General features: G+C 37.9%; 1 protein-coding gene across 3 annotated transcripts; it reads right to left on the bottom strand.

The window, feature by feature from the left end:
• Nucleotides 1-17,444: 17,444 nt before the first annotated feature.
• Nucleotides 17,445-35,297, bottom strand: LOC107763858 (cell number regulator 6). Of its 3 annotated transcripts, none has more exons than XM_016582365.2 (5): nucleotides 35,106-35,297; nucleotides 34,888-35,001; nucleotides 20,131-20,245; nucleotides 18,477-18,745; nucleotides 17,445-18,038 (listed from the first exon to the last, which is right to left on the bottom strand). In XM_016582365.2, exons 2-5 carry the CDS (start codon nucleotides 34,993-34,995, stop codon nucleotides 17,811-17,813), a joined length of 720 nt encoding a protein of 239 aa, XP_016437851.1. In that variant the 5' UTR covers nucleotides 34,996-35,001; nucleotides 35,106-35,297; the 3' UTR covers nucleotides 17,445-17,810. The 3 variants fall into 3 exon arrangements, with proteins under 3 accessions (XP_016437851.1, XP_016437850.1, XP_016437849.1); XM_016582364.2 differs by having other exon boundaries at nucleotides 34,888-35,014; XM_016582363.2 differs by having other exon boundaries at nucleotides 34,888-35,020; nucleotides 35,106-35,296.
• Between the last annotated feature and the right edge of the window lie 36,792 nt (nucleotides 35,298-72,089).

Genomic DNA, 72,089 nt, shown 5'->3' on the forward strand with positions numbered 1-72,089 from the left:
TATACTTCATTTCTTCTTTTAAAGTAGTTCTTTCACAAATTCACAAAAAAAAAGTTAAAAAAGTTAGTTCATCTACTTATTCCTGATTGCCCGAACTACGCGGGTTTGATTCTCACCGGATGTGAGATACGTAGGCAACCCTCATCGGGTCCAACCCCACCTTTTGCTAAAAAAGCCAAAAAACAAATAATAATAATAAAAAAAAAAGTACATGTCAAATTTTAATTTTTGTCATAAAGAAGTCGGGTGACGCTGTTTTATCAGACATAGCCGAATGTTCCCGAAAGGGACGCCGGAAGGCTGACTTTGCATAAACAGCCACATTTGGGTCATTTTTTAAGACTTGGTCCAGTTGACCCTCACAGCCTAAAAATCTTCGTCCCTGAGACGTTGAAAGGCCGTGTTTGCAATATTGACTTTTCCAATTTGAAAAACGATAAAAAGAGTTATAAATAAGTCAGGTGATGCTGTTTTGTCATAAATAGCCGAATGTTCCCGAAAGGGACGCCGGAAGGTTGACTTGGCATAAACAGCCACCTTTTGGTCGTTTTGAGATATGGACCCACACAGCCTTAAAAATCTTCGTCCCCGAGGCGCTGAAGGGTCATGTTTGCAACACCAGGTTTTTATTACAATTTGAAAAAAAAAACCAAGAGTTGGCGGTCAGGTGAATACCGTCCAAATTTTGTCATAATAAATCGAGCCAGCTTCGGCCGCATCTTAAATCGTTCTTGCCGAAATAGCCTTAGAGTATCTTTCAGTTGTCGAAAGGTTATTTTCGTAAAAGAATGGACAAGTTGGTAAAGTGTCATAAAATAATCCTCCCCGGCCTCAAAATTCATGTGAAATTCGGAAGGGGCCACATTTGCAAAAATAACCATTTGGTTGCATTTGTCGAATAGAGAAAGGGAGTTAGCCTTTTGTTTTTGAGTTTATAAATCTCTTGATTAAAATATATGGGTTATTTGATTTTCGAGTTTGTAGGTCATCTTCAAACCTTTGAAACCCAGTTTGTTTTAATATGAAAATTGAAAAATTGTTTGTTATTGTTTATCTCTTATTAGTCCGAACTACGCAAGGTCTGATTCATGCGGGGACATGATACGTAGGCAATCTCCATAAGATTCGACCACCACTAAAATGAAAAAAAAAAATAAAAAAAAATAAAAGAATATATATAATAATAAATAAATAAAAGAGAGTGTGGAAAATTTTCAAGGGGGCACAATTGTCTAACTGCTTAGGTACATTGTATCTCTGATATATGATTGTATGTCCAATGCCCTAACGCTAACGTTGATGGCTTCCCTTTGCTTTGTTCATATATAGAAAAGTGGTTGGTTGTGGTAACTCCTCCCTGCAAAGCAAAATCAAAGGACAATGGCTCAGAACCGCAGAACCGAGTGGGTCGGTACTGATGACCGACAACAATTGATCGAACGGAACAGCGGGTTGGTAGAAGAAGTGAGAATGCTGAGACAGCATGTGGCAGACATGTATCAGGCATGGATAACGGGAAAAGCACCACCCCCTCCACCGCCAAGTCTCTTGAGCTCGGTCATTTCCCAAGCACCCAACACCATAATGGAAGATCCCCCATACTCTCCATCCCAACCCACTTATGGCAGCTTTCCCAGCTATCCGAGTAGCTCCATCACTCCTCAATGCTTCTCCGCTCCCCAACACCATTTCTTTCCCCGTGACCTCAAAAGCCATACCTCACTTCCCAGGGACCCGACTCCACGAAATGCTTACCCACCCATACAAGCCCATCAAAAGCCATCTGGATCAGGTTTCCGGCCCTGTCAACATGCAAGAATGAAGAGGTTGCTGAAACGAGGAAAGGCTCTCACCCCCATCGGGGTATCTTATGCCAGTCTGTTTGAAAGGCTAAGGCATGCTGGTTCGATTGAGCCACTCCCCGCATGCACTATAAATCCACTTGCAAGAAGTTTTGATCCGGCAGCGCGATGCGCCTACCACTCCAATGTCATAGGGCACAACATTGAGAGCTGTCATAGTTGGAGAAGGGAAGTAGAGAAAATGATCCGAGAAGGGCGGGTTGCGATTAATAACAGTGATATGGAGCACTCGAACCTCCTCGAGAATTTGCCGACGGAGGTTGATGAGGTTGAAGCTGGTAATGGTCTCGGCAGTATTGATGCAAAGCTCAGTGGCTAAAATGCCAATTTTAATAAAGTGGGGGGACGTTTTGTTCCTTGGTCAGCAAGAGAGAAGCTTGTGGTGGCTCATTTTGCTGTCATTTCTGTTGTTCGGATTATTAGGGTTATGAGTCGGATGTTGTCTTGTCCAGTTTGTTTTTAGGATTTTGTTCTGGATCGTTTTGTTTGTTTTGTTATTTAAACCATTTCACCGGTAGTCTAATACAAAGTCCGGTCTTTTATTATTTCCAGTCATCCTTTTGTTTAGTCCTTTTACCATTTTTGTTCGATGCCGATTCTAGGGACATGACATGCGCACCCAGTTTGGGCCTAATCTTAAAAGTTAATCATAAAACGCCGAAAAGGTGATCAGACCATTTAAAGGAAATAAGGACGGTTGAGATTATTCAGAGCTCGAGTCATATGGAACTGGGGCAAGTAAAATATGAAGAAAAACCGTTAAAAGCAAGATTCGCCAAATTGGCATGAGGGGCGTTCATGATAATGAGAGTATCGCCCAACGGTGCTTTAGAAAGGACCAATGAAAAAGCAAATGTTGAATATAATTGTCAAGTCCAGCACCCTCAAAAGAGAGTACAAATTTAAATTATGTTGTTTGCACTTGGCATGTTTGGAAGACTGGAATGACGAAGGCATTTTGTTCTGCTACCCAAACACTTTATCCTTAGTTACCCCTTTTGAGCCTTATTTATTTTCTTTCATACCCCTCGTTCGGAATTAGCAGCAACGAATAAAATACGCAAGCATGGCGGGTAATAGAAAAGAAAGAAAAGAAAACAACAAAATGGAAAAAGAAGAATAAAAGAAAAAGAGAGAAAGAAAAAACGACAAAAAGAAAGGAGAAATGAGAAAAGAAAAGAGAAAAGAAAAGCAAAGTGATTCAAAAAAAAAGAAAAAAGAAAAAAGAAAGTCAAATGGAGAAGAGGAATTGGGAACTACGTTTGACCTAATTCCTCAAAGAGGATACGTAGGCGCTTCACGGCTCGGTCATAGTTTTGAAAAATGAAAAATTCAATTAAGATATCCCCAAGCAAGAAACTGGGGCAGAGGTTGTGTTCGTTGTAAATAAATCTGGTTCCGAAAGTTGTAATTAATAACCCAGAATCGATACACTTTTGAGCCTTTAATACCCTTTCTTTCTAGCCCTATCCAAAACCCACATTACGGTCCAAAGAAAGACCTTCCGATCAGTCTTCAAAAGATGCCAAGTCAGACCAATGAAGAGTCTTACCGGCAAACCTAACATTCTGTTTCACAGCAGAAAAGACTCTAATCTCCAGCAGAGGGAGTCATACCGGCAACACTCCAAATCCCCAACTAGAAAGTGATACAAATGAGAGAGTCTTATTGGTGAAAACATTCACAGGCACCGTAAGGCGATGAAAGCTAAGAGAAAACCAAAATGAGAGAGACTTGATAGTGAAAACCCTTCGGGCACTACAAGTCGAATAAGATTAAGAATCCAATGGGGAATCGCCAATTGAAGATCTTGAAAGACGATTGACGGTAGAGGATAGGCCACATACGCATGTCATGGCCATTAGAGTCGGTATCTGCGTTTGATAGGTTTTTTATTTATAGTTTCTTTTGTATCTTTTATCTTTCTCCTTTCATAAAAAATTTCCCCAATAGAGTCTGTCCGGTCAGAACAAGTATGAAATGACTTCAAAATATGCCATCAGCTTTTCAAGATGAGATCTGACTAGTACATCCAAATGGTATAGTCAGCAAGGAACAAGCGCGAGGCCAGTGTCAATAAAGATATCCCCAGCAAAATTGACAAAAGGATTGACGAGTGTCAAGAGGGATACCCTTGCCAAAACCAAGGTTATAAACCTCAAAGCCAAGGCCCATGAAAAAAGCAAGGAAAGCAGTGAGCATGATTTGGCGAAATCCATACTAGACTAAAAGGTCGGGGAAATACCAGTTTCCGAGCTATGTCACAAAAGAAGAGGGATACCCCCAGCAGGAAGGGATTATCCCCAACACATAATATCATCCCCAACAAGTCGTGGAGCACAGCGCAATGAAGGAGAAAGGGAAAGCAATCCCAGTAGGAGTATCACAACCAACCACCACGTTTTAAACTAACAGATTTTGTTTGATTTGAAACAGGTGAAGGAAATGGCATTGATGCAGAAACGCATGCCACAAGGGATATTATCAAACTGGGGCAGAAAATTTTCCGTACCCCCAGCTGATAACATTTTACCCCCCAACAGGTAAGTAAATAATCCCCACCAAGTTTTCCAGATAAGACATTTTCAAGTCTTAAGGATATGTCGGGTTCATCCGCCCTCAAATAGGATATGTCGGGTTCATCCGCCCTCAAATAGGATATGTTGGGTTCATCCGCCCTCAAATAGGATATGTCGGGTTCATCCGCCCTCAAATAGGATATGTCGGGTTCATCCGCCCTCAAATAGGATATGTTGGGTTCATCCGCCCTCAAATAGGATATGTCGGGTTCATCCGCCCTCAAATAGGATATGTCGGGTTCATCCGCCCTCAAATAGGATATGTCGGGTTCATCCGCCCTCAAATAGGATATGTCGGGTTCATCCGCCCTCAAATAGGATATGTCGGGTTCATCCGCCCTCAAATAGGATATGTCGGGTTCATCCGCCCTCAAATAGGATATGTCGGGTTCATCCGCCCTCAAATAGGATATGTCGGGTTCATCCGCCCTCAAATAGGATATGTTGGGTTCATCCGCCCTCAAATAGGATATGTTGGGTTCATCCGCCCTCAAATAGGATATGTCGGGTTCATCCGCCCTCAAATAGGATATGTCGGGTTCATCCGCCCTCAAATAGGATATGTTGGGTTCATCCGCCCTCAAATAGGATATGTTGGGTTCATCCTCCCTCAAACAGGATATGTCGGGTTCATCCGCCCTCAAATAGGATATGTCGGGTTCATCCGCCCTCAAATAGGATCTGTCGGGTTCATCCGCCCTCAAATAGGATATGTTGGGTTCATCCGCCCTCAAACAGGATATGTCGGGTTCATCTGCCCTCAAATAGGATATGTCGGGTTCATCCGCCCTCAAATAGGATATGTTGGGTTCATCCGCCCTCAAATAGGATATGTTGGGTTCATCCGCCCTCAAATAGGATATGTTGGGTTCAGTCTTTATATTTCCAGAGTTGAAGTTGGGAGCCCGCCCATAATAACAGAGGCATACATTCAGTCTTTATTTTCAAGTGTTGAAGTTGGAAGCCCGCCCAGATAACAGAGGCATAAATTCAGTCTTTATTTTCAAGTGTTGAAGTTGGGAGCCCGCCTAGATAACAGAGGCATAAATTCAGTCTTTACTTTTCAAGTGTTGAAATTGGGAGCCCGCCCAGATAACAGAGGCATAAATTCAGTCTTTATTTTCAAGTGTTGAAGTTGGGAGCCCGCCCAGATAACAGAGGCATAAATTCAGTCTTTACTTTTCAAGTGTTGAAATTGGGAGCCCGCCCAGATAACAGAGGCATAAATTCAGTCTTTATTTTCAAGTGTTGAAGTTGGGAGCCCGCCCAGATAACAGAGGCATAAATTCAGTCTTTACTTTTCAAGTGTTGAAATTGGGAGCCCGCCCAGATAATAGAGGCATACATTCAGTCTTTACTTTTAAGTGTTGAAGTTGGGAGCCCGCCCAGATAATAGAGGCATACATTCAATCTTTACGTTTCAAGTATTGCAAGTTTTACCCAGTAGGAGACGCACTTCCTAAGTTTATTTCACCAATAGGAGACGCACTTCCTAAGTTCAGTTTCACCAATAGGAGACGCACTTCCTAAGAATAGTTTCACCCAGCAGGAGACGCACTTCCTAAGAACAGTTTTTCCCAATAGGAGACGCACTTCCTAAGTTTATTGTACCCACAGGAGACGCACTTCCTAAATCCATTGTACCAGTAGGAGACGCACTTCCTAAGACAAGTTTTACCAGTAGGAGACGCACTTCCTAAGTTGATTTCACCAATAGGAGACGCACTTCCTAAGTTAAGTTCACCGATAGGAGACGCACTTCCTAAAAAAGTTTCACCGATAGGAGACGCACTTCCTAAGTTAAGTTTTACCAATAGGAGACGCACTTCCTAGATCCATTGTACCAATAGGAGACGCACTTCCTAAGTTTATTGTATCCAATAGGAGACGCACTTCCTTAAGTTTAGTTTTGCCCATATGAGACGCACTTCCTAAGATAAGTTTCACCAATATGAGACGCACTTCCTAAGGAGACGCACATCCTAAGATAAGATTCACCAAGAGGAGACGCACATCCTAAGTTTAGTTTCACCAATAGGAGACGCACTTCCTAAGGAGATGCACGTCCTAAGTAAGTTTCACCAATAGGAGACGCACTTCCTAGGTCCATTGTACCAAGAGGAGACGCACATCCTAAGTTTAGTTTCACCAATAGGAGACGCACTTACTAAGGAGACGCACATCCTAAGTAAGTTTCACCAATAGGAGACGCACTTCCTAGATCCATTGTACCAATAGGAGACGCACTTCCTAAGTTTAGTTTCACCAATAGGAGACGCACATCCTAAGTAAGTTTCACCAATAGGAGACGCACTTCCTAGATCTATTGTACCAATAGGAGACGCACTTCCTAAGTTAAATTTCACCAATAGGAGACGCACTTCCTAAGTAAGTTTTACCGATAGGAGACGCACTTCCTAAGGACAGTTTTTCCGAATAGGAGACACACTTCCTAAGTTTATTGTATCCAATAGGAGACGCACTTCCTTAAGTTTAGTTTTGCCCATAGGAGACGCACTTCCTAAGTTTACTTTTACCCCATAGGAGACGCACTTCCTAAATTAAGATTTCACGCATAGGAGACGCACTTCCTAAATTAAGATTTCATTCATAGGAGACGCACTTCCTAGTTCAAAATCATTAAGGTTTCGCCCATAGGAGACGCACTTCCTAAGACTATTCTACCCCTAGGAGACGCACTTCCTAAGTTTAATTCCATGCACAAGAAACGCACTTCCTGAGTTAAGTTTTCATTATTAGGAGACACACTTCCTAGTCTGGTTCGCTCAGGTTATACTTTTGCTTTAGGAGACGCACTTCCTAGTTTGGCTTTTAGATTATATTTTATTTCAGGAGACGCACTTCCGGAATCGATATTTCGCCCTTAGGAGATGCACTTCTTAGTCTGATTCATTTTAAGTTCGACCATAGGAGACACAATTCCTAGTCTAGTTTTGGAAGTTTACCCGTAGGAGACGCACTTCCTAATCGAGGTCTTTCAAGTTTTTTTTTAGGAGACGCACTTCCTAAATCGAAATTTTATTCATAGGAGACGCACTTCCTAGTTCTAGTCACTGAAGTTTGCACCCTTAGGAGACGCACTTCCTAGTTTAGCTCATTCCGATTCAACCATAGAAGACATACTTTCTAGTTTGAGTCATTGAGGTTTTTATTTTAGCAGACACATTTGCTAGCAAGAGTTTTGGTTTTACTCATAGGAGATGCACATCCTAGCCTTTAGTTTACTCTCATCATTGCATCAGTGGTGTAAGTGAGTTACAATTTTGCTAACGACTCACAAATCTTCCCAGTACAAACTGGGTTAGGAAATTTTGTTTGTCTTGTTTGTTTTGATTGTCAGGGACCCGCCTGTAGAACGGAGGTTGTTGCGTGTCGAAGATAGAAGAAGTCAGGAGTCCGCCTGCAGAACGGAGAAACATTTTTCAAGATCAAGCAGTGACCCACTGGAAAGCAGAAGGTTACAACAAAAATCCCCAGCACTCAATCCAAGATAGAAGCAACAAGAAGCTCGCCCCAAGAATGCAAGTCAACAGTCTGGGATGATCAACAGAAGCTGGTCACCAAAAAACAAAAACAAGAAGAAAAAAAGAGAAAAAAAAAAAGAAAAATAAAGAACCCAGATTACGGAAGTGGAGAACTGATGTGGTCTGCTCAAGAACTAACACCTACAACTAGCAAGTCAAGGTTCAAATCCAAAGACTGTATGAAGCACCATTCAAGACTCAAGACTAAGTTTCAGAAGACTTAAAGATAGGAATCCTTGTAACTAGTAGATGATAGGCTTAGTTAGTCTTTTTCAGTTTTCATTTTTGTTGTAATGACAGGACCGCGGACCAGAACCTCAACGGAACGGCGCCTCGATCGGCTCTCCACCTCGGTACCCTCTACCATCTCTCTCATACCCGAATTACACGTGGCCTGATTCCTGTATAACCAAGGATATGTAGGCAGCTCAGATGCCAGGGCTCGGTCACATTCCCTCCCTTTCCTTAGTGTAGTCCGTCCAAGTAATGGTCGGGTCAAAAACACGTCTAGTCGTTCTTTGTCGGAAAACTCTTCGTGTTTCCAGTCAAAGAGGGGCAGCTGTAAGCACGTGATTTTTGACCCTCCCCGGGAGTTTTTACGTTCTTAAGCTTAAATATTTAATTTAGGACTAATATAGCTATTTTGACTATTTTTACTTTATTTTTCTCGCAAAAGAAAAAATTACAAAAAATATATATATAAATTTTAGTTTATGTATCCCTCATAAACTTGAAAAAATCAAAAATTGCACTTTATTTTTGTACTTTATATAATTTCGAAAATTACAAAAAAATATAATTCTATTAAGGTTTTGTAGTCATTTTAATTTGGAAAAAATGCAAAAATATTACTTTATATTTTATCTTTATATAAAAACGAAAATTACAAAAAAAATAGTTTTATTAATATTTTGTAGCTATTTTAAATCTTGAAAAATATTTAAAAAAAGATATAGTTTTGTTTAAATACTAGTCTTATTTTTGGTAGTTATTTTGCTTACATAGGACTAGTTAAGCGACGTGTTCCTATTTCTCGGGTCCGGGCAAAAGAATAATATTCGGGTTCAAACTACCCGATTTTAGGCCTAATTTTCGGACCTAGCCCATAATAAACCGAGTCCAGGACACATGGGGAACCCCACCACGCGTGGGGGACATAAACCTTGAACCCCACCACGCGTGGGGCTCATTTTTCTTGGCAAAACATTACAAAACACGGACAAAGGCCAAAGCATAGGGAGGACTTTGAAAGATTTTTGGAAAAGAAATACTGTTCATCTTCTTCTTTGAGAAGAAGGAGCAGAAACCCTAAACCATCGTGAAAAACCACCCAAACCACCCCGTCACCTTCCCCCAGCTAACGACCCCGCGTCCAAACCCACCGGCAACCACCCTCCTCCTCCTGTCCAAACAGCCCCCCTCCCTCACCCAAAAAACGGACCACCCTCCTCCTCCCAGCTCCACCATCATCACTACCCAGCCCGACGAGTAGCAGCAGCGTCGTCACCTCCACGTCCAAACACCATCGCCCAAACACCATAACCAACACCCAAACACCATCACCCTCGTCCCCAGCTGTTCGTCGAAGCTGCGTCTGCGTCCTCACCTTCCCGTCGTAACCCACCAAACCAGTCGCAACCCACTCCCTCGCGTTCAAACGACCACAAGCAGTCCCCCATTGCTGCTTCATTCTTCTCCAGTCGTGACACTCCCCTCACGTCCGAACGACATCGCCATCTTCCTCTGTGAACCCACCATTGCTGCCTCCACCAGCTCCCTCCATTGAAACCAGCTCCACACGCATCTCGTTCACCACCCAAATCGTCTCGACCTTAACCCAAAACCACCAGTCCGTCAACCACCCCAAACCCACCATCAACGAACCCAAAACCATTGTCACCCCAGCTCCCTCTCCGCCTCTCGACCCTACTGTTGAATGCTTGCCCCGACGACACCAGCCCCCTCATCATCATTTTCCGGTCGACAACCACCCAACCCAGCTCCTTACTCGCATCCAAACGACCCCTTTCTGTGGCATGTCCTCGAGCTAGCCTGCTGCATCGCAAAATCCAGCAGTAGCAACAGTTTTGGTCCAAGCTCTCTATTTCCATCGAGGTCGTCTTTGGTTCGTCGAGGTCCGATACGTTGAGCTTGACGTCGAAGTTCCGTCGTTCCGTTATTGGAGAGGTGTCCGACAGTTGTCGGTCCAGTTGGTTGTTGTTCTTGCTTCAAACAGGTGCATGCACATTTTTAAACTTGTTATATTTGCTTAATTGGAATGAAATGATATGGATTTCCTACGCACTGTTTGTGTATCAGATTTGTTGAATATCGGATTTCCTATTCTGAAAGGTGTTAATTACTTAGTTTGTCTTAATAGTTGTTTATACATGTGGTAGTAATGTTAAAATTTTAGTAGCAATTTTAATTCCGCAGAAAAAAAAACGCTTCATCAAATGAGTTCAATTTATAACCCATGATCTAGTGAAGTAGCGAAAAACGTAGTTGTTTTAGTCTTGTCCTTTTCCTAAAAGAAAAAAAAAGAGAAAAATAAATAAATAAATAGAAAACGAGACTAGCTTCGCCAAATAAAATGTACAGATTGCGAAGCCCTCACAAAAGATATGTATGAAATATTTAGATTCCGGGACGGGTCGTTTAGCGAATCTCACGGCCCTACCCCAAAAATAATAATGCGTTAGTTGCTTTAGGCGCGCCTTTATGATGTTATCTCCCTAAACTCGGGTGCACATTTATGTGACCCAAATCCAAATCTCAACGAAATCGAAATGTGTCGCTAATCACGGGTACTTTGACTGTGACGTGGTCTGAGATGCATTTCCATGACGTTGCAAATTTATTTTTAAATAATAAATGGGACGAGCCTCGACAAACAAAAAAGGCAAATTGCGGGGCCCTCAGTAAATACTTGTTTTAAATTTACTTAGAATTCAGGAGGGCCGCTTAGCGAATTTCGTGGCCTTCCCAAAATAATAACACGATAGTCTCTTTAGGCGCGTGTTTAATAATCTACTTTCTTAAACTTGGGTGTGCATTTCATGCGACCCAAATCCAAATCCCAAAACGTCAAAAAATATGTTCCGGATTGTGGGTGCATTTCATGCGACGCAGTCCAGAGACATGTTTTAAGCGATGTTCACATTCCTAAAAATAATGATAATAAAGCGGTAAAAGATAAAATTTGCACATGGTTCATAATTGTATTTAAAAATCAGATAAATAAGCCGAATATAACAGTTGAGCGACCGTGCTAGAACCACGAAACTCGGGAATGCCTAACACCTTCTCCCGGGTTAACAGAATTCCTTATCCGGATTTCTGGTACGCAGACTGTAATATAGAGTCATTCATTTCCTCGATTCGGGATTAAAATTGGTGACTTGGGACACCCTAAATCTCCCAAGTGGCGACTCTGAAATAAATAAACCAATCCCGTTTCGATTGTCCTTTAATTGGAAAAAACTCCCCTTGCACCCCTCGGGTGCGGAAAAAGGAGGTGTGACACTAAGTAACCTAGAGCTCTGATACCAACTTGTCACGACCCAAATTTTCCACACTCGGGAGTCGTGACGGCACTTACTAGTGAAAGCTAGGCAAGCTAACTGTTTGAACAATTTACCTTTTCCCCATTTTTAATTTCTTTAACAAGTGTGAATCAACAGTTATAAACAATAGAAATTTAAAGCAAGTAGAAGAAAATGATAAAATATTTGAATAAGTATCCAATACAACATCTTAAGTAAAATCTACCCAGAACTGGTGTCATGCTTCACAGACAGACTAGAATTTACTACAAACAAGGTCTGAAAGATAGCTAATACACTGTTTCTGAAATAGTATATGAAACAAGATGAAGGAATAGAAGGAGATGCCAAGGCCTGCGGACGCCTGCAGGACTACCTCGGAATCTCCAATCGGACTGAAGGCAGCCACCCAAGCTAAGGTCCGAATATGGCTGCTCCGGGATCTGCACACAATGCAGAGTGTAGTATCAGCACAACCGACCCTATGTGTTGGTAAGTGCCTAGCTTAACCTCGGTAAAGTAGTGATGAGGCTAGGACCAGACTACCAAATAAACCTGTGCAGTTAAATCATATACATCGGAAAAGAAGAACAGTAATGTACAGTTAAGTATGGGAGGGGGTAACATGCTGCGGGGACATCGATTAATAACGGAAGAACAACAAATAAATATGAGGATCACCACAGTTCAATTGAAAATAGGAAGGGGGAATCATGTTGCGGGGTACAACAAGTGTCAACAGGAAACCAGCAATTAAAGGTAGAGAAACCGTAACTCAGTTATCAATAAAAATTAGGAAATCAAAGACAAGTGCACGACATCACCCTTCGTGCTTTAACACTCTCTCGTCAAAATAATACACGACATCACCCTTCGTGTTTTAACACTCTATCACCAAAACAATACACGACATCACCCTTCGTGCTTTACACTCTTCCTCACCCACGCAACAATCACAAAGCAATAGGGTAAGGGAATCTTTAACATCAAAATAAAATCAAGTAACAACAGAAAATCAGTAAATAAACGTAAAGGACAACAAAAATCAACTATCAGCAATAATCAGGAAAATCAAGGACAAGTGTGCGGCATCACCCTTCGTGCTTTTACTCTCGTCCTCACCATAAGAACCAATATAATCTGCACGGCATCACCCTTCGTGCTTATACTCTCGTCCTCACCATAAAATCAATGTAATCGGCACAGAATTGTACATCATGCGGTACGACATCACCCTTCGTGCTTTTACACTCTTCCTCACCCAAACAATAATCACAAGAAATAAGGGCAAGGAAATGAATGAAATCACAATAAAATCCCGGCAAGGGAACAATAGTACAACAATCAAATCTAGGAAAGGGAAACAATATCAAAATAATAATATCTCGGCAAGGGAGATAACATTAAAACAATAACATCCCGACAAGGGGGACCATATCATAATCCTCTATCTTTTTTCTTCTTTCATATTTACTTCATAACTCAATTTACAACTTGAGCTAATGTTCAACAATTCAATTCTTAACTTGAGCCAATGCTCTACAATGTTCAACAATTCAATTCTCAACTTGAGCCAACGCTCTACCATGTTCAATTAACAATAATACTTCCACAAGTCATATTCCTCAATAGAAATTATCATATAGAGCATGAACAATACAAAACGGAGTTATATTAATCATAGTATAAGACTCACGCGCATGCTTGACACCAATATATAGATACTCGTCACCATGCCTATACGTTGTACTTAACAAATAACACATAGCAAATAGGACACAACTCCTAATCCCTCAAACTAAGGTTAGATCAAACACTTACCTTGATGCCACGAACACAATTCAAGTCTCAACTATTGCTTTACCTCTTGATTCCACCACCAATTCGCTCATATATAGCCACAAGTTACTTAATTGCATCAATAAATGTTAAATGAATCAATTCTAATGCATGAAAATAAGTTTTTTAAAGTTTTTCCCAAAAAGTCAAAAATTGCCCCCGAGCTCACATGGTCAAAACCCGAGGTTCAAACCAAAACCCGATTACCCATTCCCTCACGAACCCAAATATATAATTTGTTTTGAAATCAGGCCTCAAATCGAGGTCCAAATCCCCAAAATTTGAAAAACCTAGGTTCTACCCAAAACACCCAATTTCCCCCATGAAAACCATTGATTCTATGATGAAATCTTGTAAAAAGAAGTTAAGGAGTAAAGAAAATGAGTTAGAAATCACTTACTAATGTTTTGGAGAAGAAAGGTTGTTTGAAAAATTGCCTCTTAAGTTCTTGGGGTTTTGAAAAATAAAAAATAACTGAAAATCCCGTTTAAATATACCCCTCTCAGACCCCCTGTGCGGACCGCACAAAAAGGAGTGCGGCCGCGGAGCTCACAATGTTGATTGTAGTGACATGATTTAGTATTTTGGCCATAACTTTCTCTACAGATGTCCAAATTGTGATTTCTTTACCTTTATGAAAACTAGACACAAAGGGCTACAACTTTTGTTTTTGAATCATCTCACAATTCCATGTAGATCAAATGATATAGGCTTCCGAAGTTAGACCAGTGAACCTACGGATTCTTCCTCACCGCGGACCGCACAAAATCGAGTGCGCCCGCAAAGCCCCCCACCGCGGTCAGCACAAAATCCTTTGCGGCCGCAAAGGCCCCTCCGCGACAGCACAAAATCATTGCGGACCGCACTGGCGGGTTCAGAGATCTGCAACTTCTCTAAACTTGCAACAACTATGTTTTTAAGCCTAAAATATCCTAGAACCTACCCGAAACTCACCCGAGCACTCGGGACTTCAAACCAAACGTGCATACTAACTCAAAAACATCATATGGACCTACTCGTGCGATCACATCATCAAAATAACATGTAAAACCATGAATTAAACCTCAAAACTCAACATTTTCATCAAGAACACTCAAAGTTCATAACTCTTCAACTGGAAGTCCGATTCACGTCAAATAAACTCCGTTTTTTACCAAATTTCACAGTTATCTTTTATATACTATAACAAGTTTGTACCGGGCTCCGGAACCAAAATACAGGCCCAATACCAATGGTTTCAAACATTAATTCTTTTTATCATTTCTTAGATAATTCAGTAAAATAATTTCTTTCAAAAATTGATTTCTAAGGCTTGGGACCACGGAATTCATTTCCAAGCATACGCCTAAGTCTCATATTTTACTTCGGACCTCCTGGGATCGTCAGAACACGGATCCGGGTCCATTTGCTCAAAATGTTGACCAAAGTCAACAATAATCAAATTTTAACTCTAGAAATTTTCTATTTCTCATATTTTCACATAGAAGGCTTTCTGGATATAGGTCCGGACCACACACGCAAGTCGAGGTGAGATAGAAAGAGGTTTTTTAAGGCCTTGGGACACAAAGTTTATTTCTAAAACAGGTGATGACCTTTTGGGTTATCACAAAAAACTTCAGCTCCTAAAGCTGAAGTTCACCAGTTACAAAACAAAACATTCAGCAAAAAACATGCTGTAGTTTTTACAAAAAACAAAACACAAATTCAAATCCAGAAATAATGCTGAAGTTCATAAAAAATATAACAAAAAAAAACACAAAACATGAAACAAAACTTCAGCTCCTATCTAAGGTATCATTGAAGTATTATAAACTTCACACTTTAATCGTATCATCTATTTAACTCTCAAAATTTTTAAAAATTTCGACGTCTAATCACTGAAGAATTTGTAGAATTTTCATCAACAACACAAATACACGTTCAAGAAACCTAAAAACACAATCGTAAAAGTAAAACTAATGCACTTATCAATTTAAACCCTAAGAAACTATTTTATCATAAATACATGACTATCAAAACCAAAACCAGAAATTAAATCGTAAAAATTAATACTAAAATAGAACCCAGAAAGTTAATGCAATATACATGTGATTAAATCGTAATGTTATTGGGGAATAATAACAACAACGACTAGCAGTTGAAAAATCAAAAACAATGGCGAAAACCGTTTGATTTCAGAAAAGAACAAATCAAAAAATGCAAATAACGGGAGAGAGAGAGAGAGACAGAGACAGTAGAGGACTAGCGCATACTTAGAGAGAAAGTAGTCTTTTAATAAAGAAGGGCAAAATAGTCTTTTTAAAAGGCTTTTAACAAAAAAAACGGGCACGAGTGCAAACAGAAAAATAAAGCGGTTACAGGTCAAAAGGGGCGCCCCACACTTGGCCCAACAACTCATCAGTTAGCCCACCTTTTTTTTCTTCGTCTTCTTCTTCTTCTTCCCATGTCACGCCTTTGCACCCAAAAAATTTTCTACTATTGTTATTCTCCTTCAACTTTTCTTCCAGATTCAAAGATGATAATCTCTTATAAAGTGCATTATTCTGTAATTTTGTCAATTATGGTTCAAAGATTCGATTTCAGAAAATTGGGTTTTTCGATTTGTTAGTTGTTTGGAATGGGTGTTGTCCCAATTGATTGGAATTATCAACAGGAGTTCAAAACTTAAATTTCAAGTGATTTGGAGTATATTTATGCTGGATTTGAGTTAAATTTCAGAGGATACTCAAGGAAGAAGAAGAACTCGTGAAGCTCCATTGTTAGGATTCATTTGTATAATAATGTATAAATAGTATATAAAGTGTATAAAATACACTATTTTATACAAGGTTGATACATTATTTACAGGTATTTGGTAAATTTCTCACATTTTCTTCTTCTTCTCATTCTTCTTGTACACCTATATACATAGTGTATCACGAAACTTTTTACTACTGTGATTATACATCTTTATACACTTTTATACAACTATATACATAATGTACCTCTTTGTATAAAAGTGTATAAGCATCTATGATGAACTTTTTGTACGATTTTCACTTGCAATTATTGTATAAAAGTCTAAATCTCTAGCAAATAACTTCAAACAATGTATACAACCTACTTAGACTATTTCTAATAAGTTCAAACAATATCCACTCTAAATTTCTCACAAAATCATAATCAAAATTTAAGAAATTAGAATTGAACGAAATGAGATTTTAGGTTTCTCGCGTCTGATTTTGCATTTTGTAATTGTGATAGGTATGTATAAACTCGAGGAAAAAAAGAGAATAAAAACTCACGGATATTTCACGCCTAAAGATACACAAAATAAGTAAACGAAAAAAATAATTCGGAGAAATATTGGTTATGGGAGAAGGCATGAATGAGTGTTGACTGAGTATCTTGATTAATGGTTACACTAAAAATAGGGAACTGATTTTCGTTTTCATTTTTTGTTTGCATATGATACTTTTTTATTAATTAAATTAAATATTTATGGGTGAAAAATGAGGAGAGCTCTACAATATGGTAGGTAGGTGATGAAAAAAAGATCAGGTTGTTATAGTTAGAGGGAATGGTAAAAGAAAAGGTCTTATTGATATTTGGCTACACATTTGCAAACTTGTAACTGGGCTAAAATAGTGCAAAGTCCACTTATGAAGTACATTATTGTGTAATTTAGTCAAATCGTATACATTCCTAATTTGCTATGTTTCAAGATATATTGACGTCATTATTAGGTCTCCCAGTATTTTCGATAATCATAAATTAAAGGATACAGAATTGCGCAAAAATCAACTGAATTGACAAACACAAGAAATAAGTGATTGTACTATACATTAATGCTTCAACAACTTCCTATTCCTTTTACTGAACGTGCACTGCTCCCCAATAAGCGGATAAGAAAGCATATATACGCGAGCTGTAAAAGTTCTGTGTAATGAAGTCCATTTCATTTGTGAATGAAAGTCAAAAATTTATTTTACGAGATGCTCTACAACTTGTGTATTCATTTGGTACGTATGGAACTAAACACATGCGTAAAATCGCCAAAAAAGTTCCATTTTACTGGAGTATATGAATCTGTGATTAAAAGAACAAAAGAGTTTTGATTATGAGTGGAACTTTATCATAATGTAGTTCAACTTCTTCTGAAAATTAGTGCAGGGTGTCCTAAGCATTTTCAGCAGATAATAAAATACATTATAATAGCCTAATTTGTGCGTCTAAAAGTTCACCTTCCCCTAACTTCTTTCCTGAACATCGAAAAACAACACATTTCAGTTTTCACCACAAAATTTTACATGCATGATGAACCATACCCTTATAAAAAGACTTGATTTTTCCATTCTGATCTGTATAAACATAGCTCCAGATCTGCTGTGCCTGTAGCAAAAAACGCGCCCTGTTTGAACTATACCTGATTTAGAAAATTTACAGCACAGCGAATGACTTTCATAGAGCTTGCATCTCAAGGTTAGTTTGTTCGACCCCATTTGCAGAGGAAGGTCCAGATTCTCGGTTGTCACCAGCAGCATTCATCTCCTGAACAGGTGGAGGGTTAACTATTGTCATTTGCATGGCAATATTATCTGACAAACGATTCTTCATCTCCCGATGCTCCTGGCACAAGGCACACCAGTGCAGGCAGCAATGCACCACGCAGGGGTCGCAGGGCGAATTCTGCATCGTTGAGAAATTAGCATATAGCACATGGTACTCTGACAAAAAAGCAATACTAGCGGTAGACATGAAATCTGTCTCATGCCCCAGCAGTGAGCTCAGGACAAACTGATGAGAGGTCAGATTACCTTTTCTCACTCGAAAAACTCTAAATCTAATGCAATGATATACTTAAAAAGATGTCTTTTCTCGGACACCACGAGAAATTACAGTTCGTTTGAGAGGTGAGACAGTTTAAGTCCTAAGCCAATAAAGGAATTTTTTTCGTCCATAGCCAACAAAAATTACCAACTCGAAATTTGGCTAGAATGAAATCACAGGTTATTTTTTGGGTGTAAATAAATAACTGTCAATCAACTTAATCAAGGCCATGAGTACAGGAATTGAAGCCAATTATGCATAATATCGTGTATCAGACAGAAAATAAAGTGTCTCTACCTTGAGATGATACTTCTTCTGCAGTGACTGCCGAACCAGACCAGTGTATATGCCACACATCCACCAACTAAATAATAAACCTTCACAAATGAGGAATGACGTCCTTGGATCAATACCATGAAATGCTGCTGTTGCAGCTGCAACCGCAATGCCACCCTCAATGAAAATGGCATGACAAATGCAAGGAGTAGACCAAGGAGTATCATCATCTCTCAGGCTCTCAACATTATGCCCAAACAAGACACATGGACAGAAAAGTCCTCTCCAGCCTATATAGGTAATTAAACAGTCAGTGTCAGAAGAAGCATGTGTGGCGCATAGATTGACAAAAATGCATACCTCATAATTAAGAATGTGATGCAGATATCTACTCAGAGATGCTGGAGAATGCCAGAAGTCAAGCCCAGCAAAATAGTAAATAACCACAACACTAGCTTAACAGAAAACATAATTTTTGCATATTAAAAAGGTATCCAAGCACTAGTTGAAGATTATTGTCACTTTATTACAAAGAGCATGCTTTTCCAACTTGTATAGTTTTGAATGCATTTCAGATAAATTAATCAACAGATAAACAAGCAGCAGCTTTAGCGCCTAGAGTTCACCTCCTAGGACCCGTTTAATACGTACATAGTAACCAAAAACCAGAATGGCAGGTAACAAACCATACTTGTGTGAAACTGCCAGCCACTTACAAGACAGACAAACCAGCCACACTTGGTCAGCCACAACTGGATCTGGAGATTTAAGTTCAGAAAACCACCATTGTTTTTTCCCGATAATGGTGTTGTCTGAGCCATGTACGCACCTCGATAATTTCACCCTGCTACCTTCACCAGGTACCTGCTACCTCCCGCCAACACACCAGGTAACTCTACCCACCAAGGCTTAGGCGGGGGGAGAAGAAATCACCAAGTGTTTCTTGTCTTTGCTAGGATTTGAACCCTTTATCCAAGGCTTTCACCCACTTCATTGACCACTAGGACCCACCCTTGGGTGGGTGATCAGAGAAACCACCTTTGTTTTTGTTTAACAATATAAAAACAGGACAGGAAAGTGTTCTGAATGAAATCACAGATAATGAATAAAGACAAAGAATACTAGTTGTTTTAGATATCATTACTCACGAGCCTTTACAGCTTTCTGTAGCAGACAAGAAATAACTCCAACTTAGAGAAATCCACTATATAATACTTATAAGCGAATAGATTCAAATATATATTGCACATAAACTGGGAAAATTGGAATAATACAAAGATTAACACTTCCTACTGCATAATCTGAAGACTACTTTATGCATCAAAGTTAGAGATAAAGGAAAACTTTCTAAGTTTGTTTTCTCTCTGTAGGTTTCTTTATAGGTTTTGTATAGGAAGCGGATAGTTAAATGGGACATGTTTTGAGAAGGGCTTAAACTGGTGTTTGCCCTTGGTTTTGTACAGCTACTTGGTAATTAATAAATTTTCTTTAATTGACAAAAAAAGGATTAACACTTCCTAAGTTAAAAGACAAAATGACAGTTTTCGATACCATTCATCATCTGATCCAATGTCATTTCAAGCCTCAGGAATAGTGCAACAACTACATAGTAAACAACACCAGCAAAGGCTACCAATTATTTATGGCGCGAACCTAAATAAAAAAAAGAACTTACAACTATCTTTGTCCTCTGCACATCCAAAAATCCCAGTTGTCCAAGGCTCGTCTGCAGGTGGCTCAAAACTCTCAGGCAGCGGCTGTCCACACTCGTGGCACTTCCGAACAGCTAACTGCCCAATGAAGTGGATGACACATGACATTTGCAATAGAAAGCATGATAAAGGAGGACCAAACAATAGTACAAGTAACATAAAAGTTTTGATGGAGAAGTTTGTAAAAGGAACAATACAGTTATTATTAAATACACAACAAACCCAGTATAATCCCACAAGTGGGTTCGGGGAGGGTAGTGAGTACGCAAACCTTACCCTACCGTGAAAGTAGAGAGGTTGTTTCCAATAGAATCTCGGCACAAGAAAAAATGAAAACAAAGCAATAACAACAAACAACAACGAAAACAAGATAAACATGAAAACGAGGCGAAAGGAACAACATGTAGTGATGGAAATCTAACAATAATAGAATACAAGACTGACGCTAACCATCATTATTAAATAAAAATCAGCTAAACCCAGCCAATTTGTGATTTTTTTTTAATCAAAACTAAAAAGAAATACTTGTCCGATTGTTTCCTTAAGCAGAATAGCTGCCTACAGCTTAGTAGCAAATACCTTTCTGTGTGTGATGCATATTCCATAATATATTTCGATACAACTCTCCAATATCTGCATGTTATGACCCCACATATGCATACTCCCCGAATGGCAGCTGATTTTTGAAAGGGGTTTTAATGATTGGATATGGGATGAAATAACTCAACTATTGAATTGTTTGGGCATATTTCTCCTGATGTTAACAAGATGGATTCTCAGTTTTGGTTCGCAAGCAACAATGGATGCTATTCAGTAATAAGCTACTATGCTCTGCTGCAAATCAATCAAGGAACTGGAGATTAACTGGCTTGGAAGATACTATGGAAACAAAGGAAATGAGTTTTCTGAGTGATACCCCAAGATGTGTGAAGTCTACTTTCTTACTGGCAGGGACAAACAATTGAGAAGGAAAAGAATCAAACGTGGAATACTATCCCATTATGAATCAAGTGGACCATATGGTTGGAAAGGAATAATAGATATTATGTGGTGAATGATGCAACATTCTTCTTTTGTAAAGAATAGATGTCTAAATTCTCTGTATTCATGGTGTAGGCACAATATGCTGGACAACCCAGCCTTTTATGCTTTTGTAGTACCTCCCTAGTACTATTTATTAAAAAACTAGGTTCATTGGTTCTACGAGTCATGAACAAGTGTCTAGTAGAGTCTTGCAGATCGGTGGATGACGTCTGCATCTATCTTCGAGAGGCTACAGGGCATTTAGGAAATTCGCCTTCTTTCTTTCATTATTGTGCGGCCTTGTTTCAGCTTGAAGCCTGCAATTTCCTATTCGTTCATATGTGATGTTGAGCACCCGGTATCATTGTGCACCGATGGCTTGTGATGTTGTGGATGGGCTGCAAAGGGCTGTGGATGTTTAATTAGCTAATGTGTTGATAGACATGTAAGTTGTTCATTTGGGGAATGAAGATGATTCTTATATCTTGTCGACGAGTGTAGACTCGGTGGTTGTAAAAATGAGAACTTAAATATATAAGGCTGTGGAGAGAGTCAATCTAACATGACTAATTTTGTTCAACAAGCAAAAGGGCACAAACACACAGCGTGGTAAACTTACAACTTAATCCTATGAACACAAGCGGTAAAAATTACCACTTGCTGTCAAAATAATGTTTCTTTCTTCCCAACTCGAGACACTTCCATTTTTTAATCAAATTTATGTTACAGTTTATTAATTATTTGAGTAAATCTTTAGATCTTCCCCCACAAACTTCTGATTTTATCTTGTTTCTCTAATATTTCACTCTTCAACGTATTTGAATTTCAAGAAAAAGGGATAAAGAATATTAGTTTGGCAATTCAAAGACGGATCAATGAAAGAAGAAAAAACTAATAAGGGAGACATATACTACAATGATGCCTAAATTTGTTGAATACCCATAAAATCAAACAAAAGAACAAGCAATTTAATGGTATCTGGAACTTAACCCAGCAACAAAAATAGTGACAGGGTCTCAAATGAAGAAACCAAAAAATAAAATAATAAAAAGTAAAAAAAATTCATACTTCTATAATCATATACCAACAAGCTAACACATATAGCGCAGACTTGCTGAAAATTAGACAAAGTCATACCTGAAATTTTATTTTTAAAGCAGGATTGAAACACATGCCCCACAAAAATATCCCAGTTACGTACAATACAAATTCAATCAGGCTCACATCGCTAATACAATGAGGAACTGATGAGTATATGTTGCACATGTTCTTTTAAGGAAAAAGGAAGATGCAAGGAAAAAGGAAGAAAACCATTTGCAAAACATGTTTTTAGTATCTGTTTATTTCCTTACTTCTTAGTAGCGAAGAGCAAAAAAGTTACAAAAGAATTCCAAAAGAGACCAAAAAAGAAGAGGGATTAAGCAGAGAACCAGAAGATTGAAAACAAAAGTTGAGCAGAAATGAAAGTAGAAACTCACCGGTAACAGAGAGAAGAGGAAGAAAAAAAGCAGACAGTGCACAACATTAGAAAGTACCAACCATATATTAATGGGATAATTTCACATAAATACAACTCACACACCTGACTTGCAACATAATAGCCTAGATACCACTTTGCAAATCTATAGCCCAAAAATAATAGGCTAATTTCCGAAAGACAGCTTATTTCACACAATCAACTACGGTTATTGCTCCCTCTTTATACAACCAGTTGTTTGCATACACTATTATGTGCAATTGCTGAAGCAATCCAACATGATAAAAGAAAAATAAAAACTTGGTAAATGAATTGTAGAATCCCTCCAACGCGTACAAATCTTTTTTATACAACACATACACGAAAAAGAAGAAGAGAAGGAAGTGTCAAACTTCCGTAGAGGCCTCTTACACACTAACAATGTATATACATCCTTATAAACTGGAAAAAAAATATAATTATACAACATTATACACATTTATACACAATTATACAATACTGTATAACTTGTATAAACATGTATAATAGTGTATAAGAGGTGTTTGTATATTCATATACACAATTGTACACTATTATACAGTGTTTATACAAACTGCTACATGTTATAATTTTTATCCAAGCCTCGAGTTGTAGTAGAAGGTATTTGATGATTCAACTCGTCTATAGGTTAGCAAGTTTGCGCCAACGATTCGGAATTCAACACAGATACGATACACTCAATTTCAGATTCGAGACTTCAAGGATGAGTGTTTGTACATTCATATACACAATTGTACACTATTATACAATGTTTATACAAACTGCTACATAGTTATGATTTTTATCCAAGCCTCGAGTTATAGTAGAAGGTATTTGATGATTCAACTCATTTATAGGTTAGCAATTTTGCGCCAACGATTCGGCATTCAACGCACAGATACGATACACCCAATTTCAGATTCGAGACTTCAAGGAGGAAAACACACATATCACGGGAATCAATAACTTGCGATGAGCCAAGAAGGTCAACAAGCTTAAGAACAAGCAAGTCTGGAGCTTTCTGCTTCATCGTGTTGAAGATTGATTTAGCTTCCGATCTTTTCTCCTCGGAGCTCGACCAGACATTGGAAATTAAGGTTTCAAAATGCAAAGAGTCAGACCCAATTTCAAAAATCTTCAATATTCTTCTACTTGCCACCATGGACGATGGAGTAGGAGCCCGAGCCTTCTTCGAGCCATTAATGGCAGCACTGCGTAGGGGGTAGGGGAGGGGGAATAGCGGGGGCTAGGTTAAGAGAGGATGAGGGATCTATGTGGGTTGGAAAGAAAGAAGCGAGAGGCGGTGAGAGAGAATTTGGTGTGCTGGGAATGAAGAAAGAAGAAAATAATAAAAACCCTAAAAGTGTGTCTTTAATAATGGGCTAAAGGCTGAAAAGTTTCTTTCAAGTTATGTACAATATGGGCTAAATAGGGTAAGAGCTTCAAATCTGGGCCATTTTCGGTTGGGCTGTTAGGCCAAGTGACATGGGCCGTAATTCTTTCTATATTAATTCGGTAATATAATGATCAAACTGGAATTAAAATAACTAACTTTAGTATCTAATAAACAATAACACTGATATTAATCCAACTACTTCTAGGTTCAAGAACCGAACACTTCATCACTTTGCATGTTATTATCCGAAGCACATGGCTTCCCTATGAAGCAATATTATAACAAAGTAAGACACTAAGCATGTTAACTTAATAATTATAGACATTAAAGTTTTCCTATAAATTGGTTGGCTTCAACATCCAGACGATGGCTTGCCAAGCTACGCAAATAGTGAATTTGCTTATAGTCGCAAAAATTTTCCTACCAATGTATTGAGTTCAACATCCAGAGGAAGGATTGTCAAGCTACTCACTCAAAACTTCTATATTACAACCAACTTTAGCGGTTATAACTCTGAAAACATTCATACTAGAACAAGGTGACTGTCTTAAAGTATTCTTGTTCCACTTTCATAAAAGAATCCGTCTTTCCATCCATTTCGAAAGAAGGAACAAGAGAGAAATCTATAAGGAGCTCATATATAATATATCACAAAGATTTACATTAACTACTAGATGATCTTCCAAGTACTACATAGCCTCATTTATATAGGGGCTAAGAGGTTGTAAAACAAACCTATCTTACATGGAAATATTATCTACAAGTGGGTCCCTTATACATGTGGAGGACCTTAGGCTAAGTTGCTCCGACACGACAGTTTAGGTGTCGCACCCGTGTCGACACGACACTAGTGTCGTATGGGTGTGGGTATGAGATTCGTACCGGATTTGGTAAAATAATTTTGGGTACTTTGAATATGACGGACGGAAAAATTTGAGACGAGATACAATCTGATTCCCGAAATCAGAAACAAAACTAGGGTAAATTTGAAGAAAATAACATACTTTATCTAGGAAATCAATCATTTACTTATCTACAACTTGAAAATAAAAAAGAAATCCACATTTTACAAACTATAGGTAAGTATTCAACAAAATTTCTCATAATTTAGAGAATTTTTTATTTTTTATTTTTGAATTATTTTTAGTCGAATCCCCGCACCCATATCCGTACTAGGATCTGTATCCCCTAATCTTAGAATTTAGATCTCGAAGGATCCGACCTCTAAATCCGCACCCGTGTCCGAGTAACTTAGACCTTAGGTAAAACAACTATTATACATGACAATGCTTGTAAAAGCATGAGAAAGAGGGGTAATATACATGACAAAGCATGTGGAAGTATGTGAAAGTGGGGTGACATATATAACAAAGCATGTGAAAGTGGAGCCAGGAGAGTATAAAATACGGGAATTTTTTCTTGGTACGGCGAGATGATTTTTAGGACCATTTTGAAACTTTGACGTCATCCAAGGTAAAAGTGTGGAAACCAGTTACGACTGCTTTTGATTCCATGGATTCTTGTCTACTTTCTGGAATTAGTTCATTTGTCATGCCATCTTGATCCTCATCTATTCAGATATTTCTGGTTCCTTTGGCCGATTCACAAATATCGGGGGATAGTCTTCTTCGGAATAGTTGGGTGTCGAGTCATATATATCACCCTACTTTCACATGCTTCCACATGCTTTGTCATACTTTCACATGCTTTGTCATACATATGACCCCGGTTTCACACGCTTCCACATGCTTTGTCATGTATATTACCCTTCTTTCACATACTTTCACAAGCATTGTTATGTATAATAGTTGTTTTACTATGGTCCTTCACATGTCTAAGGGGACCCAGTTGTTGATAAGATTTCCATGTAAGATAGGTTTGTCTTGTAATAACCTTTTAACCCCTATATAAAGGAGGCTATGTAGTACTGGGAAGATCATCTAGTAGCCATTGTAAATCATTGTGTTATATTAGAGTTCTTTCTAGATTTCTCTCTTGCTCTTTCTTTCGAATTGGATAAAAAGACCGATCTTTATATGAAAATAGAGTAATAATACTCTAAGAAAGTTAGCTTATTATAGTACGAACGTTTTCTGAGTTATAATCTAAGTTGCTCCGACACGGCAGTTTAGGTGCCGTATCCGTGTCGACACAACACTAGTATGGGTGTGGGTATGGGATCCCTACAGGATCTGGTCAAACAATTTTGGGTACTTTGACCATGACGGGCGGAAAAATTCAAGACGAGATACAATTTGATTCCCAAAATCATAACCAAAACTAGGGTATATTTGAAGAAAATAACATATTTTATCTAGGAAATCAATCATTTACTTATTTACTTATCTACAACTTGAGAATGAAAAAGAAATCCACACTTTACAAGCTATACGTAAGTATTCCACAAAATTTCTCACAATTTAGAGATTATTTAATTTTTTATTTTTTTGAATTATTTTTAGCTGAATCCCCGCACCAATATCTGTACTAGGATCTGTATCCCCGAATCTTAGAATTTACATCTCGAAGGATCCGACTTCTAGATTCACACCCGTGTCTGACACCCGCACCCATGTCCGAGCAACTTGGGTTATAACAGCTGAAATTGGTTGTAGTACAAAAATTTTCCGAGTTGAGTAGCTTGACAAGCCATCCTCTGGATGTTGAAGCCAGCCCATTGGTAAAAAAACTTTTGCAACTACAAGCAAATTTATCGTTTCCGTAGCTTGGCAAGCCATCCTCTAGATGTTGAAGCCAGCCCATTTGCAGGAAAACTTTCATATCTATAATTATTAAGTTAACTTAGTGTCTTTGTTATTATCTTGAATACTTAATGTCTTACTTTGTTATTATCTCAGTATCAGAGCCAAACCATCAGTTCGGAGAAATGAACAATTTACTAAATACGTCCGAGTCATTTCCATCATCTTCTTCCCTTACAAAGATAAATGTCCTTTACTCTTTCTAAAACTTTGTCAAATAAATATGATTACTAGTATGAAGTAGATATTATATTCGATGGAACAAAGAGTGTAATCTAAAGAACTACCCATCATAAACGCATACTCAGCATTTGCCAAAGAGTAGTTTTACCTTGCTTAAAGAAGTACTATATGCTTCAGCTTAGCTGGAACCTAGATGTCTAATTGGCTACAATATATCACAATCTCACTGCCGCGAACATAAAAACATAGAAGTTCCTTTACTTATCCATTGTATAGTTGCATGTGTATTAAACTGACGAGATAAAGATTAAATAGACTCTAGCATAATTACCAATGGAAGGATTATACCGATCAGCGTTAGAGAAAGCGCTCGCTTCCTCGCATAATTACCAATGGAAGGATTGATGCCAAACCGTAGGTTCTTCTTTCTCTGCCCAGTTTTTAACAAAACCATACTGGCCTTCCTCTTATTTTTATCCTTTATTCTTAGTTCTTATTGCTTTCTTATGTGTTATATAGTTGTTCTTTTAATGGCATCAAAAGAAGATAGGAAAGACCAGGCTTGGGCTTACTCTGAAAGAGTTAGCGAGACCAACAAGATGGCAATTAGATGTCTTTTTTGTGACAAGATTTCAAATGAGGGAATCTATCGTCAAAAAGCGCATCTAATCGGTGGTGATCCAAATGTCACATCTTGTCCTAAAGTTCCGTTGCATGTGAAGGAGTCGAAGCAATAACAAGAATATTTCTAGTAGAACATCTGAATTGAAAGCATTCCTTCAAAAAAAAAAGAGAGAGAAAGACTCAAATGATTCATGAACTAGAACTGTATAATCTTGATGATGACGATGATGAAATAGAAGAAGGTGACGATGCTTCGTCGTTTCTACCAAAATCACAAAAGCGGGGAAGGATGCAACCAATGTCTTCTAGTTGTGGATCTACTGGCAAGACCAAAGGTCCTATAGATTGTTACTTCCCGCAAAAATCTAGAGATAAGGGAGGAAAAAGTGGTAATCCTCAAATTGATGCCAAAGCGATTTTGAGGGATCGTGCAGTTACAAAGTTTGCGCGGTGGATGTATGATGCAAGTCTTCCTTTTAATTGTGTTAATTATACTAACACTTTTTCTGCTTTTATTGAGGTCGTAGGCCAATATGGTCCAGGAATGAAGCCTCCAACTTATCATGAAGTTAGAGGTCCATATCTAAAAAAAAGGTGGGAGAGGTGAACAAAATCGTGGAGGAGCACAAAGTAGAATAGAACAAGTTTGGTTGTTCCATTATGATGGATAAGTGGACGGCAAGAAATGGAAAAATGATCATCAATATCTTGGTGAATTCTCCTAAGGGAAGCCTGTTTCTTGATTCTGTTGATGCAAGCGACTCTTCGACTGATTCAACCAAAATGTACTCCTTGTTCAAGAGTACAATAGACTCTATTGGAGCAGAATGTTGTTCAAGTTGTCAACGCCAGTGAAAATGTTAAAGCTGGTGATTTGATGTTTGTTGGGTACCAGCATATTTATTGGACTCCGTGTGCAGCACATTGCATTAATTTGATCTTCGGTGACATTTTCAAGGAAAGACCCTTCAGTTCAGTCTTTAATCAGGCAATTAGAGTGCATTCCTATATTGTTCAAAGGCCTTTGTTATTGAATATGATGGAGAGATTCACTAAACAAAGAAGCTTGGTGAAACCTGCAAAGACAAGATTTGCTACCGCTTTCTTGACTTTGTATAGGATGTATGAGCAAAAAACCAATTTGATAAGTTGTTTGTTTCAGACGAGTACACTAACAATGCCTATGAAAGAGAAGCTCAAGGGAGAGAATCTGCAGATATTATACTTTCTCTTTCATTCTGGAACAATGTGGTTCATGCATTGAAGATTGGTGGTCCTTTAGTTAAAGTGCTTCGTTTGGTAGATGGGGAGCAAAGGCCACCAATGGGCTACATGTACGAAGCAATGGATAGGGCAAAGGAGGCTATTCAAGCCTCTTTTAGTGATCAAAGAAAATACAAAAGAGTCTTTGAGATCATAGATAAAAGGTGGGATGATCGGCTTCACAGCCCTTTGCATGCAGCTGGACTTGTTTTGAACCCGGAACTATTTTATGACAATAAAGAGAAGATTTTAGGAGATGAACCTTTGTGGAATGGATACATTGAATGTATTGAAAAGTTGATACCTAATGTATCCGTGCAAGATAAAATAACAGAGCAATTTAGTACTTATAGGAATACTGAGCAACTTTTTGGAAAAGCATGGCAATTAGACAAAGAAAGATGAAGTCACCATGTGAGCGAGTGCTTATATGTTGCTTTATAGTTAATAAGTTATTTCTTTATCAATATTATGTTTTGAAAATTTGTTCTACTTCTACAGTTGAATGGTGGAAGCAATATGGCCATTCCGCTCCAGATTTACAAAAGTTTGACATCAAGGTTCTAAGTCTAACATGTAGCTCATCCGGGTGTGAAAGGAATTAGAGCGTGTTTGAACATGTAAGAACTAAGAAGAAAGATTTAGTATATTGAGATAATTAAATTATATCTCAATTGTCTTAATCTTACTAATTACTTATTATTTGCAGATTCATACCAACAAGGGGAACAAACTAACCTTGAAGCGTCTCAATGATCTAGTCTTCATTAAGTACAATAGAATATTGAGACTGTATTGGTCAAAATCTGACTGTTGTGGTCGACCTAACCGGGACCCATCCAAATGGCGGGGTAAGGAAAGATGCCATGACTTGCTCCAAACCACGTACTCACAGTGCCCGCTAAGTCGAAGAACAATACTCAGGGAACGACGAAAACGGACGTGGTATGAAGGTGCTTTGACAAAAAACATAGCAAAGACTCCATGACTATATATAGGGAGGGGATCTTCCTAGAATGGGGGGCTTTTTCTCTCCTTCCTCTCCTCTGTAATCTTCTTAGTGAAAAGAATGCAGAACAATTATCCATTGATAATGTACAACAGTCATCTCCATCAATCGATGAGAGAAGAAATGAAAAACCTCAATAAGATTGATGGCCCCTATTTCATCTTATGCATCATTTTCTGATTCATTTATAGATCTGGAGTTTATTATGTTTGACTAAGATTTACCTCTTCATCCTCATTAATTGATTTAATCAAAAAGGTTTCAATATCTTTTGGTTAAACAATTTGGCGCCGTCTGTGGGGATTTCTTAGTGAAAGCTTCCTAGTCTCCTCCAGATCAAAAACCGGAAACAACATCGCCCACCAAAAAGAACGGTAAGTAAACTTCACAGGCCAACCTAGATCATGATGTTATATACAAGCAAAAATTGCAACCAACATCTTTCCCGCACACCGGGCAGCCTATGAACCAGCCAAAACGAGCCTAACCCGCATAGGACAAAGGCACAAAAAGAAAGGTAGGGAAAGAGAGCTGAATACGGTTACCGAATTCAGAAAACAACGCCCCCATCAACCATTAAAACGCCAGCGAGCAACGCCATAAATCCACCTCCATTCACCAACTCATCGAATCGGGATAAGGAGAATATCATCCTAGCCCACCTTCTGATTGCTCAAACAAGAACGCATGCACCGTGCAGGCGAGCGAGCAAGGAAACAACCCAACTGAAGAAGGGGAAATTACTACAAAACAACCGAAATATCGTCCACCAGACAAACCCAACTCCTAAGAACTGATACCCCTTAAGTGACACCCCCTCTCCCTCGCCAAGAAGGCGTCCCAAGAGAACCTTCCCGGGGACTTAAAAACCGGATCGACGAGGGGGAAATCCCCGAGGTCAAAGTGTAATTCATCGTCCCACCCACCAATGACATCTCCAGACCGGAAAGCGAAAAGGTCAGACAGGAAAACTCCAATATGTGCGTGAAACGAGTGTGAGCAAAGCAACAGCATTTTCTGCTCTCCGACATCACACTCCCCGATGCAAATAAAATCAGGCGAACCGGGACTCCCCAGAAGATACCCAACTCTCCAAAAAATCGGGACTCGCAACAGGTTAATATTACTACGAAAGTTCGAAATAACACCCTTAAGGCCAAGGGCCTTCGCCAAAAAGAAAGAGTTTGACCTCGATCGAAAAACAACGGGTTAATATTTCGACGAAAGTTCGAAATAACACCCTTAAAGACAAGGGCCTTCGCCAAAAAGAAGAGTTCGACCTCAATCGAACCACGACGGGTTAATATTTCGACGAAAGTTCGAAATAACAACCTTAAGGCCAAGAGCCTTCGCCAAAAAGAAAGAGTTCGATCTCGATCAAACCACGACGGGTTAATATTTCGATGAAAGTTCGAAATAACACCCTTAAGGTCAAGAGCTTTCGCCAAAAAGAAAGAGTTCGACCTCGATCGAACGACGACGGGTTAATATTTCGACGAAAGTTCGAAATAACACCCTTAAGGCCAAGGGCCTTCGCCAAAAAGAAGAGTTCAACCTCGATCGAACAACGACGGGTTAATAATTCGATGAAAGTTCGAAATAACAGCCGCAGGAGCCGCTTCAGACTCCACTCGCCGCCTCTTTGACGGCCCCTCCCCTTCTGCGGCACGGGAAGATTCCTCCGCTGGGTAAGTGACCGGGGTCGGAATCCTAGTTCAAGGGGTAGCCTCCGTGCGGACAACCACAGCCACAGCCGTAGATTCAACTGAGGCGGCCCTCGATGAAGGTCGGGCAGTAGACACTAAGGCAAGGCGAGCAGACGATGTAGGCTGACGAAAAGCTAGTGGAGGAGCCCTCGCTCTCCACACTCTACCTGACATCGACAAACATCACATAAGAAACAAAGTAAAAAGGGAAAGGGGAAGCACAGCGAACAAAAATGATATTACTCACCACTAAGGGGCTTGCATCCATATTTCTCATACACGGACAACCTTGCGCGGACCCCCGCCGTATGAGGAAGGATGGTGTTCACCCACTCGCGGATACCATCAACGGGTGCAGGAGGCAGTTTCGCGACTATAAAAACATAAACAGTTTAGTACTACCCAAAGGAAAGCAGTCGAGTATCATTCCGACCAAAAGTATAGGAACTTACATCCGAAGTTCCATTTCTCAGGGAACCCCGTAGGATCCGCCACAAGGTGCTCGATCCGCACATAAAAGTAATTCTCGTAGAAGCGACGATTGGCTCTGCCGTCCATCTTCACCACCAAGCTCTTCAACCCTCAGTGGCGCATGTGAATCATCGTGCCACGAATGAGTTGAGGGGAGAAAATATTGAGCACGTGCCCAAAGTGATCTCACGACTGGCAAGCTCCGCAAATTTGAGCAGCATGAGGAACAATTTATGTAGGTACGGCGTAAGTTGAGCCAAGCATACCTAGTAAAAGCGGCAAAAATCTACCACCAAGAGGGGGAGAGGAAGCGTGTACCCAACGATAAACGGGTAGGCGTAGAACGCGCAATACCCTGGGCGGTCAAAATGAACTATGTCGTTCCCCACCGCCGGCAGCATTTCGACGTAGTGAGGAATTCCCCACCTAGCCTTCAATTCTGCGATCCCCTCCTCATTTATGATGGAGGAAGCAGGTTCCGGTTCCTCCTCGGCGGGACTGTGGAAATCATTCCATGCTTTCCCGGGGCGACGCAAGATCTCAGCCATCGACGAGACCTCCTCATCTTCTACCACTACTACTCCTCCAGTGGCCAGAACATCGCTTTCCAGCACCGGAATTGTGGTGGGGAGGTCAGCGCGAGAAGAATAACCAGCCATTTGTATCAGTTTGATAAAGCAAAGGGATAAAGAAAAGGAAAGATGAAAGTTCTTAGCTAATCGGAGAAAATCAAAAATCCAAAGTATCAAGAGAAAAGAAGGTCCGCAAAGTTCTTTCAAGTAAAGGCAAGGAAGTGTGTCACTCAAATGGTGCATTCCTTCTATTTATAAGAGACATAAATTCCCCAAACACGAAACCCAAGAGTCGCCAATCAAAGCTGATGGGGCATGAAATGGTTCAATCCCCTAGGAACGTGTGTCATAATGGCGGCAACCACGAACAACGTTTCAAGTTAAACGATGTTTCGGTTCCGAAACGGCCGCAACGGTTCAAAGATATCGAAAGGGTGTCGTTACATTACTTGAATCTAAAAATCATACCCCAGGGGTAGATCATCAGATTTCTCTTAGATAAGCGAAAATCATAATCCGCCTACCGGGCCCGACAAAAGACGACCCCGGCAGACGGAGAGACTAACTGTATTGGTCAAAATCCGACTGTTGTGGTCGATCCAACCTGGACCCCGTCCAAATGGCGGGGTAAGGAAAGACGCCATGACTTGCTCCAAACCACGTACTCACAGTGCCCGCTAAGTCGAAGAACAATACTCAGGGAACGACGAAAACGGACGTGGTATGAAGGTGCTTTGACCCAAAAACATAGCAAGGACTCCATGACTATATATAGGGAGAGGATCTTCCTAGAATGGAGGGTTTTTTCTCTCTTTCCTCTCATCTGTAATCTTCTTAGTGAAAAGAATGTAGAACAATTTTCCATTGATAATGTACAACAATCATCTCCATCAATCGATGAGAGAAGAAATGAAAAACCTCGATAAGATTGATCACCCCTATTTCATCTTATGCATCATTTTCTGATTCATTTATAGATCTGGAGTTTATTATGTTTGACTAAGATTTACCTCTTCATCCTCATTAATTGATTTAATAAAAAAGGTTTCAATATCTTTTGGTCAAATAGAGACGTCGTTACAACGCTCGCAATGTAATTGATCCAATTAGTTTGGACAACATCGATGATGCTAATGAATGTCTAACTGGAGTCCCGAAAGATCATGCAGATGAAGAAGTATTTGAGGAAACTTCTTATTTCACTTGGGGTGATGTTGCGGAGACGCGTGGAATTGGGGAGAGGATTTATGGTTTGAGGGGGAGTACCTCAACTTCAAGTTCACAGAGGAAGGGAAAAGAGGCAGCTACTTTGTCCCTAGTTGATGAAGAAGAAGAAGTTGAAGAAGATGACGAGCAATATAATAATGATAGTGGAATACAAGAATTTGACAATCTTTTAGAAGAATAGGATGCTCATTTTGTGCTTTAATTGATGCTACTCTTTAGTTTCTACATTGAAGTATTGAACAATTGCTTACAATTACATGTGTTGTCTATGCAGTATTTATTTTAATTTTTTTTTTTTAAATTCCGCTTCACTTCGCTTTTCCTTGCTTCACGTTCTTAAGATCATTTGCTCGTGGAAAGAATAAACACTTTGGCACCTTTAACCAACAAATAAGCCTCCCCCCACTACTTTTCATTGGTATTAAGTTGAAATGAGAAAAGCATCCATAATGGAGCATTTAGGAGCAACATATGTACAAAATACTAGTCCATTTGAAGCACACAATTTGATCTTTTGGAAACATGACACACTAGCAACATTGGACACCAGAACTACCAATTTAAATACTTTCTCTTAGGTATCACAATTGAATTTGTCCAAACACCACAATTAAACAAGAAAGGTAACTCTAGTCAAGTCGTGATAGACTCCAATAGTTTTGGTGCCTATAAGTAGTTTACCGTTTACAACCTCCGCAAAGAAAATCCTTTACTATCTATAACGAGCCTAACGTTGGACATCATTGCCTATCCACTTCTCTAAACTGCAGATCCACACATATCAGATAAAGTTGGATAAAACTGCAAGCAAAATTCGCAGTTACGACACTCAGTGCGAGACCATATAATCCAACCGTGGTGCGCAGATTTATTCGATATAAGCATAACTATAAGTGACTAAGAAAAATGTATGACTAAAATAATGTACTGACTGAAAAATGCAAGGAGGATTTTCGAAAAATTCAAAGAGATAAAAGGAGAATAAAAACCTGAGGGACATCAATAGGTTGATTAAGCTCGCCAGGCTTAATGTCCTCAAGCGGCGCTTGATCTTTTGTCAACTTGACATACCTCGACGGATTTCCTCCTTCCGCCATCTGAATCTGATCCGCAAAGCTATTACTATCAAATTTCAGCAACCAAATTGGTACCTAACAAAAGTGAAGTCAAAAGAGAATTTGTTTTGAAAATTAAGATTTCGTGGTACCTTGTAACAGTCGGTTGAGTGTTCGTCCCTTTCGAGAGGGGTCAGTCAAACGAGTAACTGCTAAGTATTAGTGAAGGCTGGGATTTAGTACGGTCACGATTATCTTATCTTATTGTAGAACTTCCAGCGTTTATTACAACGGGAAAATCGCAGGTTCCTTCTTTTGGGCGACTTTTCCTTTTTGTTTTGTTAAGGCTCAAGGATCATGCTTAGTACGGCACACCGCCTCCTTTGCGTGTTTTACATACTTTAGCCAATTATTTACTGCCACGAGGCAGACAGGCAGTACTTCTTTGAAGCTCACACCGCGGAGATCTCTCACTTTCTTTTCTGTTTAAGAATATTTATATAATCATACTATCATTTAACTGATATAAAAAAATATCATATCACTTAAAAAATAAAATTGTATGTAACTCCTAATACAATAAGTACTAATTGATCTGAAGTTCTGAACAAAGAAAAGTAAGTAATTTGTGGTAATTTTTGATCAAGTTGTATAGACGATGTAAGTTTACTTTATAGTGTAAGTGATACTATAAGTTAAATATATAACAATCAAGTTATTTAAAAGATAAATAATAACCTGTTAAGCACTAATTGTAACAATAATATTTTATTGAAATATGTGATTAAATAACACGGTACAATCGTCATACTCTTAAATTTGGCACTAATTATTAGTTTCCTCCCCACACTATACTTACCCCTAATTACCTCCGGACACTTGAATAAATGAATTTAAATACCCTCATGTCTCATACACCTTAGTTAAGTGTATACACGCGCTGACCTTGTCGGACATTCTATCCGATGTGTGCTCCACGTAGGCGAAATAATAGAATTTTATATTACCTATACTAAGACTCTTCTGTCTTTCGAATTTCCTCAAATGGTCCTCCTATTTCCCCACTTCGATTTACCTATAAATCTTAGGGATTTAGTCAAGAGATTTCCATAAATAAATGTAATTTTTTCATTCATATATACTATTTGAAACCTTATGACGAAAAATGTTCATGTTTTGATATTTACCCGGCCTAAATACATTTTAGTTATAAAATATATACAATCCACCTTAAAGGACTCTCAAATCTATTATTTGTGTCTTAAATCAAGGGATTTAAATACTCCCTTTTTCTTTTCTTTTTTCTTTTTTCTCGTTTCTCTTTCCTTATTTTTCTTCCGGGTTAATATACAGTAATCATGGAAGCTATTTTTCTCCACCCTATCATTTTTGTACAGTTCTCCCAAATAGCAATTCCCCACTTAAAAGATACAAAAATCACATCAGGAAGGAAGAAACCCAGTGCAATAATCATCGAGATCTGTAAACTCAATGAGAATACTTTAGGCGTTGATCTGGAATGATATGAGGCTTCATAGCCGTCCGATTAACCACTGATTTGACACTTCTATTGGCTAACACCACCACATCATTTTTACTTTTTCTTTACTTGTAAATACAGAAAGTCATTTCTACTTTTACTTACCTAGAACTTGTAGTCGGTGAATTCCGTATCACATGATTAGTAGGATAAGATTTGATTTATTCTACTAAATCTCTAGACGGTTTGACAAATGAGGTGTACATTTTACTTTGTGTAGTTTAATTTAGATAATGTTAAGGAATACTTGGGACAATTAGTTGCCTTCCTTTTCCATGTATTTTCAAGAAAATTTAACCTTATTAGAATCACCCCGTCAAGATAAGTAGAACAGAAATCAACAGAACACTTTGTCTCACCAAGCAAATATTCAAATAAATACTTTGTCAATTTTGTTCTATTGCTAATTGCAAGATCCATGATACAACATTATTTTTGCAATTTATCTACAACTTTCGTATATTATTTCTACCCAGTTATATACAACTACAATATCATACCACTTAAATATATTTTTATATAAATTTTATACAATATGTGTTTTGTATATTTTGTATCTGATTTATACATAGTAAAAACAAATTTCATACAACTAATTAAATATTGTACAATTTATCTACAACTTATCTACAACTTTCACACATTATTTCTACCCAGTTAAATACAACTACAATAACATATAACTTGAATACAAATTTTATACAATATGTCTTTTGTATATTTGGTATCTGATTTATACATAGTAAAAACAAATTTCATACAACTAATTATATATTATACAACTTATCTACAGTTTACATACATTATTTCTACTCAGTTATATACAACTACAATATCATACAACTTAAATATAATTTTTATACAATGTTGTTCAACTTTCATACAATAGTTAAATAAATAAAAGAAAAATATATAAATAACATAATACAATTTTACTACAATTTTGTAAATATAATGTATATCATGTCTTCTTCTTCTTCTGTTTTCAAAAAAAAATGTCTTCTTCTTCTTCTTCTTCGAGTTTCAATCTGAAATTTAGTCAAAATCAAGTCTAATCTTTACCAAAATCCCTCAAAATTAAGATATAAACTCCAAACCATATTCCCAATTGTTTGCAACAATACTCAATCCAAACAAATAATGATTTTTGAAAACTCAAATTCGAATTCAAAGCTTCAAAGCTTTTTAATGGTTATCAATGGTGGAATTGCTGCTCTCTTTTCCTTTGTTTTACATTACTGAAATTAGGGATTGAGAGATAGAGAGAGACGTAGAGAGAATTCTCAATTCTTTGCAACAACATCCAATTCAAACAAATAATATTTTTTGAAAATCCAAATTCGAATTCAAAGCTTCAAAGCTTTTTAATGGTTGTCAATGGTGGAATTGCTGCTCTCTTGTGCAAGATACGTGGGGGAAAGGGGTGGGATGTGGAGAGAGAAACGTGGGGGAGTGGAAGATATGGGGAGTGGGAGTGATTGTAGGAATTGATTAATTATCCTTAAATCCTAAAAATGTACATAATCGATAATTTTGTATATATAAGGTAATTAAAGCGAAACTTGACTAGGGAGGGTAATATAGTTTCATATAGTGTATAGGAATGTAAAAATTCCTAAATAATTTTCAGTAATTTTTCGTTTATATTTTGTTGGTTTGGGTGTTTAATCAGTCTGGGTGAGTTTCAATAAAATGGAATAATATTCCAATAGTGGTGGGTAAGGGTGTCTAACGGGGCGTGTCAGCCTGTTTTCGGACCGGCCCAGACCGGTTAAAACTTGAATTAGCTCGGACCGGTACAAGGGGGCCGGGTGGGGCTGGGTTTAAAGGGTAGGGGGCTGGTCCGTTTACTTAAATCCTATCGGTTAACCGGACCGATCAAACTCAGTCAACGTAAATTACTGTTCAACCGGTTAACCGGCCTGGACCGGACTGGCCTAGACCGGTATAACGGTAACTAATTTTTTTTTACTTGTGGGCCTAACATCTGACTGTTGGCAACGGTCCATTTCCCATTATGGTCGTTGCCCAACGACTGAATTGCACAAATAGCCCATTTTTGGGATTTTTTTAAAAATAATTAACACCCCTTTGAAAAACTATAAATACACCCTCCCCCTCTTCTTTATTTCTTCATTCATCTCTCATTCTCAATCTCAATTCTCATATTCTCCCATTCTTCAATCTTCGCCTAAAGTGCAATCAACTATTTGGCTCTTCTTTTTTTGGAATTTAATTTATCGTAGTATTTATTATTTGAAGTTTGAACAATTGAACTTCAAAATTTGAACAATTGACGTTTCTTCATGGTAACATTGGAATTGCGAAATCAACAAGTGCTCAATTTATTGCCGAATTCGGTGCACTCCCTCCAATTCTTTCTCTTATTTACTATTTTATTTGCATATTTAATTGTTGCTAGTAGTTAAATTTTTACAATCTGTTTAATGCTGCAAAAAGAGTTTGTAATAAGGTTACTCATCGGGGAAATAAAAAAAGGCGTAATACATACGGAGATACCTAAAGTTGGCACGATCTTTCACTTAGACACTTAAACTAAACCTCTTTCCAATTAGACACGTTTCTTAGGCAATTCTCATACCAATTAGACACGTTTTTTTGCTGGTGGCATATAGCGTGACTTCAAACCTATTTAGGCGCGTGAAGGATTCCAAAAAGTGACTTTTACTTTCCCAATTAGACACATAACGGTAACATGGATTGTCAATTATTATTTAAACCCTAATCCCTTTCCCAATTCTTAAAAAACCTATTTGTTCTCTTCTCTTCTTCTCAGATTTCTCCAGCAATTCTCCTTCTATACTTGTCAAATCTTTTCTTCTCTTCTCTTCTTTCTCTTGTTTCTGTTCTCTTCTTGGTATCAATTAATTTCTTCTCTTCTCTTCTCTTCTTCCTCTCATTTCTGTTGTTGTCGTGTTTATTAATGTCGAACTTCTCGGAATCGACGAACTCGTCAATGTCACCTTGCGTTGCTGATCGAATCTGTAAGTGTGGTGTTTCTCCAAAGTTGAATACTTCTTGGACCCAATTAAACCCAGGTCGTAGGTTTTTTGCTTGCAAAATCGGAAAGGTAAATTGTTTGTTCATAATTTGTAAATTCTGTTTTATGAATTATTTTCTTTGATAAAAATTGATTAAAAGTGTTTTGTGATATTTGTAGAAAAAGGGTGGATGTAATTATTTATGTTGGTATGACGATGAGATGCCTACTCAAGCGAAGAATATAATTTGGGGTTTATTAAAGAGAGTCAAAGCTTTTGAAGAGGAGAAAGTTCGAGCAAAAAGAAGACGAATCATTTTGACGATTGTTGTTGTATTGTTGGTCGTTTTATGGAAACTGTATGACTGATGAATTTTGGTTGACTGATGAGCAAAAAGAAGACGAATTTCTGTTGTTGCTTTAAATTTCTGTTTTGAAATTGTTGTTGTAATATTCAGATGTTGTATAAATACAATTGAATTTTGTTATAAATTTCTGTTTATATTCAGATGTTGAAACCATTGTTTTAATTTACAGTTGCTGAATTTTGAAAGTGATGTAATATACAACTTCTGTACAAGGCATAGAACCATAAGATGCAGTTTTAAAATGCAGAACATATGGACTGAAGTTGCTGCATTATAGAGTAATTATTCAGAACATAGAGTAACTATTCTGCCAAAACAAACAAAATAAGGCTCAAGTTGCAGCTGCATAACATATATCCAAAACAGAATAGTAAGATTACACGACTGAATACAACTTAAAGTTTGTTCCTTCAAAAACTAGATCCCAAAATATAATAGGTTGCTGCTACATAACATATAGACAAAATAAGTTCCTAAGATACTACTTCTTGCTGAAGTTTGCCTTCATCTGCTGCAACTGGAAAGTTGTGACAGCATCTTGACCCTTCCACCTCAAGCTTCTAGCCTTAAAACCAAGGGCAATTCCTGTTGGAGCTGCACTCTTATAAGTTGAACCACTTACCATAACTCGTTGGCTTGATGTTCCGGGCTGCAGTTTGCCAAATAATGAACCACAATCAGTAAGTTATTTGTAAGTCATATTATAGATGAAATATGTATGATTATATACCTTTAATATTTGAGTTCCACTTGCAGCTGTGTAGATGCCAAATCCAACATTTTTGGACCTTTTTCACTCCACACTTGGACAACTTTCCATATTTTTTTTGGTTCATCTTTGCCTTTTCTTCTGTTCCTCTGAGGTCTACCAGACATGGGTTTAGGTTTGGGAGGCTCTATCTTAGGATTGTTAGTTTCAGGCCACATCTTCATATTTGTCATAGGCTGGATGAAATACTTGTATGTTTTTAAGAAGGTATCCCTCTTATGCCAATGCTCTACTCCCTGTTCAGGTTCTTCGCTTATGTGATAGTATGCAAGAACAATATGTTGACATGGAATACCCCTCAACTGCCCAGCTCTTCAAGTGCAAACCTTATCAGTCAGATTAACTACATGCTTATGTAGCCCTTCTCCAATCTCAAATCCAACATCAACATTCCAAAGGACAGTACATTTTCTAGCAAGGTCTTTGCTATCCTCTAACAATAGCCTTGCCATAGGTGATATATCAGATATCCAAGTAACAACAAATTTCAACATATCCACTTGCCTAGTCATTATTTTCCTTCTAATCTCCTCCAACATAGTTATAATTGATTTATGCCTAGAAGCTAAAATCCATGAATTAAAGGTCTCGCACATATTATTTTCAACAACATCACACTTGGAATGCACTTCAAAATAGGCTTTAACCCATGAATTTTTTGGATAATATAACAAATCCCCACAAATATCCTTACCAAGTTTGTCCATTTTCTCAAGCTCCTCTTTAAACTTAACTTCATAACTAGATTTAGAGCACCTCCAAAACTGTTTTCTCCTTTCCTCTCCTTTCCATTTCTTATGCCAATTAGACCATATATGCCTGGCACACATCCTAAATTCAATATTAGGTAAAACTTCATTCAAAGCTGCAACAAATCCCTACACAATAATTAATTCAAATTACAACAGCATATTACTACACAAAACAGAATACTTAACAGCAGCAAAATACTAATTACTTAACAAAATAACAGAATACTTAAGTACTTAACAACTGAACATATCACATTAATGAACATCAAATACCAAAATTACTTAATAGGCTACTTAAGAGACAACAGAACAGAATACTTACCTTTTGCATATTGCCATCACAGTCAATCCTTCTCCAGTTCCCAATTGCAAATCATCTTTCAAGTAGTTGATGAAAAAACTCCAGCTATATTTTGTCTCCTGGTCCACAACTGCCCATGCTATAGGAAACATTTGCTGATTTCCATTCTTGCCAACAGCAACTAGAAGCTCACCTTTACAAGCACCCTTTAAGAAACAACCATCAAAACCTATGATTCTCATACATCATTCTAACCAACCTTTCTTCAATGCATCAAAGCACACATAAAAGTAAACAAAGAGATTTTTTCCTGGCTTAGTTTCACTGTCCATCCTTACCCAACATGAGCTACCAGGATTAGTCTGTTTTATCATATCAGCATAATCACATAACCTTGCAAACTCCATATTCTAATCACTCATGGACTCTCTGAGAACACGCAGTTTAGCCCTATAGCAAATTGTCTTGCCAACATACAATCCTAGCTTGTCCCTACACAACTCATGTATTTCCCATATCCTTATGTGGGGCTGCTTAGTTATTTCATCTTTGAATTTCTTTGCAACAAACTTCGAAGTGCACAACTTATTCTTGTTTGAAGTATCACATTTGTGTACTGGGTAGTAGTTTTTTACTTTAAAATCACCTGAATCTCTATCAATACAAGCATAACACACCCATTTGCATCTCTTTGATTTACACTTAGCCCTCACCCTATATGGTTCATTTGGTCTCAATTTAATCTGCATCTTGTACTCAATTGCATAATTTGCTAATGCTTTCTAAAACTCTATAGCATTCTCAAAAATCATCCCAAGTTCAAATATAGCAACTTCACAATCTGGATCATACCTGACTTTTGTACTCCTCCTTCTTGCTGGTATATCAACACCAGGAATAGCTTCAGGATCTAACTCTTCTGTGCTATCTTTACTATCAGCCTCTGAACTATCAATAAACTGCTCATCACCACCTAATTTACCTACATATCTTGAAGTCTTGTTTCTTCCAATATGCTCAAATCCTTTGTCAATACCTGCTTCTCCTATTGGTATCTCATCTGTTGCAATTGGTTTTTTCCTCTGCTTACCCTGCCTCTTGCTCCTCCTTTCAGCCCTTAGAGATCTCAATTCATCATCAACATCTGAACCATCTTCTTCAGGAAGAACATCTTCTTCTGATTCACTACTCTCAACATCTGATTGCACTCCATCTTCATTAACATTATGGTCTGGTGGTTCATCTCCATCAGCAACATTTATAGTTGGTTCAGAAGAATTGTGAGTTGGTTCAGCATCATTCAAAATTGGTTCAATAGGAGGCTCAATAGGTGGTTCAGCAGCATTGTGAGTTGGTTCAGTAGGCGGCTCAATAGGTTCTTCAGTATTTGTATTACTCCCAGGTGTTGCCCTAGATTTAAATTGGTCATTACCATCCCCACCTACTTTTTCCCCACATAAAAGACCAACATTTTCTTCGACTACTTCAGGCTGACTCACCCCATGACGCAAATAAACATCCAAAATATCACCATGTTTTAAATCTTTCACAAATTCATATAACTGAAAATCAGAAAAGACTTTGATAAAATCACCATCTTTTTCCTTTTGACAATAAAACCCTTCGACAACTGCATACCCAAGGTCTTTAGCATAAGCAGACAACTCGACAACACTAAAATGGTCTTTATCGATAGCAACAACAAAAGCATCTAATTCCCCTTTGTATATTGGGACAGGTTGCTCGATAAATGTACCCCCGTGGTGAAAGCGAGTTAAAATATAGTCATACTCCATAATATTCCCTTACATAAGACGACAAGGGACCAGCACAAAGGAAAACCCCAAAAAAACCCTAACTTGAGAAATAACTTACAAATTACTTAGCCCTAGCTGTAGCAATAGAAAATAAGGAGAGATTGGACCTTGAAGCATTGTAAATACGGTGAGAAATCAGTGGAAATACTATATTCCAACACCATTGACCAAAAGAAGAAGAAGATTAACAGTGGTAGGACCTTTCTTCGTTTTCATCGAAGGTAAAAGGAACAATGGTAATATGTTTAGATGTTTGTTTAGGGCTAGTTATCTGTATTTTAGTGGAAATAACACTATATAGCTGAGGTGGACAGTGAGGTGGACAAATAAAATGATGTGGCACGATTTATAATGGTTACTTTTGCCACGTAGACGGAGATTGCAGAACACGCACTTGGTTAATTAATAAGCCAACAAAAAACGTGTCTAATTGGTATGAGAATTGCCTAAGAAACGTGTCTAATTGGAAAGAGGTCTAGTTTAAGTGTCTAAGTGAAAGATCGTGCCAACTTTATGTGTCTCCGTATGTATTACGCCTAAAAAAAGGTAGTACTTCAGCATCTGGTAGTAATTTAACTAACTCTACAAATATTCCTGAAATATTACCTGATAATAATATAGATTATGAACAATTCCAGGAAGATTTCGGTATAGAAGATAATGAATTAGAAATGGAAGATGAGATACCACTTACACTTAGTAGTATTGGAGCTGGTAGCATGGGTGGTGGTCGTGGTGCTAGTAGTAGACCACTTGTGGCCCCGACTAGTAATCGGAGAAAAAGAAGTAAGATTTGGAAATTTTTTGACAAAATAGAAGGTACTGATAGAGTTAAATACAAACTTTGTAATGATACTTTTAAACATAAGACTAGAGGACAATTAGGGGGGATTGGGACACTTAGTAGACATATGAGAATTGAGTATCCTATAGAATGGAGCCCTGATAGAGATGAAAATCAAACAACTCTAAACCCTACTACTGGAAGTATTATGAAATATGATAAAATGAAGGATCGTGAGGAGTTAACAAAAATGATTGCTTTGGGTTGTCTATCTTTTTCTTTTGCTTCTTCATCATATCTTATTATTTATATTCAAAGGATTTATAATCCTTTATTTAAAGGTATCCCTAGAAGTACTTGTAGATCTGATATCTTTAGACTTCATGGACAATATCAAACATACATACGTTATTTGTTTAGCCACCTTCCTTGTAGAGTTTCTCAAAATTCTGATATTGGCCATGCTGTTAATGGAAATGATTATTTGATAATTACATGTCATTGGATAGATGATAATTATTGTATGCAAAAATGTATTATCATTTTTAAATATGATGAAGATCAGAGTCATACTGCTGCATTTATAAGTACTACTATTTGTGAAGTTGTTGAATTTTATAATCTCAAGCAAAAAATATTGTGTATGTCTTTTGATAATGCTTCTAATAATAATGTCGCAGATTCAATATTAAAGCTGCATTTGCAACCACCTCTTGATGAAATTGTTCATGTTAGGTGTACATGTCATGTTTATAATTTAATTGTTAAAAGTGGCCTTGATTTATTTTCAACTGAGATTACTCATGTTAGAAGAGCAGTTGGTGTTATTCAAGGAAATAATAGACGATCTAGAATAAAGGAATTTAAGAATAAGCATATCCAGTATAACCTTAAACCCAGATTCATGCCAGACGAAATTGTTACTAGATGGAATTATACATATATATTTTTAAAATGTTGCTACAAATATAGATTCCCAATAACTGAAGTTGCTAATGCACATTGTACTGATCCATAACAACTACTACTTGGGAGGTCATTAATGATGTTAAATTTTTACATAAATTTTATATAGCTACTGTTGAGTTTTCTGGAGCATATTACCCTACTGTTACTATGACTTTAGTACATATAGCTGAAATTTCTTTTCTACTCTTTAAATTTGAGAAGAAAGAAAAATATAGGGATGTTGTTGAAAAAATGTAAGCAAAATTCAAAAAATATTTCTTTTCAATTCCTCTGATTTACTTAATTGGTGTTGTTTTAAATCATTCTATTAAGATGTCTGATTGTCACCAATTAATGAATGCTTTATATACTTATATGGAGATTAGACCAACTGAAACCCCAGATATTATATGCTTGTATAAACAAGCTAAATGATTCTTTATAACAATTGTATAATTATTATGTAAATGTAATTAATGATGCTGCTCTTAATGTAGGCAATGTTAATCCCACTATATACTGTACCACTTCTGCTACTATGGATGATGAAGAAAGCCTTGATAGTTTTAATATTTTTACTACATTTTCTAACACTCAAACCAGCAGCAGGAATATTGATGAACTTCAATTCTACTTGCAGAAGCAAAAAGAGCCTCGCACAAAGGAATTTTCACTGTTGGGATGGTGGCATAAGAATGGAAAGCAATTTTCTGTTCTTTTCACTATGGCTCGGGACGTGCTGAATATGCCAATTTCAACTGTTGCATCAGATAGTGCATTTAGCCAAGCAAGACAATAACTTGGAAACACCCGTCACTCATTGGGAAACAATGTTTTGGAAGTTTTAGTATGTTTCAGAGATTGAATTAGATCGGAACGAAGAAATCAAGGACGTGAAGATGTTGATAGCCCAGAAAATGAGGAACTTGGAGATATATTAACACATGGTAACCCATCTGAATTTAACACTCCAGAAGAAGGTCACTCAGTTCATATTGATTATGACGAACTTACTAAGGCAATGCAAAACCTTTGAATTTACTCTTTTTTGGTTAATTTACTTATTGTTAAATGTAAACCTTTCAATTTCTAAGTTTGAATTTTGAAATAAATTTAGCACTTGCAATTTATAAGTGCAATTTTTCCCCATCTTCTTTGTATTCTTTACATTTTTACTTTATATTAATATAACTTACAATAGTTATACAAAATACAAAAAAAAATTAAAAATTATATTAACCCGGCCCGACACCTTGTACCCGTAACCGTTACGGTTCAATTTTTACGTGGATGAACCCGAACCCGTTAAACCCGGTATGCCCCGACCCGTAACCGGCCCGGACCACAACCCGTACGGTTACTAAATTTCCCTACCCAGCCCAGCCCGGCTCACCCGTTAGACACCCATAGTGGTGGGTCTTCGATCGACAAAATGGGTTCATCTTCAATATCTTGAAGAAAGTTGGAAAGAAAACCAAGAAATGTGTCTAAGAACTTTTGCAATTAAAAAAGAAAAATCAGAATTACAGGAAAAGAAAGAACACTAATTGTGCTTTAATGGAGGAAGTTATAACGAGAAAGAAATAGGAAGAATAGCTGTGGGAAAGACGGGGGAAAATAAAGGAAAATATTAATTAGGGGCTTTTTACCGTTTGAGCTGCATAAGTGGCATTTTTTATAGACCCCCACACGCCAAAGGCTATCTGAGGCCACTTGCTATGCCATGGATCGAGGGGTAATTAAATTTACTTATTCAAGTGTATGGGATAATTAGGACCAAGCATAATTTGGAGAGGAAATTAATAATCGGCATCAAGTTTAGGGGTGTTTTAAGATATTCTACCTTTTAAAATTTAGATTATAGTAGAAATCGTTTGAACTAGTAATGCTAAAAGCCTATAAGTATTTTTTGGTTGATTTTCCTCTCTCCTTTCCGGTGTAAGCTATTGGCAATGGGCACTTTGATTTCGTAAAAAGTTATTACTCCTACTTGTTAGCCAGTAGTGCTTACAATAAATTATGTTAATTTATTAATTAAATGAAAAAATTAGGCGAGAATATATAAAACTTAACTATAGTTAAGTGAAAAATTTATAAGCAAATACATATTATGTATTTATTAATTGATGCAAGTATCATGTGCAAGTAAATTTATATTGTTTTATCTTAGGAAGATCTCTACGCTTAACCACGTGGTATCTTTACTCATAATTCATTAGATCATTAGATAAATATCTTTTATTCTTTCATGAAACTAGATAGAGTTCAATGTTCTCAACGCCCATAAAGTTCACGAACTTTCCATATTCAATGAGTTTTAACTGTATAAAAATTTTCTCACCTCCACACCCCTTGAATTTCACCTATTACTTCTCACCTAGATATTTGGCTTTGCTTTTGAAGAGAAAATTTACATTCAAAAGTTAAAAGATTTTGATGTTGTAAATATTTCAATTTAGAAATATTTCCGTCCATTTAGTTTTACGACATGTCGCAGCAGTCGAACATATATAAATAAGACGAAAATCTCTTATTAATTAAAAAGTAATATTCGTAAAAAAGCTAAAAACCACTTTATGTGTTTAAGAATAAAAACGAACTGGATTGGTAATAGTATATCCTAAAATAACAGGAACTAATTTTCACATATTATTGAAAGTCAAGGGTCAAAGTGTAATTAAAGAAAGTTTAGGGTAGTTAGTTGTGTATGCAAATGAGGGTGTTAGGTAGGCACGAGAAGGGGCTGTTATATAGCACAGTGAATCTGAAAATCAGATTCACTCTAATATAACTGCCCTTCTCTCTAGTCTGTACCCAGCTAATCTCTTTTCTCTCTAGATTCTTCCAAAATTGATCAATTAGAATTGCACTTGCATGTGTTGTGAGTTGTTTTATTACCCGATTTAGCTCAAATTAACATGGTATCAGAGCAGCAATTCTGAAATCAGGGCTCTGACGCAACTCTCGGCGACCATTGAAGGGAGCTTTGACGAAATCAGCTATTTTTGACTCAATCGTGATGGCACGAAATGAGGTATCTTCATTCGAACACAATTATTCGTTATTTCTTCAAGCGGTAGATGGACCGGAACTAGTTTTAGTCTCAATCAAACTCACAGGGCCTGAGAATTACGCTATGTGGAGTAGGGCAATGAAGCTAGCCTTTTTGGGGCAAAAGTAAGCTTAGATTCGTTGATAGAACTTGTGTGAAAAACATAATCAGGGGTGAACTCGCAGAATAATGGGAGAAGTGCAATGCAGTTGTACTTTCATGGATTGGTAGTATTGTCGCAGCTGAGTTGATGCCTAGCATCATGTGTGCGTCTAGTGCGAAGAAAGTGTGGAGTGATTTCAAGGAAAGGTTTGATAGATGCATTATGACTAGAATTTATTATCTATGGACAGAAATTGTAAATTTGAAACAACAGATTCTGTAACTACTTACTACTCAAAGATGAATGACCTATGGAGTGAGCTAGGTGTGTTAGTTCCCTTATCTACATGTGATTGTGAAGAAGCTAGGCTATCCATAGAACATCTAGCTAATCAGAGGTTACTACAATTTTTAATGGGATTGAATGAAAGCTATAGTAATGTGAGGAGTAATGTATTCCTGAGAAGACACGTAATTACTGTAAATAAGGCATATGCCATAGTAAAAACCGAAGAGTGTCAAAGATTCTTGGGTGTTGGTGATGTAAATAGTATTAGGATATACTATAAACCATGCATGTTGTTATAATATTCTTTATGGAATAATTATTTATTCATTTATTCAATTCAATAAAGTTTTATTTAAATAGATCAATTATTTGTCTATGTGTCATTGCTTATATAGTAGATGATTTAGTGTATAGAGTTTAGCTTATACACGGAAGATTAAATTATCGGTTCTTATAAGTCATAAAGTTTATGTTCACAATTTAGTGATGGAATTGGACAGACCATTGGAATGATTGTAGCAAACGATTAAATATAATTTATGTTGATTATGGGAACGGTTAATTCCGACTTCTTGTGCTAGTACATTTTGTATATATTGAACAGATAAAGTAGAGATAAGTATTTTATACTTACTTAATAAAATAATTTCTCTAGTCCATTCAATCTACTTGTACTCTTAATCTTGATGTAATTATGATTAGTTGTGTGTGTCATTTGTTATTTTGATTTATTAAAAGGCGAGATTCTTTCGTGGGTCGATAAGCCTGGTAAATAGACAATAATGATATACATTGACGAATTAATAATTAGTTGATAGAATCTATGTCTCGATTTTTGAGATTGATGATACTCCTTTACGAAAGCTTATAAGTTTTCATGTGTAAACCCTACCGGTAGATTTTGTATCCAACACATGAAATAAGTTAAGCGAAAGTCTAAAGGAAGTAATCAATAATTTAAATTATCAGTAATTTAATTTAATTGGTTAGTATCTAAATCTTAACATGGAGAGTTAAATAAGGTTTTATAAAAGAATTTCGAAATTGAACTAGGGGTAAAATTACGAATTTTTAATGGAATAATTCGTAGTTTATTATGCTATAGGTTTTGGAAAAGTGTTTAACCTAAAAAAGGTGGCTATATATACTCCATATAGGGATGACTGTTTTTGACACTGGTTTTTACACGTCTTTCTTCCTTGGAATTTCGCCTACCCGAAATTCTCTTTTTCCGGATATTATTTCCTCTTGTTTGAGTAACGTGCAGGTAGATTCTACTTTTGCATGCACAAGATTAACTTGGAGGAGGATGCCAAACCATCAATTGAACATCAAAGGATACTCAATGAAGCCATACAAGAGGTTGTCAAAAAGGAGATCATCAAGTGGTTGGATGTCGGGGTTGTTTATCCCATTTCCAAAAGTTCATGAACTTCTCCGATTCAATGTATCCCAAAGAAAAGGGGCATGACGGTGGTCACCAATGATAAGAATGATTTGATTCCTACAAGAACGGTGACCGGGTGGAAAGTGTGTATGGACTATCGTAAGCTCAACAAAGTCACAAGGAATGATCATTTCCCACTTCCATTCCTAGATCAAATGCTTGATAGATTGGCCAACCGTGATTTATATTATTTCTTTGATGGGTATTCCGGTTACAATTAAATTCTTATTGCTCCAGAGGAACAAGAGAAGACTATTTTTATATGTCTTTATGGTACTTTCGCCTTCAAGTGGATTCCATTTGGATTGTGCAATGCACCAGTGACTTTTTAAAGGTGTATGATGGCGATCTTCATGGACATGGTGGAGGATTGCCTTGAAGTCTTCATGGATGACTTTTCGGTGGTCGGGAATTCATTGTCTAGCAAACTTTGACAAAGTGTTAGGCAAGATGTGAAGAAACAAACTTGGTGCTCAATTGGGAGAAATGTCATTTCATGGTCTAGGAAGGCATTTTCCTTGGTCACAAGATCTCAAAGAATGGCATTGAAGTTGAAAAGGCAAAGATTGAGGTGATTTCTAAACTTCCACCTCCAACTTCGGTGAAAGGTGTGCAGAGTTTCCTAGGCCACGCGGGATTTTACCGGCGGTTCATCAAGCACTTCTCTAAAGTGGTGAACCCGTTGTGCAAGCTTTTGGAGAAAGATACTAAGTTCCACTTCAATGATTATTGCATGAGAGCCTTTGAGTTGCTTAATTTCAAGTTGCCTACTACTCCCATAATCACCGCTCCAAGTTGGAGTGTTCCTTTTGAGCTCATATGCGATGCAAGTGATGTAGCGATAGAGGCTGTTTTGGGGCAACACATCGGCAAAATCTTTCATCGGGTCTACTATGCTAGTAAGACCATGAATAGTGCCCAAGTCAATTACACAGTTATGGAGAAAGAGCTCCTTGCCATTGTCTTTGCTATGGATTGATGGGTGCAAAAGTCATTGTTCACACGGATCATGCGGCACTTCGCTATCTTATTAGCAAGAAGGATTCCAAAGCCCGGTTGATGAGATGGATACTTTTGTTGCAAGAGTTTGATATAGATATCCAAGATCGAAAAGGAAGTGAAAACCAAGTGGCGGACCACTTGCATCGTTTGGAGGAGGTGGGGAGGCTGCATGATGGTCTTGAAATCATCAGCTCCTTCCGGTTGATTTCTCTTCAAACCAAAGAAAGAAGCTCAAACGGGATTGTCAAGACTATTATTAGAATTAACCATACCTTTTCCAGATTTGTACGGATGGAGTGATTAGAAGATATGTACCGGAGGAGGAACAAGTTGAAATTCTTGGGGCTTGTCATTCTTCGCCGTATGGTGGTCACCATGGCAGAGCAAGAATGGTGGCAAAAGTGCTAAGTTGTGGTTTCTTTTGGCCCATCTTTACAAGGATGCAAGTGATCTCGTCAAGCATTGTGATGAATGTCAAAGGGCCGGTGGAATCTCAAAGAAAAATGAAATGCCCCTCACCACCATATTGGAGATTGATATTTTCGGTGTGTGGGGGTATTGACTTCATGGTTCCTTTTGTGAGTTCTTGTGGAAACATCTACATCTTAGTCGTGGTTGATTATGTGTCCAAATGGGTTGAGGCCGTTGCTTTGCCCAACAATGAAGTGAGAAGTGTGGTGGCGTTTTTGAAGAAGAACATTTTTACAAGATTTGGTACTCCAAGGGCTATTCATAAGTGATGAGGGATCGCATTTTTGTAACAAAGCTTTCAATACCTTACTCACCAAGTATGGTGTCACTCATAAAGTCACGACTCCCTATCATCCTCAAGCAAGCGATCAAGCGAAAGTCTCTAACCGGGAGATAAAGAGTATTTTGTCCAAAACAGTGAATGCTAACCAGACGGATTGGTCCAAGAAACTTGATGATGCTTTATGGGCTTATAGGACGGCTTAAAAAACACTGATTGTAATGTTTCCATACAGGTTGGTGTTCGGAAAAGTTTGTCATCTTCCAGTAGAACTTGAGCACAAAGCCATGTGGGCTTTAAAGAAGTTAAATCTTGAGTGGGATGTCGCCGAAATATAAGGGTGGCACAATTGAATGAGTTGGATGACTTCCGATACCATGCATACACTAGTTCATCCTTATACAAGGAGAAGATGAAGTACCTCCTTGACAAGTACATTCGGAACAAGGATTTTAAATAATGTGATCTTGTGTTGTTGCTCCATTCTCGGTTACGGATGTTTCCATGAAAGTTAAAGTCTAAATAGAGTGGCCCGTTTGAGGTTGTGGGTGTGACACCCTTTGGTTAATTGGACTTGAAGAATAAAAATGATGAAGTGTTTAGAGTCAATAGTTACCGGGTGGAGCATTATCTTGGAAAAGTTGGCGATGGACATGTCGTGGCGGTAATTCATTTCAAGTAATGGTAATCTGTGTCATGCCGCGACGTTAAATCAGGCGCTTCTTGGGAGGCAACCTATGTTTCTTTTTCTTTTCTTCTTTAGATAAGTCTTATTTTGTGCTAACTGGTTTTGAAGTGTGTTGCAGGAATGAGTGTGCTTTTCAGGGACTGTGCTCAGAAAAGTTAGCTAAGTATGGAAAAAGTGCGGACCATGCAATTTGGAATGCCATAGCAGAAGAGGATATGCAGCCGCACAACTGGAAATCAAAAAGTGCACACTCTCTGAAGTGTGTTTGTCAGGAAATTGGCCAAAGTGCGGCCGCACAAGAAAAAGTGCGGTCCACACTTAAATCTGCGGTCGCATAAGGAATTTTGTGGACCATAGATCATCAAAGGGTAATTGTACAAACAGGTAACAAAGTGCGGACTGTAGAAGGAATTTTACGGCCGCACTTGTCTCTTGAATTCTTGCCCAACCCGTTAAGTATAAATAGTTTCACTCTACTGTTAGAAGTTTACACTCTCTGAGAATTAGAACAAAGGCACAAATATTGCACTCAACTGAATCACTCATTTGTCTCTTAATTCATCATCTTTGATCATTCCTTAGCATTATTTCATCACTGGTATGTTCAAATCTTCCTTAGAATTTTCAATTTTCTTAATTTAGTTCATAATTTGTTTAGTTATTTTTAGACCATTTGTCAAATTAATATCCATGTGGCTGTAGATTGTGATGGATACTCTCTTAGTTGCTATTAGGGGGAATGGGTATCTACTTATCATGTTTAATTGTTGTTACCACGTTCAAATTGTGCAAAAAGTTAGAAACCCTAAGAACTTAACCCGATGAATGCTGAAATGTGCGGCCGCACAAGGAATTATGCAATGCGCAGAATGTTAGGATAGGGCATTCTGCAGAAATTCAACCACGGCCACAGAAAAGTGTGTGCGGCCGCAGATCAGGGCTGTCTTTATTGTCAGAGAGTTGCCACTTTTGAGGTACTCATTGTGCGGCCGCACTCAAAATTTTGCGGATCGCACTTTAGATGTGCGGTCGCACTCAAATATTGTGCGGACTGCAGAATCATTACTGCGGCCGCACTTTTAAATTGTACGGTCCGCACAACCCCATATGTGGCAAATAAAAAATGTATGGACCACACTTCCCTACCCTGCATAATGTTTTGTTCTGCAACTATCTGCTATTGTGTACTTGAACTATAACTGACTCCAATTGCTACTTATTGCAGAAAATGGTTAAGTCTCGTGGACGTGGTGATACATCAAAAGGGAGGGGTGAACCCTCCCGAGGCAAGAGCACCTTACCATTCGCCGTGCAAAGAGTTATATCCAAGAGGGCGACAGCCGGGAGAGATAGAGTTGAGCCCGCTGAATCAAGTTCATATGTCCTGTCTAGGGAAGCCTCAGAGGGCAACTCTGTGGAAGAGCTGCCTGATGCTCAATCACAGCCACAACAACTTCAGGGGAGATATAGGCTCCGAGATGAGCCCTCCACCTCAAAGAGCACTTCCAAGGGTTCGAAAGATGACAATCAGGGTTCAGAGCTCTCATCTACACATGCCCCCGATGCATAAACTACTACAGTGGATGAGGATGATATCCCGGATGATGGCTGTGGGGGAGGGGTGATACTAGAGTTGCAGGGCTTGAGAGGTCGAAGAAGAAAGAAGTTTGGGAAGATAGGTTTGGTGGCACATGAAGGAGTGATTGAGGAGCCCGAAGAAATCAGTTGACAAGTTGCAGAAGAAGGTGACTAGGATAGCAACAGCTGGGGACCTCCATTTGATCTACTGATGGAGACAACTCCAGTAGCACCAGTGGACCCAGCAACACCGGCAGCTTCAGAGGCACCAGCTAGCCAGTCTAAGGACCCAGACCTGGCTGCCGACACAGCTGAGGCAGCGCGGCAGATGTTCACCAACCTAGTTACTCTTAGAGCAGAGGATGATGAGATTCGATTGAAGGAGCCTGAGGGCGAGAGGTGACGCTGCTATGGACACAAAGATGTCCAAGGCCACATAGGGAGTCCTCTTTTCTCTTACCCTTCCTTACTCTTATTTTGTTAAGCATTGGGGACAATTCTTATTCTTATTCGGAGGGGGGGTGGAGTTTATTTTATATTTGACATTGGTTTGTTAACTGATAACATTTTCCTTTTTCTTTTTATTATGTATATATTCTTCCCTTTCTCTCTATTGATGTATATATTTCTTCTCTTTTCATCTCTCATTATGTATATTCATTTATGCTTTCAGTAGCTTGCTTTGTAGCTTCTTCATTTTATTTTCTTAGTAGTTAATGTTTAATTTAGTAGTTTCTTGTTTACTTTAATAGCTTCTTTTTAATCTAGTAGTTTCTATTCATGTTTAAGTAGATAATAAGCCTTTGGTTTTCTTAATGCCATAGTTCTTTCCAAAGTAATTTTTGTGTGAACCGGGTGACTCTTCCCAACGATGGATGGTGTGACAACCTTCTTAAGGGATTGAGTCCATTTTTTATGTTTAGGTAAGAATAGTAGTAATAATGAATAAAAGGACCTAATTGAGTCAATCTCAAAGATTCAAACATGCTTCACTTGGTACCAACACACTTAACTATGTGCTTATGATTAAAAATAAGTTCTTGGAAAGAAATAGCTCTAGTTAGTGACCTTCTGACTCTTGTGTTGGCTTAAGCAATCATCGAGTGGTTTAATCGAACCATTAGTGATTTTCAATCTTGAATAAGGTTGTTGTGGGCCTTTGACTCTATCCTCTTTAACAATCCAGCTGTGTGTGAGGTAAGATATTTTTGTTGCAAGTCCAAGAACCCGTGCGAATGGTCTAGAACTTGCCCCGGATGTGTTTCTAGGCAAAGTTTTAAGTTTTGCTTGGCTTGAGAAGTGATTGTAGGCTCTCCTTGACCCGTTTGAAATTTTCCATGTCCTACCAATGTTGTTATACTTAGTCAACCCATTTGCGCCTAAAACCTTTCTCATTTGATAGCCATGTTACAAGCCTTTACCCGTTTTGTAGTGACCCTCTCTTGGCACCCGACTTTCCTCAACACTCTTGAGAAACAATTCGCTAAAACATAAGTTTGGGGGAAAGGCGAGGAGTTTGAAAAATGTATCAAGGCACAAAAAGAGAAAACAAATGAAGAAAAGGAAAGACAAAGAAAAAGAAAGAAAGAACAAAAAAACAAAAAGAAAATGCAAAAGAAAGTGAATAAGTTGAAGAGTTGAAGTGATTCAAAGAAAAGCAACGATGCAAAGCATGGAGAAAATGAATATTATGATCAAGAAATAGTGATGTTGAGTCTCTCTAGCTCCCTTAAGGAAAAAGAAAATGCCTCAAAAAGTCGGTAAAACATGAGCCAAAAAAGAGAAAATGGAGTGCTTAAGTAAAGATGAACCCGTTCTATTCCAACATATCCAACCTTAGTCCAAAAGCCTTAATTACATTTCGAAAATGCCCTATGTGATTTCAAGCCGAGTGAACTTACATTAGTGGTGATCTATATGAGGGGAAAGCATGTGGTACTTAGAGTCGTACTTGTGACATTCTTTTGAGAGTGATGAGCGAACTTTTCACAAATCTTTGAATTGGGTGCTACATTATTAAGTGAGATATGCTAACAGAGAGTACATGAGGAGGATTTTGGGATCCAAAATGACATGCATGAAAGAGCGAGCTTCTTTGATGAATAAAGTCAACTCTTGATGCTCAAGTGTCACATTAGAACTATTTGTACTTAAAAATTCCAATCATTGTCTTGTGATAATTCATAAATATTATGGGTAATTGTTGGTCCTAATTGATGTGTGATTGATGCATCTTAGATTAGCTGGAATAGCTCTTAACTTGTGGAGGTGAGAATTATCTTATTTGCTTGAGAACAAGCAAAAGCTTAAGTTTGGGGGAGTTGATAAGTAGGGATTTTGACTAATTATTAGCGCCTTTTATCTTTTGTTTTAGTCCAAAAGTGTTTAATAGTATTCTCGAAAATTGATAAAATATGCTTAATTACAAGAGTATTGGAAAATGAGCCACTAAGCTAAAATCCAACTCAAGGAGTGATATGAACTCAAGTACAAAATCAGGCACAAAAGCTCAAAGTGCGAACCGCAGATTTCCATCTGCGGCCACAGATTGTGAAGGAAAGTTTATCAGAGTCCAAGTGCAAAGTGTGGTCCGCACAATGACATGTGAGGCCGCAGAAGCTGTGCAAGAGCTAAAGTTCAGAGAGTGTTCATATCAAGGATCTAAGGAAGTGTGGACCACACAATTATTGTGCGGCCGCAGAAGTCAGCTACGCAACCGCACTCAGAAATGTGCGGACCGCAGAAGAGCCCTATGGGGCCGCACCCAGAAATGTGCGGACCACATAATATGAGAGATGCGGCCGCGTTCCAGAATTGTGCGGCCGCAGATTCAAATCCTGTCAAGACTAAAGCAAAGTGCGGGCCGCAAAACCTCCGAAAGGGCATTTTTGTCCGAAAATTTTAGCTTTGTATAAATAGAATAGTTTCACGAAATTAGGTGATGTTTTGAATATTCAAAGTGATGTAGCCATTTTTCCTTGTTTTTAGGAAACTTTAGCTTATTTTGGTGTTTAACATTGGGTTTTTATATTTTAATCTTTCACTGTGAGTTTTATTATCTTTTCTTTTTTGTTTTATTCTATACCCACTATGAGTATCTAGATTTTTACTAGGGTTATGACCCAATCCTAGTGTGTAAACCTTATGGGTGATTAATTTTATGTTTGTTTATGAATGACTGTGTGTTATTTAGCTAGGTTTATGCTTCAGTTGTGAAATTGATGGTTGCAAACATTGTTTTATGCCTATTTGACTTAGTCTCTTCTTGAGAAAGAGAGACCTAGTCTAGGTTAACTTAGCTAACAAGGAATTGGGTCAATTGAGAGATTGATTAACCCAATTAAAGAGTTCAACCTAGAGATAGTAACAACCCGACTTGAGCTCTTATCAACCGTTTTGGTAGATATCCATTTAGACTTGAGAAAGCTAAATTGGGCAAAATCACTCTCTGACTAAGAGGTATTAAGTGGGCAATGTAGTGTTGTGAGCTATAATACACCCCAATCAATAAAACAACATAAAAGTCTTTATCTCATTAGGCAAACACCTAGGTCATGGTCACAACCCTAGGCCTTTTTATATCTTTGAAAAATATTCAAAAACAATTATCTCTAGTGTGAGCACGTGATTTTTGCCCCACATGAATTTTAGAAGTAAAAACAAAACCCTGTTTGTGGAAGTGCAATCTAGATACTTCACATACTCACTCTGAATATATACTACTAATTCCCATCTCAGCTCCCTGTGGATTCGATTCCGACTCTTTGTTGGGTTATATTATTGCAAATGACCGTGTCGTACCTCGTTAGGCGTGCATTTGGACGTGATCAGTAACACGGTAGAAGACTGTGGAGATTTTGCTAAGGTCACGGTTTTGCAACTCTGGAACTGGAGACCGAGATTAATCTGCTTTGTTCACACTTTAGGTGGTAACTCGAATAATCTCTGTATGTGCTAATTATTTAATTCACATGAATATGATACTGTAATTGCTTCCGCTGTGATATATAATCCATCAAATAGGGATACCTTAACTATGTTAGCAGGGAGGACCCAAAGTTTCAAGCCTAAGAAAACAAATCTAGTCTGTGAGCATTATGGATACAAAGGACACCTAAGGAAAACTGTTATAAAATTGTTGGATATCCGACTGATTTCAAAAGTAAAAAGAAACCAATAAGAACATGAGGAAGAACCTATGTCAACAATGCAGCTATAGAGGAAAGCAATAGTGGTAGAAGCCTTCCACAAGGACACTTTCTAACAGGAGAGCAATATAAATAACTGGTGAGATTTCTATCAACATGGTCGGTATTGTTGATTTATTATGTAGTGCTTATTTAAGAGAGTGGATAGTAGACTCTGGAGCAACACACCACATTACTTTCAATAAGGAGTTTTGAACAATACAAAAGGATTAGAGACAAAGGAAGAAAATGGTGTGCAATTACCAACATGAAGTAGAGCTGAGATAACACACATAAGGGATACAGTGATTTTAGGAGATCAGTGCATTAATGATGTCTTATATGTGCCAGATTTTAAGTTTAATCTATTATCTATAGCAAATTTAACAAAGGACCTTAGATGTTTTGTTGGATTTTACCCTGACTTCTGTATATTACAGGAGATTTACAATGGCAAGGTATTAGAGATTAGTAAGGAATCTGGAGGTCTATACGTGCTAAAGGAAAGGGGTGCAGTAGTAGCAGTTAGAAAAATATCAAAAGAACACACAAAGAGTGACTTCGGCACTTCAGGCTAGGTCATGCTTCATTGAAAGCTATGCAACACATTTCATCTCTACAAGACAAAATAAACACCAGACAATTAGAGTCTTGTAGTATATGTCCTTTAGCTAAACAATGTAGGTCGCAATTTTCTGTTAGCAACTCTAAGTCCACTACTATATTTGAACTTGTTTATCTAGATGTTTGGGGACCCTATAAAGTGCCCACTTATGATAGAAAAAAGTTTTTTGTTATAGTTGTTGATGATTTTAGCAAATACACTTGGGCTTGTTTGATTCAATAAAAATGTAAAGTTTTTGTTGTGCTGAAGAATTTGTTATCTTTAGTTCAGACTCTGTTGTGTGTGTATGTGTTAAGATTGTAAGATCTGATAATGGGACTGAGTTCTTTAATACACAGTGTAATGAATTGCTGCCATCTCTTGAGGATAACCATACTTGGGGGGTGACATCCTTACCACTGGAAAAAAAGTGGGGTCAAAATGGGTATAAAAGATTAAATACAAGTCCAATGGAGAGGTTGATAGATTCAAAGCAAAGTTAGTAACCAAGGGTTACACTCAACAGGAATGGGTAGACTACCATGAAACTTTCTCACCTGTGGCAAAAATGATTACAATTAGGATAGCAATTGGGGTGGCAACATCAAAAGACTGACCATTGTTACATATGGATGTTAATAATGTCTTCCTCCAAGGTGATTTGTGTCACACCTCCCTTTTTCCCGAGGGATAGGGAGTTTTTCCAATTAAAGTGACATAAATCGAAATGAGATTATTTAATTGATTCAGAGTCGCCACTTGAAATAATTTATGGTGTACCAAGTCACTAATTTATTTTAAATCCCAAATCGAGGAATTTTGATTCTGTTTTAAAGTCAGCAAAACCAGAAGACCGGTTAAGGAATTCTATTAATCCGGGAGAAGGTGTTAGGCATTCTCGGGTTTTGTGGTTTTAGAACGGTCGCTCAACTATTCATAATTGGACTAATTATCTGATTCATTACATGTTTAAGAAAAATTATTGTGCATTTTTACCTTCCTAACCAATTTTAATTAATTTAATTGCCTTTTAGTATTTATGAAATTATTTCTTGAACAAGTTACGATGTCGTACACTTGTCGTTTTGGTACACATTGCAAACCGCGTCACGTGAAACACACCCACAATTTACAACATGCTTATTATTAGTATTATTATTATTTGAAGTTGTGGTCGAGTCACGTGAAACGTACACTCGAATTGGGGATTATGTATCGTAATCATGCCACGGGAACCGTACCCATAACCACGATGATTTATTTAAATGCGCCTAAAGCAAACTACAATTGTTTATGAATTAACTATTTTTCCTAAGGTTTGAGATTATTGGGGCCCTGAACATATGGACGTAAATTGCCGCCCAGATATGAATATCAATTAAGGTATGCAGGCTTGTTTGTTAGATTATCGAAGCAATTCCAATTTTGGGTATTCAAAACTATTGAGTAGGCAGCAGATGATTTCAAGCATATTATGTATTTTGAAACTGAACAAGGATGGGAATCACTTAACTTAACAAAGATAAAGTTATTAAAAGGTGAATAAGAAACTAATTTTAATACCTAAATGTAAATAGTCACGTGGTGATCCTATTAGCCATAAAGAAATGAATAAGGGAAAACAGGGCTCAAATGGAAAAAGCCCAATCTTCATGTAAATTGTAGCCACATATAACGGGGCATCTGATTGGGCCACATACGACTGGACAAACAAAGTTAGGTCTGTATCCATCCACACATAGGCGCATATGATTGCCTCTATTCTGGGACTTACTGAGTTTGTTTCTAATTTTAATAAAGCAAGCGTGTCTTGAAGTTCAATGATAAGTAGAATAAAATCATTACTGCAAATGCTACTCGCATTCAAAGCACAAAATAACCAAATCATGTAATTAGAACAATCATTGGTAGAAATAATATTGCTAAAATGGATCTTTAATATTGTTCAGATCCTCATGCTTATCAGAGAATCTGATTGTAAACAATCTACATCCTCAAACTTACAACCTAGGTATTCAAGCTAATGAAAGCCCAGAATTTAACACTAAAATTCATGATCACAATCTTTACTGGAATCAATAAGGAATAAGGAATTATCCTGCAATTTTAGTTCATCTATAAGAATATACAGCTATAAGCACAAAATGGTCATCTTTTCATTCAAGCCTGCATATCATTAGAGATTTTAATTTTCCATTGACTTCACAATTAACAACCTGCTCAAATAATGGTTAGGCATGTAAGCTACCAACACACAAGACAATAACAACTTTCTCTTATCACACATTACTATACGTCATTGCATTTTTATCAGATTCAGACTAAGCAGTCATAGTATACAAATTAGTAATGGAAGACAAAATCACATTTAGACATGACTGAAAACAGATTCACATTTCACATACTATCAATTCCAAAATGAACATGTTCTCATTTGATTCTAGTGATGAACACATAAACAGAAGAGTGATGAATACCTGGATAGCAGTGATAAAACTTTAAAAAGCAGCCAAATAGAGACCAGAAACAAACTTCAAATTGATGTTCAGCTACTAACTGAAGTAGAGCCAGCAACAAACAGTAGAAAACCCCAACCAAATCCTTTAGAAAACACTTGAAAAGTATAGCTTTACAACCAAATAAAATTACAACTGAAAAGTAGAACTCAACAGCAGCTCTCAGCAGTAGAACAAGGAATTTAAGCAGTGAATCAAGTTTATATAACAAAGATGTGCAACACAAGGACAAAGATGGGAAAGCTTGAATTCTTCTCTATGTTTTTGGTCTTTTCTGTAGCTTTTAGGACTAGAATTTTAGAAGCTTTTCTACTGAAAATGAGAGTAAAAATAATGAAAGATCTCTAAAAAAATTGCAGTCTAATTCGTGTGTGTGAGTGAGTGATATATGGCCTATTATATAAAGTGTAGGAGTGTGCTTTTGTGAGGGAAAATGAGAGAGGAATGCGGAAGATTCTGTCAGCTAAAACATAGGAGATAAGACATCTTTTTTTAACTGAATTGGACAGCTGTCCCTCTTCAGATATTTTCTCTTATTTTTTAAAAACCTTTAACTTCTGAAAACTACCCCTTTTACCCCAATCTGACCTAATTCTTTTATGTTATTGTACCTTAGACCTTTTGCTAGAAACCCCCTAAGTATTCTGCCCTAATTTTGGTTTCTGATTACCCCTCCCCCCTCAATTTTTGTTAATTGCAAATGGGCCAAAACAAAACCTACGGATCATTTATAAGAAACAACGAAGCAAAACCAATCTAATTAACTCAAAGAAAAATTAAGACTAATTAACATGCCACTAAGCTGTTAGATCACACAAACCACTAAAAACAAAACTAATTATGTGACTTACTTAAAACAAATATATGAAGCTAAATATTAATCTACTGCAAATTAAACAAAAATGACCTAATTAAGTTAAACCAAACAGAACACAAACAATCATGAAATGCCATGTTTTTGACAAACACAAAAATAAACAAAGAAAAATTACAGAAAAGAAAAAAAATGTACCTATGGAGTGAATGACGATTAAATTAAAACGATTTTTCAACAAAGTCCGGCCAGTCAGTGACTCTTTGACGAAGGTTAGGCTAGTTTCGGAATGAGTCAAACTAACATGAATCGATTGCTCATGTTAAGAGCAATCGACTCACTTAAGCTTGAGCCAAAACAAATTCGGAATTTCCAAAAAAAAAAATGGATTTAGGTTTTCTGCCTTCTCAGATTTGAAATTTGACGAGTTTGATGGGAATTTTGGGGAAATTGGTAAGGGATTAAGATTTAGGAGGGTGTGGGGATTGTGTAGTACGAATTTGGGTAGGATTGGAGTGGCACCGCCTCCGTGAGCGATTTTCAGTAGTGGAGACAGTGGAGGGTAAAAAATGGAGCGCTTGAAAGGTCTGAGATGATTTGGGGGGGGGGGATAGGGGTCTCTCTCTCAGACAGTTTTAAGGGCCAAAGAGCTTAGTTCTGGTCCGTTGGATCTGTGGGAGATGAACGGTCACGATTGGGGAGGGGGAAACGAGGCCGTTTAGTTTGTGATAACTGGACCGAGTGAAGGGAAAATGGGCTTGGGGTTGGGCAGATTTTGAAATTCATTTGGGGCTCTTTGAGACTGGCCCAGTTCGATTTTAAACTAAGAAAAACTTTCCCCCTTTTCTTTGTTTGTTTTTTTTAAATTCTATAAAGTTAATTAAAAAATTCCTAATTAAATCCTAACTTAATTCAAATTTGCAAAATTAACCTTCTTACTAATTTCTAATATTTTAAATAATCGCTAATTTAGCACTCACGAAAGGAAATTATGAAATTAAAACTAAAAGCTAAATGTAGGAAAAATAACTATTGTATATTTTTTTGTGATTTTTATTTAATAATATAATTAATATGTGATTAAATTCTAAAAATACAAATAAAAACCTAAAATGCTATGCGATGAGGATTTGGATTTTTTTTTATAATTTCAAGATATCAAATATGCACAAAAATGCGACTACATGCAAACAAACAGTAAAAAATAAATTCCTAAAATTCTATAAAAATTAGAAACAATTAGAAAATTTTATTTTTGTGGATTTTGTAGGAGTTATTTTCGTGAGGCAAAAATCACGTGCTCACAATTTGGAGGAAGAAGTCTACATGGAGATGCCTTAGGGGTTCTAACAACATGGGGAGTATAAGGTCTTTGAAATCCCTATATGGACTCAAACAGGCTTCTAGACAGTGGAACATAAAACTAACCACTGCTCTCATGCAAGCTGGATATGTACAAAGTCCATATGATCATTCATATATATATATATATATATGATCATTCTCTTTTCACTAAGGAAAGAGTGGATGATATTGTGATCGTTCTAGCATATGTCGATGACTTATTAATTACAGGTAGTAATGCTAACCTGATACAAGAGGCAAAGGATTCCCTACATGATAACTTCAAGATGAAGGACTTGAAAAAACTAAGGTACTTCTTAGGTATAGAAGTGATGAGGTCAAGGGAAGGAATACTTCTTAATCAAAGAAAATATGCTTTGGAATTGATATCTGATGTCAGTTTTAGTGGTTGTAAACCTGTTTCCACACCGGTGGAACTCAACCACAAGCTAACAATTGTAGACTATGATAAGTATATGGCAATCACTGAAGATGCAGAATTGGAAGATATAGCAACCTATCAGAAACTAAAAGGAACGTTATTATATTTGACAATCATAAGACCAGACCTATGCTTTGCAGTGCAAGTTCTAAGCCAATTTATGCAAATGCCAAAACAATCTCATTTGAATGCAACAATGAGGATTGTCAGGTTACATCAAAGGTTCACCAGGCCTTGGAATACTTTTGAAGAGAGGAGAAACTAATACACTCACAGTTTATTGTGATTCAGATTGGGCTGGTGTCACAACCCAAAAACCGACCCTGTCGTGATAGCGCCTATTGTGATACTAGGCCAGCCAACTTATTATCAAATTTCCATATTTCATTTAGGGCTTAAGTAAAACCAGGTTCTTTTAGCAGAAATTCGATAAAATATATAAAGTGAAAATCAAAACAAGCGAAAAATACAAGCCCGACCTCGGATGTCACTAGTCATGAGCAACATACTACAAATGTTCGGAATAAAACAAGACTAACGTAGTCTGAGAGTATCCAACGAATACACTAAAAAGGAAGATAAGGAAGGAGAAGGTAGGACTGCGATCGCCTAGCAGCTACCTCGCTATCTCCAAGGAAGGTCCACAATTGGAGTGATTAGCAACTGCTATCGTGCCCCGAGATACCTGGATCTGCACACAGGGGTGCAGGGGGTAATGTGAGTGCACCAACTCAGTAAGTAACAAGTCCAAACTATGGACTGACAGTAGTGACGAACAAAACCTCAACAGATATACAAAAAATTGTACGGAAAAGTATACATGCTTGCAGTTCAAGTAAAAGCTCAGCAGTAAGTAAATACAATATGACCAGCACGGAGTATAAAGCTCAGGAAATCTCTAAGTACCTATGCAAAAATAGCATGATCAATGTTCGGTATACCTCCACTCGCAAGTGCTCAACCACTCAGTACTGTATATGGTCATCCATCCCAGGGAAGATCCATCCCAGAATATATATACATCACTGACCGTAGTCATCCAGTACCGAGGAAGGCCATTCTATCCCTATGGAGAAGATCCATCTCCAGATATCAATACTTCGGACAAGATGCATGTCCAGGGAAGATCCATCCCTTAATATCATCTACTGCGCTCACTAGGGGTGTAAAGACTCCAGAGGGGCTTCTCTTAGCCCAAGCGCTATAAAAAGCCAACAAAGGCATGCTCAATATCTCGTTAGCGTGCAGCACGATCCCATACTGTCACTCAATATTAGGCTCTCGGCCTCACTCAGTCATCACTCTCTAGTCTCATACCACGGGCTAAAAATGTCATAATACTAGCCCGGACAATGATATGATGTGTCAAATAACAATAATCGAGACCAAGACATGATATAATATGCATGAACATGACTAAGTATAGAATATCAATGAAGCTAATGATATGAATGCAAGAAACGACCTCTCTGGTCTTAACAGTATTGGCGTGAAGCCTTAACATGATAATTGACATGATTTTCAGCTCATTAACTTAATCACATAAGTACAACACAAATATCAGCAAGAAAGAGTCACTAAATGGTTCCCTGGAATGATCTAGGCCACATTTCTCACGGTGCACGCCCACACGCCCGTCACTTGGTATTTGCGTCACCTCAATAGTAATCATAGAACACGTAGTTCGGGGTTTTGAACCCTCAGAACCAAGTTTGGAAGCGTTACTTACCTCAAGCTAAGCCAAACTCTAGCCCGCGACGCTCTTGCCTCTCGATTCGGCCTCCAAATGCCTCTAATCTAACCAAACTTAGAACCATAACGTCAATATATGCTAAGGGAATAAAGCCCATGCAAAAATAATCACATTACATCAAAAATCCCGAAATTGGTCAAACCTGACCCCCAGGCCCGCGTCTCAAAATCCGATAAAAATTATATCACAAGAATCCTCATTCACCCACGAGTCTCTTCATACCAAAACCATCAAAATCGAACCTCAAATAGCCCCTCAAATCCCCACTCAAAGCTCTCCAATTACAAGCCATAATCTCCTAACTTTCATCCCTAATTTCCACTAATACCATGATTAAACAATGGAAAAAAATGGTCATAAACACAAGTAATAAAGCTTAAGTGGCTTAACCAACTGGAAACCTTCGATTCCCCTTGAAAAATCACTGTCCTAGCTCACTTCCCGTCTTCACAAATGGAGAAACTTAGCAAAATTCACGAAGAGGACTTTTTATACCTTCTGCCCAGAAATTTTGCACCTGCAGTCCATTTCCCGCACCTGCGGGACCGCTTCTGCGCTCCATCCAATCGCTTCTGCGGTTTTCATTTAAATTTCCCTAACCGCACCTACGACTCCATATTCGCACCTGCAGCCACGTAGGTGCGTTCCTTCCTTTGCACCTGCGACTTCTGCCCTTTTCACTTGTGGCCGCATCTGTGGCTGATTCTCGCTTCTTCAATCATCGCACCTGCGGTCCTCTAACCGGAGGTACAGTTATGAAAGAACCAACAGCTTCTGTATCGTCAATTTTCCAAACTATTCGTTAACCATCCGAAATCATCCCGAGGCTCCCGGGACCTCAACCAAAAATACAAACAAGTCATATAACACTATTCAAATTTGTACCAATCCTCGGAACACTCAAAACAATGCCGAACACCCAATTCACCCTCGGCTTAATGCCTAAGTATTTCCAAAACTTCCAAATTCTGCAAATGATCAAAAAGTCTATCAAACCTCCTCCGAATGACCTAAAATTTTGCACACACGTCAAAAATAACACAATGGACCTACTCCAATTTTTGGAATTCCATTTCGACACCGATATCAAAATTACCACTACCAACCGGAATACGTCGAGTTCCAATTTTGCCAATTCAAGCCTAAATCTACCACGGACCTCCAAAATACATTCCGATCACGCTCCTAAGTCCCAAATCACCTAACAAAGCTATCTGAACTATCAAAATTCACATTCGAGATCTTTTACACATAAGTTAATGGCCGGTTAACTTTTTCCAACTTAGCTTACTTAAAAGAGACTAAGTGTCTCATACCTCCAAAATCACTCCAAACCTGAACCAACTTACCCGATACCACATAATACAATTGAACAACACATAAAGAAGCAGAAATGAGGAAACAAAGCAATAACTCATGAAACGACCGGCCGGGTCGTTACATCCTCCCCCTCTTAAACAAATGTTCGTTCTCGAACGAGTCAAGAAACATATGTGAAGGCTCAAATAGGTGAGGGTATCTGCTCCGTATCTCTCGCTCGGTCTCCCAGGTAGCCTCCTCCATAGGCCAACCTCTCCACTGCACTTTCACTGAAGCTATATCCTTTGATCTCAACTTTCGAACCTGACACTCCAAAATAGCCACTGGCTCCACATCATAAGCCAAATCACCATCTAACTGAACCGTGTTGAAATCCAAGACATGAGAAAGATCGCCAATATACTTCCGGAGCATAGAAATATGAAACACCGAATGCACACTCGACAAGCTGGTTGACAAATAAAGCTCATAAGCTACCTCCCCAATCCTCATAAGCACCCCAAAAGGCCCAATGAACCTTGGACTCAATTTACCCTTCTTCCCAAATCTCATAACACCCTTCATGGGTAAACCTTCAATAGAACCTTCTCCCAATCCATGTAGGATACATCAGGAACCTTCTTATCGGCATAACTCTTTTGTCTTGACTGCGCTGTCCGAAGTCGCTCCTGAATCACCTTCACCTTGTCCAAAGCATTCTGCACCAAGTCTGTACCCAAAATCCTAATGTCGCGCCCCCTTCCCACCCTTCCGTCAGAGAGGAGTTTCCAGGTTTCGACATTCATGGGGTATAGTGACTCATTTCTTCTTTGGGAATTGGGTATTTGGAAGAGTCACCACCTAATGGTTTAAGGCGAATTAGGACACCTATAGAGTTTATTTACAACTATGTTTGATAACCAAAGATTGGGTAAGGGCTAGAAATTATCCTAAGGGGAAGGAATTAGGCACCCATCAGGATCCACTAGTGTGGTTCCCGGCCATATAGTTTTTGTGAATTTGTGCAATTAGCAAGTAAACAAGTAAGGCTCAAGTAAGAGGAGATTTAAGTTAAACACACAAGCGTTTGAAACAATTATTGAAAGGCAATGTTTGAAAGAATTATAGACTAAACATGCTTGTAAAAAATAAAAGGGGGTCCTAGGTTTGTTTATAATATGGATCACCTCAATGCAATACCCAGTATGATACTCCTTAGAAGAGGGGATACACGGGGTATTAGCGCATGGGTCATCATATCCATATCTACCCTTCCCACCCCGTTAAGGTATTAAAGCGCGGATTGGTCTCGATCTCTATTGCATGCTATTACCCGTCCCATTCCTATCAATCCCGGAGGAGTTTAGGACTACTATTCCTATAAGAGGGAGGGTTTTAGGATGACTCTTAGGTTTAAATGTAAAAGGCTAAGGTGACATACAAAAACACGTAGGACTGCATTTTGAAGGGGGAACATATAAACAATTAGAGGGATCATGTATTCCTCCGCAAACAATGCATATAAATAGCATGACTTAAACACAATTAAGGTCTGAGTTTTAAAAAATCTTAAAGTAGAGTTTGAGTCAGAACCAGATTCATTATATAACTTAGAAAAGAAGTCTGAATCAGGCCTACCTGCTGGTTGTAGTAATTGGTAATTAACAAAAGGCAGTTCCAGTTTTATTTAAGTAGTTACCTAAGGCTTGCCTAGGCGTAATAATGATGTCCCATGAGCATGATATCTATATGGATTAGGAATGCAGTAGAGCAGTGATTAATTTTAAACAGGCGATTTGGATCCTATAGTCATGCTTTCTAATGATATTGATTAACGCAAAAAGAGTAGGCTATTTAATCTGATTCAGACAAGCATGAGCTAAATTGATTTTTAACTAAAACTGGTTTTAGACCTTATAGGCATTATTTCTATTATAGTTGATTTTAAATCCTATAGGTATGGTATCTAATCATTGAAAGCTGACTTTTAACCCTATAGGCATGATCTCTACTGTTAAAGCCATTTAGACCATATAGACATGGTTTCTAATTGTGAAAGTAAAGCATGCAGAATTTATTTTAAATCAGCGCATATCCTATATGCATGATATCTAATAAGCCATGTTTGGAATCAAAATAGACCCTATAGTCATGTTATCTACCCAGTTTACCCATAACATACAACTACCCGCCCTTTTCACTAATCACCCCATAACTGTTTTTCAACTTATTACATCCCAAATGATTGAATTACAAAAGAAGTGTATAAATAAGAAACTACAACCAACGGAAGCCTGATCTTGACTTCCTCTCTGAGTTATGTAATGGACCACTTCAATGCCATTATTTCAAAGCCTTTCTCATACCTGGGTGTGTCAAAGGTCCCTAAGGACCGTGAGGGATCCCAGGTAGTGCTCACACCGAGATTTGCATAACCAGACAGAATGAGTGTAGTGTGGAAGGGCCAACCCTTATGTGTCCAAGTTCAAAGGGGGCTCAAGGGTTCCAAGGCAAGGCTCACACAAGAGGGGCAGAACCTAGATTATAAGAGTATAGTGGAAGTGCAGAACATAGTTGAAAGAGATTTATTTTAAAAGCTGGACTGACAGTTTATTTTTGAAAGCAATTAGTAATAGAGGTGATTCAAATCAGTTGCAACAGTAAAACTTATAACTACACAGAATCAATAGTCATACAAAAGGGGTCAAGGGATTTTGGGGATACATTGTCTGTAAGCACATGACCCCAACAAGGGCCTAGTTTGGACATGCACAGCAATAGCTGATGCTGGCATGACCACAAAACAGCCAAAAGAACACAAACACATAGAGGGGATATGAGGGTTTGGGATTCATAAGGCAACAAGTTCAAAACAAGTGACTAACAGAGTATGCTTAAAAAAACACACATAGGGGAAGCCTTAATATAAGGGGAAAGGGAACATAGTACAGAATGCTTGTAATATAACTGGACTGCAGAAACATAAGCAAAAGTAGGCAAGAGTAAAAGAAACTGAAGCAACTAAAGAAGTGTGAGCACATGATTTTTGCCTTACGAAAAACTACTCCAAGTAAATCAAAAAATAAAATAAATTTCTTTTACTGTGTAATTTTTGAATTTGCGTGGTGTTAAATATTTGTGTTATGATCATAAATGCTTACTTCGTCATAATGAAATGAAAATTAAAATAAAATACATGTTGCATGCATATAGGATTTAATTATGCATTTGAAAGATAATTTAAATAAAATCACAAAAAAATATGCATTCGTTCTATTTTTAAATGTGTCAATGTTTTATCTACGTGTTAATGGTTATTAAAAGATAATTAGTATTATTGTAATGATAATTTTGTTTTTATAATTTTTGATTAGGATTTTGTTAATTAATAAAAAAAATTAATAATAAAAATATAAGTTAGAATATGAAAATCGGACCTGGATTAAAATCCAGGCCCATACGAAATGAATCCCACAGCCCAATCCAACATCCCCCTGTCCGGTCCAATTCGAACAAGATTAAACGACGTCGCATGAGGTACTTCAAATCTGAGTTGTTGATTCATTGCAATCAAACGGTCCAGTTCAGCCCTTGCATAAATAAAACGACGACGTTTAGGGCAACTAGATCTGAACCGTTCATCCATTTTGATCCCACGGTCTTAAAAAACTCACTCAAACCCGATCCATTTCAACCCCGGGTTGACCCTTTCCCCAACTTAAATCAAACGATGTCGTTTTGATAAGTGGATTGATCCTGGCCCTTCATCTTACTTGATCGGACGGACAATATCAATCCACCCCACCCCTATATAAGTCCCAAGCCCTACCCCGGCCCCAAACTAAGCACCCCCCCTCCTACACTGTTCATCATCGTCCCCCAAACTCCCACTCCTAACCCTAGCTGCCCTTGGATCCCACCGCCTGAAACCCGGCGGCATCAACGCCGCCGGTCACCAAAATAACACCCTAGAACCCCCTGAACCTCCTCTATCTGAATATGTTAGCCGTTTGGCTCGAATCTTCCTGAAGGTTCTCGAATCTTCATTTGAAGATTCGAGCCAAACTTAGATCTAAACCAACCAGCCCCAAATTAACACCATGGCTTCCCCTAACTACCCTCGTTGTGGATCTGGTGTTGGTTTGGTTCGAATCGCCTCAGAACTCTTCGAATCTTCTTTTGAAGGTTCGAATCAAATCTAAACTCACTCAGATTCTTTCCAAACTAACACCAAACGACCCCTAGGCCTCCCTCACCCTTGTGTCATCTTTGGTTCCCTTCGAATCTGCCTAGAAGTGTTCGAATTTAGGATCCAAGAATCAGAAAACCCTAAAAATTTCAAAACATGGAATTTGCCTGAGTTAAATAGAAGATTGGGGTCTAATCGACCTTAGTCGAAGTATTTTCAGTTGAAAATACTTCGACTAAGGTCTGTTTGATTTCAAACAAAATCCGAAGCCGAGTTGAGTTCGAGTCTGATTAAAATTCAGAGGTACTTTTCTATTTCTATTTTTGTATATTCTGTATGTATTTTTGTTTGTTTTAATAACTCGTTGATTTTTCATATTTTTGTTTTTATTAATTCTGTCATCTTTGTCTCATGCCCGTATGATTAGTCAAATAAATGAATTGTTTCTGTTTATTTTGTTTGTTTACAATGTGTGTAATCGACTCGACTAAGTTCGTCGATTAGTTATATCATAAATCCTGCTTCTGAAAATGTCGACTGAAATAACCTATTTTGAATGGATTATTTTGCTATAATCAGTTAATTAGTTATTGTTAATCAGTTGGTTCTTGTTTAATAAATCCATCAAATGGATGTTGTATGTATATTATTTCCTGAACATTAAGTTTAAGGGCATTGTCAGTATATTGACAATGCTCCTGTATTTGTTTTCTTTTAGTTCAGTTTTGAATTTCAGTTGAAATAATCCTGCATGTTCTGTGTAATATTAAGGGTGTTTTATTCAGTATTCAGTTGAGAA

Source organism: Nicotiana tabacum, chromosome 6 (assembly GCF_000715075.1).
Source record: "Nicotiana tabacum cultivar K326 chromosome 6, ASM71507v2, whole genome shotgun sequence".
Classification (NCBI taxonomy): Eukaryota; Viridiplantae; Streptophyta; class Magnoliopsida; order Solanales; family Solanaceae; genus Nicotiana; species Nicotiana tabacum.

Bases quoted from the DNA above. Each gene is read 5' to 3' on its own strand.
- LOC107763858 (XM_016582365.2), bottom strand. From the start codon at position 34,995: ATGGCGGAAGGAGGAAATCCGTCGAGGTATGTCAAGTTGACAAAAGAT. The intron at 18,746-20,130 runs GTAAGTTCTTTT...TTACCTATATAG, and splicing joins TGCAGAGGACAAAGATAGTT to GCTGGAGAGGACTTTTCTGT. The intron at 18,039-18,476 runs GTAGAGACACTT...TCAACGATGCAG, and splicing joins AGAAGAAGTATCATCTCAAG to AATTCGCCCTGCGACCCCTG.